This window comes from Sphaerodactylus townsendi, linkage group LG03 (assembly GCF_021028975.2).
Source record: "Sphaerodactylus townsendi isolate TG3544 linkage group LG03, MPM_Stown_v2.3, whole genome shotgun sequence".
NCBI lineage: Eukaryota > Metazoa > Chordata > Lepidosauria > Squamata > Sphaerodactylidae > Sphaerodactylus > Sphaerodactylus townsendi.
The window spans coordinates 115,765,192-115,826,139 of NC_059427.1; the positions used below are offsets into that span (position 1 = coordinate 115,765,192).

Here is a 60,948-nt window from a genome sequence, read left to right on the forward strand (position 1 = left end):
ATCTGAAAAAAAGATACTCGTGGTAACGGTGATTATAAAACCTAAATAACAGAAGTAGTGCATGTAACTTTAAATAGAATGTCCAATATTACAATGCCTTTCTATACAGCTGTGGTACTGCCCAATTTGGAATCCTGTGTACACTTCTAGTCAATGCATCTCAAAGGAAATATCATATACCTGCAAAAAGTGCAGAAGAGGGCAACCAAGATTATTAAGGAGTGATCATCTTTCCTATGATGAAGAGTCCGGGACTTCTCAGTGTAGAAAAAAAGGGAGAACATGATAGAGGTTTATAAAATTATGCATAGGATAGAGACAGAGAAGGATAACCTTTTTTTCCTTCTCCCTTAATACTAGAACTCAGGTACATTTAATGAAGTTGATATGCAGAAGGTTCAGGACAGACAACAGCAGACAGCAGATTAATTGATTTGTCAGATTCGCTACAGTGGGCATAATGATGATTTTCAGCACAGGTGGCTTTAAACAGGAGATTAGACAGTTTTATGAGATATAGGTCCATTAATAGCTGCTAGCCATAGTGAGTAACGGAAATCTCTCTATATAGAAAGAGATAGCATACCTCTAAATGCCAGTGCTAGGAGGCAGTATCCAGGGAAGGACTTAGCATCTATGCCCTGTTCATTGGCCTTGCAGAGCGACTGTTTTGGCTGCTGTGTGAAATAGTATGGGCTCAATAGACTACTGGTCTGATTCAGCAGAGTTCTTCTGATTTTCTTAGAGAAGGGATATAATCCAAGCTCATATCTCTGACTTAAGCTAGCAGCAAGAGATGTCATTTGCCAGCTGGATTTGGGTACTCAACCCCATGGGGTGCGAAATACTTAATCCTAGTTCCCTCCTTCCTCTTTAGGCACACCCCAGGAAACATGCCAGACTATTATGACCACAAACTAACAGTGAGATAATGCATCTTAACAGCCCACACTACTTTTAATGTTGTCTTCTTGATTAGTGTTTAGAAACCAAGCAAACAATTGATTTAAAATAATTGGTAAATTATGATTAAATAAAAATGTTTATACAGAGGAATTTGTCATTGATATGATTAAATAAATATTTGCAGAATGAACTTACCCTTGGCCCAGCGCCTGGTCCGCATGCTCTATGAGATTGACTTTAGTCTCATTTTAATAAAGACCAGAAGACGTTCCAAGAAGATATGGTACCCTCCTTTGCTTAGCCACCCAACCCATATTAAAGCTTCATGATGGACAACTTCAGATCATCTTCCAATGCTTGTAATATCCCAAAAAAGGCATTGCTTGTTTCAAACTAAAGCTATATAACTGGTGACTGTTGGAGGATCCCTTGATCTCTGGGTCAAGATGAATAAACACAAACTGAAGCATTCTTTCTAGAGAACAGATATGGAGCTCTAAATGAATGTCTTGGCTCAGAAGGATGCACTCTTTGGGCATATTTTCACTAAAATACTTAAGCTGATTTTATGCCTTTTGTAGCTGTTATGGCTGACCCCTAACAAATGCTAGACATTGTAATTTGGTGAGGCAAATGAAAATATTTTTTCAAAATTCCTGGCCCTATACTTTTTTCAGGATTTTTTGGGAGCAAAGATGGCCTATTAAACCAGATTAAGTCTGTGCTGTAGACATGTTCTGTAGACATGTTTAATTTTGGTAGACATGTTTAATTTTGTGCTGTAGACATGTTTAATTTTGGTCAGTGGAATATTGTGTCCAGTTCTGGGCGCCACAATTCAAGAAGGATACCAACAAGATGGAGTGTGTCCAGAAGAAGGTGACCAAAATGGTAAAAGATCTGGAATCCATACCCTGTGAGGAGAGACTTAGGGAGCTGGATAAGTTTTGTCTGTAGAAGAAAAGGTTAAGGGGTGGCACGATAGCCATGTTTAAACATTTGAAGGGATGTCATGTTGAAGATAAAGCCAGCTTGTTTTCTGTTGCTCCAGAGACTAGGACACGGAATAATGGAATCAAAACTACAACAAAAGAGATTCCATAAACATTAGGAAGAACTTCCTGATGATAAGGGCTGTTCAGCAGTGGAATATGCTGCCTCAGAGGGTAGTGGAGTCTTCTTTGGAGATTTTAAAACAGAGGCTTGGTGGCCATCTGTGCTTTGATTGTGTGTTCCTGCATAGCAGAGGGTTGGACTGGATGACCCTTGTGATATCTTCCAACTCTATGGCCCTTTCCGCACAGCGGAAAGGGCGTTCCTCCACGGGCAGGAATTATGCCGGTGGAAGGGAGGGGGGCGTTTGCAGGGGAGCGTGCAAGCGGCCCCTGCAGAGGCCAGCGCAGAAGAGGCTCTTCTGCATCCCCCCCCCCACTCACCTCGTCCTCCAGCGTCGGTTTGGAGGGCTGCAGGGAGACTCTCCCATATGCTGCCCTCCAGACCTCCAGAGAATTGCCCTCAGACCTCCCAGGAGGCCGAGGAGGGGCAGCATGGTAGCGAGTCTCAGCAGCCCATCAGACTGGCGCTTGGAGGGGCGAGGTGAGTGGGGGGGGGGGGGCCAGGCGAGCGGCTCCTTCCAGTGCGGATGCGATTAGCACCGCGCCAATGGGAAGGCGCCACTTTCCAAAAACCTCCCTTCCAAAAACCACCTTCACGCCACTCAGGGCTGCACAGGACGGCGCTGCTGCGTTGTGCGAACAGCTGCCCAGGGACCAGTGTTTTCCGTCCCTGGGCCGCTGTTTTTGGCCCCGTGCGGAATGGGCCTATGATTCTAACTTTAAGTTTGTTTCTCTCTGGGCTTTCTGTTCAGTGTATGTGCACTTGTACATCCTTCAACCAGTGGTGAGATTCAAATAATTTAACAACTGGTTGTATACAAGCACCTTTTTAACAACCAGTTCTGCTGAAGTGGTGCGAACCTGCTGAATCCCACCACTGCATTCACCCACTGTGACTGGCTTGGGCTTGCATCTCCATAATATGTTCCATTGTATTTGGATCAGTACCTTCAGCTAGGCTCCTCCAAATACATTGTACATCTCCATGCATAGTGGAAACATAATTTTAGATCTTCACTGTTCTGTGATGTTCTTGGAGAGTTTATTTTTGCCATGTTACTGGGGCCTGATTAAAATGTATTATTGATGCTAAGCAGTCTTCCACAAACTCAGTAGCCATTTATGCATGCACTACATACCTTGCTACTGTTTGCTTTGCAGTGTGGGTTTCCCATGGTTTTTTCTTTGCACAGGGATTCTCCTTCTGAGGAGGGTCCCTAGTTGAGCCAATCTGCCATTCTGCCACCTGCTGCTTCCTTGTTGAGTCCATATAACTTCCATTTGGGAAAACTGGCAGCTGCTCACCTACCCCCCTTGATCTAGCTAGACCATCTTTGGTCTAGCATTACTTTGCTAGACAATGCCAATTTCCAATCAATTTCACTGTGTCTATCACTGCAGCATTAAAACCTTCAGCATCAAAACAAGAACAGACAAAAAAAGCCCTTCTGATTGTTCTGAAATAGTGATCTAAAGAGTGGGGGGAACTGCTGTGGTGTGTGCAGGAGAAGGCAGGGAGAGTGAGAAAACCTGAAGAAAGCCTAGTGCATAGGGATCTCCTTTGCTTTCCCTGTGAAGGGAGAGGAAAAAGTTGCACTTTAAGAGCTTTAGAAACTGTGGGGATTCTCTGATCTGAGCATGCAGTGAATTTTGAAGAGGGGGAATGTGTGCATAACTGAGAATCTAATCTGAAGAAAATATACACTCAATGCCAAGGAGACCACAAGTGCATAAATGACCAATGTAATGTTTAAACTGCACTATTTTGTGTACGGCAGTACTATGTTTGCAACAGTAAACCATGCAAAGCAGCTATGGAAGTAGAGAGAAAGATGGCTGTGGAGGAATGTCTTGCCCAGTACCCTGAAATGCTTGGGCTTACTTATCTGGGAAAAAATATGTACTGCTGTTGCTCATAAGAACATAAGAACATAAGAACAAGCCAGCTGGATCAGACCAAAGTCCATCTAGTCCAGCTCTCTGCTACTCGCAGTGGCCCACCCGGTGCCTTTGGGAGCTCACATGTAGGATGTGAACGCAATGGCCTTCTGTGGCTGTTGCTCCCGATCACCTGGTCTGTTAAGGCATTTGCAATCTCAGATCAAAGAGGATCAAGATTGGTAGCCATAAATCGACTTCTCCTCCATAAATCTGTCCAAGCCCCTTTTAAAGCTATCCAGGTTAGTGGCCATCACCACCTCCTGTGGCAGCATATTCCAAACACCAATCACACGTTGCTCCTGCATGGGATCATTATTTCTTAAGGTCAACAGGCCTGGTCAGAGGATGGCAAGGTAGCATGGGAAGCTGGGCTATCATCAGTGATGGTGTGACATCACTTTGTTACACCTCTCCAGGAATTACTGGAAACTCTATGGTAAAACCAATTCCCATGATTTCATGCCACCCGTCATTTTTTAATTATTTTTCTCTTTTAGAAATTATTTTCTCATTGCTCCGGCAACTCTCTGGCCCCTTCCACACATGCAGAATAATGCTCTTTCAATCTGCTTTCAATGCTCTTTGTAGCAGCACGGAATAGCAAAATCCACTTGCAAACCGTTGTGAAACTGGATTGAAAACGCATTATTCTGCATATATTTAGCCTCTTATTGCTAAACAGCTGTGTCCATACTTCAGTGGAAACTGGATGGTAGTCTCTGATGCTCAACGTAAAAGCATGTAATGACGTTTAAAGCATGTAGAATATCCTTGCACTGACCCCTATTTCCCCTAGCTAAAGTGCAGAGAATGTGGAGTAGCTGAGTTCAAGGGTTGGGTTTGTGAGGGAAAATAGCCCTGAGAGAAAGTGCCCTGCCCCAGCCCACCCTCACCCTCCTGACGGAGGGAGGGAGTGCATTCCCAGCCAACCCCAAGGGGGACATGCCTGGCCAAACTGTGTGGCCAGACCTGGCACTCTCTTGCTGGAGAGAGACCGGGTAGGCCAAATTGTGAGATTTGGTACCAAAGGTCAGTTTAAACTGACTTCAGTCCTAAACTACTTCTAGCCTAAATCCTGTTCAGTTTCCCAGATGAGTCTATAAACAATTATAAGGAAGCAGTACGTAGGAAATGTCAGATTCTGCAGAAATATTCTTACAGTAGCCCTACAGTAGAAATCAGAAACAGTGAAGCATTCCTGTAGCTCTAGGCTATGGAGTTATATGATAATATAAAGTCCTCAAAAATCAGACGTTTTAGGACAGAAAATTGTCCTGAGATACTGACTGAATATGCATCATGCTTTTCAGCCTTCCTTCACTTGGTGTACACATATAACAAACAGAAAGGCAGTGCTTAACGCACTTATGTCAGGTTTCTGAAACAAAAGATTATTCCCTGTGCATGTGATTTGAATCTTAGAGCTCTGTGGAATATTATAGTGGCTTCTGAGAATTTCCCCAATTTTTTTTCAGGGAAACTCATCTCTGTAGTCTGGGAATTAGTTGTTATTCCAGGAGACTGCCAGGTCCAATCTGGAGATTGGCAACCCTATCCTCTTTTTAAAGAAAGGGATGTAAGTAGTTCGAATTAGCACCTCCAAGGGTGAGGCGGCCTATAAATCTAATAAATAAATAAATAAATAAAAACCATAGGGGTTGAAAGCTTAAATAATCTTCCCTCTCAGCACAGTCCTGACATGAATTGTAGCTGCCTCTGCTTATAACTTGCATTTGCAGGTGCATGGATATTTGTCATATCTGTTTTGGTCCTGGTTGCAAGGGTGAAATTAAATGATTTTGCACAGTTACTTCAAATGCATGGGGCTATGTGGCCTGTTCCAAACTACAACACGTTTCTGTTTTCTCTTTCCCCCATAAGCAAATGAACAAAAACAACCTCTCTGTCATAATGGATCCTAAGCAGAAAAAAGGCATTTGCCTAAGTAAGAGCTTAGCATTCAGGGATGATATTCTGAGTGCAAAAATGCTGACTTTGGCTATAAAGAACAGATGACAAATCACAGCCATTACATATCAAAGATTCTGTGAATATATGAGGAAGTTTTCCCTAAGAACAGAAAGTATTGTACAACAACTAAAGGTGGTATGATAAAAACAATTAGTCAGATCTTAGTCTTACCATCTGCAAACTCAGGCTGGTCTTCCCTGTCTTCCCCTTACCCCAGCAGCTTCCCTTGACCCTCAGAAGCCTGATGCTGAGGGCCAAAGAGACCCTGGTAGAGAAAATGCCAATTTACACTGAAAGCTGAAGTGAGGAGAGAGAGTGGATCATAATCACCTCCTTTCTCCCATGTGTGCATGGAGATCATGCCCTAGCAAGGCATCTTTCTTAATGAAATGGGGTGCAAATTTTCCTGGTTCTTGCTCTTTCCTACAACTGCTTCCACACCACATGGCATTTTGTCCACAAGGGTATCTCCAACCATGATCAAAGGGGGGTGGGTTGGAGGCACATTGGGCTGCTGTAGGAGGAAGACCTGCTTCTATAATCTCCTTATCCCCTTGTAGATTCATAGTATGTGGATTCATGCCCTTGTAGTAGTTGAAATGGGTTTTGACGCCACCTATCGCTGTTTTAATAGTTTGAATGATGTTTTTATATATGTCTTAATTTTAATTCTGATATTCTGTGGTTGTTCACCGCCCTGAGCCCTATTGGGGAAGGCAGGGTATAAATGTAAATATAAACAAACAAACAAACAAATAAACCCTGCTGTTTTGCACAAGGAACCTTCTTTCAGCTTAAATAGCTCCTTAGGCTGAAGGTAATCTTCAGACTTTGTTCAGTGGAATGGTAGAATACATGTCAACCTGGGTTTTTCTACCCTAAACAAAACTGTGGTTGGATACGCCAGGATGAATGTTAAGAAACCCCATGTGGAGAAAGGGTAAATATCACTCCACAAAGAGTACCAACATTTGGGGGTGGGAGGAAAAGTCCACTCCTTTTGACTGAGACTTAATAGGATGATTTTCTCCAGGGGAAGCTATTTACCTCCATACATTGAAAAGCTTCAGCTGCCCATTTCTACAAATTATGTCTCTGTTAAAGGGATAGGTTGGTTTTTCTCCATGCTGTTAGCAACCTTACTCTCCATGTGACCACTAATTATTAAAAAAAGCAGCTCTCTGTGACTGAAATTGATTTTTAAACAATGCAGAGATCATAAACCAATTGCAAAAGTATTGCATAATATGTAGTTTGTTGGTGAGATAGAACAACCAGTGTGCAAATCACAAGCAGTGATTGCTCTATCAAACCACATTTGGTTTGTAGCCAGTAGTTATCTCCAGAAGAAGCTATTTCCCCCCGTGCCATGAAAGGCTTCAGTTGCCCATTTCTACACATTACGTCTCTATTAAAGGGGCAGGATGGTTTTTCTCTGCTAATCTCCTTTTGCAGTATGCTTAAAGATCTATGAAATCAGTAATCTATATTTTGATTTTTTTTGCCCATTTTCATCTCACCTTGCTGTTGCCTTCTTTTACTTTATTTTTTGTTTGATCTGTTTTGCTCAGTGCAATTTTTTTTGTCTGCATTAAATGAGATAGTTTATAAGGTAGAACCATTATCATTTATAAAATAATGGTGTTGACGTAGAAATGGTGTATGGATAGTATCTTGTATTGTGCTCAGTGTGAGATGTATTTGTTTGATTACGTTTGGTCATTTCATATAATACACCAGGTGACCTGCTTTTCCTCATGCCCATCTTGAGAAGTTGGGTAGATAATATGGAGTGACAAACCATAGATTACTCTGTGAAATTCATAGCTAAAATAGGATTTGAAACCAGCGTTCCTTTATCTGAGTCCGGTATTCTATTGCTTGTTTTTTATCAGTGCTGGTGAACTGAATTGCATCAGATTTCCCTGTAGAATGAGTATCTTTTCCTACCCTACTTTTTGCTTTGCTTTCCTGCTCAATGCTTGTGGAAAACAATAGACATGTATTTTTAGGCTGCATTATTTTTCTCTGCTTGCTGTCATGCTGAAGGTTGGTCTGAACTGCAGATTTGCTGGGCAGCATGGGCAAGTCATCGTCCGCTTGTCAATCAGAGATAACTGGCTCTTACCGGAAGTTGTTGGGATAACTGCGATAAGCAAATAAATGGCAATACGCATAAGGGATGATGCAGCCAAAAATATGTAGGAAACAGAACACAAGCCTAGGCGCCTTTAGAATCAGAAAAACAGCAGTGTTAGAAATGTTGTGTGCCAACTCAGCCCCAGGATCCACACCATACTCCTTTTGTTTATTGCGTGGAGATGGAAATGATTAGAACCAGAACCTGGTGGGAGATAAAGCAGAGTTACGCACTCAGGTATTTGAGCTGTCCCACTTCCTTGTCTCAGTTTCTTCTGAACCTCAGATGTAGATCCCCTTCCGCACATGCAAAATAATGCATTTTCAATCCACTTTCACAATTGTTTGCAAATGGGTTTTGCTATTCCGCTCAGTAAAATCCAGCTGCAAAGTGGATTGGAAGTGGATTGGAAGTGCATTATTCTGCATGTGCGGAAGGGAGTCAGTTCTTGTGAGGACAGACCATTCAGCCCACCAGTGTTATATGACTGGAAATTAGGGAACACACAAGGATCCTAAAGAGGGATGGAATCTGTAGTAGCAAAGCCAGCCTACTCCACCCTGCATGGTACATTTTGCATCCCTTTCTTGATAAACACAACAGATTGCAATTTTTTTCCTACAATTAAATATTTACACTAAGCAGAAAACATTTTGCATGTTCTTTTAAACAGCCATGTCAACTCTCTCTTTTCATTCTCTAATCTTTCAGTTCTGAATCAGGAGTGAAGATTTTCAGCCTATTTAGTAAGAAGTAAATATTATGATGAAAACATCAGAAAGCTTAGTAGTGACTTTAGGAGAGTGGGGAAGTATTTTTGGGTCGTGCTGTCAATTGCAAAACATCCCCAAAGCTGCCAATACAGGAACAGGCTTTGTTCTGATTCTCCAACAGTGTTGGCATCTTAGAGTCGTAATTGTAATCAAGACAGTCATGATCATAACCAGGCTACAGCAAGCATGGTGTGATGGTTAGAGTGTTGGGCTAGGATTGGAAGACCTGGTTTGAATCCCTTCCCTGCTCTGGCATGGAAGCTTGTTGTGAGGATAAAATGGAAGAAGGGGGCAACAAATTATAAGCCACTTTAAGTCCTATTGGAAACCTTAAAGTTCCAGTAACATAAGAAACTCCTGATCCAGTGGGAGCTCCCAGTCTTGTTAATGTGACTGAAGGCAAACACAAACTGCAGTTGTTTTGTTCTGTTTAAGAGAACTTTGGGAAAGTGACAGCTCCTTGCCCCAATACAAAACTTAATTTATGCATTGCCTTTTTATCCTGCCCTTCCTCAAGTGACCTCAGGGTGACATACATGTTTTTCTTTTGCCTTTTTCCTCACAACAACCCTGTTAGGTAGGTTATGCTAAAAGAAAGCAACCAGGCCCGGATTACTCTGTGAATTTTACACAGAGTAGTAATTTGAAGCCAGGTTTTCTGGGTCTGTCATCCTTTCCTCATTTGGTGGGGTTGTGAGGCTCCAAGCTCAACTCACCTAGTTATCCTTGCTCTTCCTGTCCAAGATTCACTCTAGGCCAGGGGTAGGGAACCTGCGGCTCTCCAGATGTTCAGGAACTACAATTCCCATCAGCCCCTACCAGCATGGCCAATTGGCCATGCTGACAGAGGCTGATGGGAATTGTAGTTCCTGAACATCTGGAGAGCCGCAGGTTCCCTACCCCTGCTCTAGGCTGAGGAAGATTTTTCAAGTTTGCTATCATCTTTATTATTTTTAAATAATCTGTGCGGGCAGGGGATATTGGTGTGTCTAGGGTTTACATCAGTTATTAAACTCCAAAGTCCTGGCTCAATAAAGGACTTAAGAGGTGAGAAATAAAGTAAATCAAGTATACATTTATTTGGCTGCAGCCCCAGGATAACACCACAGTATCACAGTTATAAGTGGCCCCTTCCACACACGCAAAATAATGCGTTTTCAAACCACTTTCACAACTATTTGCAAGTGGATTTTGCTATTCCACACAGCTTCAAAGCAGTTTGAAAGTGCATTATTCTGCATGTGCGGAATGAGCCAGTGTCACTATGTCAGAGTGTTTAGAAAGTTGTAAAGGGTAACCCTGGAAGTTGCCTTATACTGAATCAGATCTTGGTCTGTATTGTCTATTCTGGTTGAAAGTAGCTGTTCAAGGCCTCAAGGAGATATCTTTCATATCATGAACTATTTTTCCCTTTTGGGTGGAAATGTTGGAGGAGCCGTGCCTCCTCCACATTCGTATGGTGAGACTAGTGGGGCCAAGGGATATCAAAAGGCCTTTGATGGAATCATGGAATCAGGCCTCACTGTGTTCATATGGAGGTGATTCTGACTAACTTTCAGAACCCATTTCAGATTCCTTAGCTCAGTACAGCATTTGGGTGGGAAACTTCCAATACGTTTACTTTTTGAAACTGGCAGTTCCAATCATATTCCAGCTGAGATCTGTCATTCCAGGCTTGGGGGGGGGGGGAGCGTGGTTAAGTTTGTGCCACCAGCAAATGGGCAGACAAGAATACTCAAATATTTCTGCCTGTCCCTACCTGTACAGTGGCAAAATCTGTGGAGGTTGTACTCACTTCATTTTTTGCTCCAGGGCTGTGGCAGTTGCCACCCGAGGACGGGACCACCCCTTCTTGGAGCCCCTTGACCCAGTAACCACACCACACTCCTGGCTGGGGTAAATTACTTAGCCATAACCAACCATTTATTGTGCAGTACAAAGTGTGAGGCGCAGCATGGGATTTTGGTCTGATTTGTAACACTGGGCAGCCCCTCTTCAGGGGTGCCTCCTGGGAAAGCTGCTCTTCCCACCGCCCTGGTGCCTGAGCAGATGCCCTGGCTGCTGCTGCGGAGATCCAGCAGTCGGTCGACCTCTTACTGGAGCTTTGCTGTGATGCTCAGCTGGGCAGTCAGCCTCTTGCTATAGCATTCCATACCAAAACAGGGGGTAGCTCACTAACTTTCCTCCCCTGGCCCCTCAGATCAATTCCCATACACCAAACCACCAATGACTATGACAAAGAAACATGCATTAACACATCACCACAGCATAGAGCAAGTTGTTGGCTGGCCAGGGCACATGGTTGGCACAAAGACCAGCCCGGCCTTTTGTAGGCTCTGACTGGCCTCCCCCTGATGACGTCATGCCTGCCCTCAAGGGGCATGGCTGGGAGCCCCCCCCCCATCCGCCCTTACTAGAGCAGATGCTGGGGGCTTTCTCCTGCCCTTCCCGGGAAGCAGCTTTGGCTGTGCTGATTCATGGCCGCTCTTTTCTCATTCCTTTCTTCCTCTCCCCCTCTCCCCCACTCCCACACCCCAGCTGCCCCACCTTCCCACATCTACTCTCAACTGCAGCCACAATGTTTAACCAGAGGGGAAAAACCTCAGAGAGTAAGAATCAAAAAAGTGTTCTGGCCTCTTTGATTTTTATAATTCGCTCTCTCAGAACTCATTTAAACATTTGTGTAAGTCAACGATTTGATTTACAATACATTTGATAGTTTACAGGTGAGTATATAATAGACTCTATTTGAAGCTTTGTGAGAACCAGCCTTAAGTCCCATTCACTAGGATGCATTTAACTCTTGGAGAGGTTAGAAAGTGTAGTTGTGAAGAAAAAAAAGGTAAAGTTTCCCCTTCAATCGTATCCAACCCTGGGGTACCCCTGCAAGCAGTAGTTTTATAGGCAAGCCTTTAGCAGGGTAGTTTGCCATTGATTTCCCCGACTGTTCTTTACCCCCTAGCTAGGTGCTAGGTACTCATTTACCAACCAAGAAATGGATGGATGGCTGAGTTGACCATGAGCCAGCTGCCAGGATATCTGACCTGCAGGGGGATCGAACTCCTGGCCGTGTGAGTGGCATCGCAAGCACTTAACCACTACACCACGCGGTTGTGAAGAACCATTCTTTAAATGATGGAGATATGTGGGGGAGGGCAGGATATGGGTGAAAGCACATTGTTGGGGGAATAGGGAGGGAGAATTTTGCAACGGGCTGACTTTCAAGGCTTACAAACTACCTCTGGTTTAGTGTTTGCATTATTAAAGCTGCATCTCAAACTGTAACTATGTGAAGTATATCTGACCTTTTGGTAATTAAGTGTGAGTTTTGCTACTTGTCACTTAATTAACAGGGAATTTGTCAGAACCATTAGAGTAATGTTAAAACAAAAATAATAACCCTAATACAGAGCCGCTATGCCAACTAAAAGTCTTTAATGATGCCAATTAAATGCTGTCTTTAGGATATGAGCTATTAAAATCCACTGCAAGAACCAGGCAGCTTATCCCTTCCTCTTCCTTGAATTCCTGGCATCTGCTGCTCAGTGCGCTGGAAAGAGTTAAGCAGGAGTCTGTTGATATTTCAGCACAGCTCTGAACCCCTGCAGTCAGAGGGAGAGAGCCTCTTGATTGGCCAAGTTCCTGTTGGTAGTAATAGCGGATCAGATATCAAACTCCTGTCTTTCCTAAAGACCCTTTAGGGATAGTCTGCTCCCTGCTAGACTATGACATCAGTCAGGACACCCGGTGATGTTGCTGATAGTAAACTCTGAGAAAGGAGGGGAGAGTGGTGGATGGAAAGGAGGGGTCTGCTAGCTAAAAGTTAATTAGTCCAACACAGTGCAAGGGCATGCAGTGGGCTTTTGAGGAGGGTCAGTGCTGGATGGGACCAAACTTTTCCCAAACCACCCTTCTGCTGTTTCCTGCAATCGTCTAGACTCCAAGGAGGGCTAGATGAGTTGTGATTCACTGGCTGTGGTCAGCCTCTCTTCTTGGAGCCGGTTACTGGTTTAAAGTTGAGGGGCTTCCTGCCACTGGGAATTATTACAAGGCATCACCATGACACTTCTGGGGTCTGAGCATTCTATGCTGATTCGGAGCAAATTCAGATCAGGTAGGGCTAACACCTCGAGAATTTCTCCTAAAACTTTCCTGCGCTGCAAGCCTCAGCTGGAGGCTGTTTCTCATTAAACAGCATGTAAGTAAAATAACCAGGGAGTTGTAAAGCTGTCAAGGGCTTGCTCTCACAGAGGCTACTCCGCAAATGAAAAAAAATGCATTTTCCTTTCTGCTTGCTTCCTTCCTTTCTGCTATTTTACTACTTGCAATTTATATCTGCGGTCTAGCCTATTTTTTTTTAAAAAACCCTCTAGCCTTTTTGAACTCTCTTAACCCAGGGTTTTAAAATCAATAAACGTGGTTAGAAATCCACACCAACCGTTGTATGACAAACAGCTTGATTTTTCACATCTATGCAGGTCAGGTGCTGTCCTGTATATGCCAGTCTTGATGCTTTACTCCAGCATCCATGCAGCCTGTTTTGTTCCTTTGGGTTGTGACTAATTGGAGAAACATGAATTTGCAGAAAGGCATCATTTTTTTAGGAGTACAGATAACAAATGGAACATGCAAAATATTTAAAATGACATCACCAGAGAAATAAAACTAGAGCCAATGACTGATTGCCATTTTCTGAAGCTTTGCAACAAAAAAAAATGTGCCAGATCTTCAGAGTGGGTTGAAAGTCCTTTAGGGGCTATTTCTTTGAGGACCTGCAGCTGAATGAAGGTGAGTAGCTGTGAACTAGGACAAGAGACAGTGGCTTTGAACGTAGTTCCTCCACAGGATAGTCTCAGTAGTTTTAAAGATGTTCAGTACTATATAGTGCAATGAGAATGAGGATTTGTACTTTTTTTATACTGTGTTCTTGTTGGTCTTGGTTACAGACGTTATTATTTGTAAAGAGTTCTGTGTATGCTGTTCATGAGGCAAAGTTATCTAAATTCTACATGCAACCAATGAATGTACTGCATAATCATCATTCCGCGCTCTGATTTGGTTGTTTCCCCCCCTTATCTTTCACTCACTTCAGAACATCACCCACTCAGCTTGGATTGGGGTGATGGCACTGATGTTTGATCTCTGGTGCACTACAGATAATGAGAAGATCAGAAGCTTATTGTGCTGATGCTAACGCACTCACTTATTATCTGGATGTTTGAGAAAGCTGGGTGGTCAATTGCAGTGTTTGCTTAGAAAATATAAAGTTGGCAGCTAGTTGAAAACTCTGGAGTTGTGTGTACAAATGCAAGGGGCTCTCTCTGGCTGGGGTTCTACGCAGTTCGGGTCCAGTGCTTTGCTGTGGTTTCTGTATCAGAGCAATCTAACATTTCATGAGAACAAGTCATTCCTCAGAATCCATTGGTATATTATGGAAATGGTACTGTGCCATTCACTGGAAAGAAACGGGCTTGTTCTCGAAACCCATAATCTCCAAAGCAACACTGCCACCTTCTTGAAGCAAGGAGGACCAAAAGGGATAGTTCTAGGCCACTGCATTCTTTCACAGTGAGCCAGTATTGTTTTTAAGATTCATTTCTTTGCTATTTTTAAAGTCGGGGGTGTTGGGGTAGAGAGATTACAGGGTTGATGGTAGGATTGGAAAACATATTTTTCAAATGATTCTAAGCTAAAAGTAAATTTTATGACTTCTCAAGTCTCATAAATTTTGTTCCTTCTAGTGTTTCTAACGGAGACAGTTTATGGGGCACTTTTCAATTTTAGGCTGCCTTCTTACAAATTAATTACCACATCTTTCTGTTGGAGCAGTGGCATACAGGATATCTGTTTTGCTTTAGCCCTGTTGTTGTAGTTGCCCCATTTTAAAGGCATCCTTTTCTGCAAAGTTAATACAATAGTTCATTAGAACCAATCGTTCATACAATACATGGAAGTGTTCCTCCTTAGAATTTAGTATACTAGTATATAATTTACAGCAGGAGTTCAGGAAGTTGGTAGAAACCAAGAAAATCCCAAGAACACTTGGGAGACTGAGCAGATGCATTTGTTTTCCTTTTGGATAGTGAATGAGAATAAAATGGCCTTTGTCAGCATACCTTCTGAGGCAGAAATAAATGGTGGACACAGCCGCTTAATCCTTACAGCACCTTTTTTCTAGAGTTTGCTTTGGATTACTATTTCATTTGCGTGAAGCTGGAATCAAACGCTACCAATGGTATTTGAGAGTGGGGGCCTTGATTGGGGTGGGTACTGAATGTATGTTCCCTATCCAGTCCTGTTTCTCACTTCAAACCCTGCAAAATGTCTGTGCAGACTATGGTTTGTTTGTTGTGTTGGCATAAGAAATGTTGACAAGAGGCATCTTCACAATGATGGCTTCTTCTCTCCACAACCTTGCTGGCTGAAAGTGAATTATGCAACAGAACTATGAAAACAGATTCCCAGGAACTCAGTTTCTAAAGTCTATCAACAGTCTCTGTTCTGACTCAGATATTTTCATTGTTGAATGGTTATACCACCGTGTTTCAAGGGAAGTGGCTAATATACTGTAGACTCTGCTGTTCAGCAAGATGACTAACTCAGCCTAAGCTGCTTGGTGCTAAAGGCACTGTTACATGGTGAACTGAAAAAGCAATCAGAAGCCCCTTCCACACACACAAAATAATGTGTTTTCAAACCACTTTCACAACTGTTTACAAGTGGATTTTGCTATTCCGCACAGCTTCAAAAAGCACTGAAAGCAGTTTGAAAGTGCATTATTCTGCATGTGCGGAATGAGCCAGACAGTAGACCACTTGAGTGGCTGAGTTTGCACAGAGGCAGTAAATCTGTGTTGCAGCTGTAGCACTTCAGGTGGGGACTCATGACATTGAATTCTCTTCTAGTCTAAAACAGCTCCTGCACATAGAAAACTGGCTTGACAAGGCGAAGAATAGTTTATAATCCTCTCTGAAGTCTAGCTTACTAGGTGGAGATAACTGTGAATGGATGAATTTTCAAATGACCTCACCTGAAATATTACATTTGTGACATAAGTTTACTACTTTGATGAGACGTAGACTAGGGATCCTGGATATGTACCTACCATAGTCAAGTACCACATTCAGTACCCACCACAGTCAAGACCTGCGTTAAGTACTCTCGAGTCCCATGGGCTTATATCAGAAATAAGCAGATACTTAGTTCCTGTATTGAAAACAACGGAACTTAACATTCACCTCAATCATGCTTATTGGCTGTACCTTTTTGATCAGTCTGGCCTATATTTGAATACCTCCATCCCCGCAATAGTTTTTCAACTATGTAGCCTTGTATGCATGAAAAAATAGTTGGTAAGTAAAGTTACTGTTTATTATGATACTGTGCCTATGGCAGTAGAAAGTGCTATCAAGTCACAGCCAACTTATAGTGACTGCAAAGAATTTTAATGGCAAGAGATGTTCAGAGGCTGTTTGTCATTGCCTGTCTCTGTATCACAACCTTGGACTTCCTTGGTCGTCTTCCATCCAAATACTAACCAAGGATGTCCCAGGTTAGCTTCTGAGAGCCAATTAGACTGGGCTAGCCTGGACTATCCAGGTCAGGATTGGATGCATACACTTGTGCATGTAACTATGCATATATCTCTGTGTTTGTTCTGAGCATATATATAAAACCACTTGTTTTCCTACTACCATTCCTACTACCTACTACCTCTCTCTGTGTGTCCCCTCCATATGTATGTATGTATGTATGTATGTATGTATGTATGTATGTATGTATGTATGTATGTATGTATGTATGTATTTTTTTTTATTTATTTATTTATTTATTTATTTATTTATTTATTTATTTATTTATAGTTGGTTTTATATACCGCCCCTCCCCCGAAGGGCTCTGGGCGGTGAACAACACAATAAAACAATAGTTACAATAAAACCCCCATTAAATGTATGTATGTACGTACGTATGTATTTATGTACCTTGTTTCCCCGAATATAAGACAGTGTCTTATATTAATTTTTGCTCCCAAAGATGCGCTATGTCTTATTTTCAGGGGATGTCTTATTTTTCTGTGTTCTGTTCGTCGGGCATGCTTCCAAACAAAAACTTTGCTATGTATGTATGTATGTATCTCCCTTGATGCCCCTTTAAGTTGGAATTGCAGTTGAAACCACCCACCGAATACCACCTCTCTCACCGTTTATTTTCAAAATTTGTATCCTACCTTTCTGCCCTCATAAGCACAACTAAAGCAGCACATCCTTCTGCTCCCCCCCTCAAAACTAGTCCTTTTTATAAACCCTTTGGTACAGACCCACATTTCCCTTCTGCTCTCAAACTTAAGTGTCTATGACTAGAATATAGAATCGAAATACAGATATTTGCACTGGAAATTTAGTAGCAGTTTTATGCAATATTGACCAGCCTGGTCTCGATACCCCCACCTGTAGAGTTATGGCTCTTTTCAGTGGTTACATTTCCCATTCCCACCTGAAGTTCATCTTAGGGCCTACTGCAATGTCCTTTTGGTGTTAGCCCAAGGCAAAACTTTTTCTCCTCATGCTCTTTGAGTGATTCCACCTGTTTTTATAGTGTGCTGCTAGCTATAGAACAGTTTTACAGGTATCATTTTTGGCTGAATGTTGTTTTGTGTTGTTTTTATGCCCTAGCCTGTTTTACAGATTGTTTTGCTGTTGATAATTCTTGAGTTGCTATTTTTAGGGAGGGTGTGGGGGGCTACTTTGTGGGCCACTTCAAGTAAGTCCCTGAAGAAGCACCATATAATTTTTCTAAATTACATTTTTCAATTACATCCCACATTTTTAACACAATTGAAGCGTCTGCCTTCCACTTGTGAGCTCATAAGCCTTCAGTGGTTATGATACTTTATATATATTAATTCTGGGAAGCTGTTATGATGACTTTGATCCAACAGAGTATTTCCATGGAAGGAAAGGAGACAATTTTTGATGAGTACTGGTTCTGATCTGCAGCTTCCTTTTCATGCCCTCCCGGGGGCAGGGGGTTGTCTTGCAGGAACAGAATGTCATGGAGCAAGGGAGCTGCAGTGGGAGGAGAAGGTGAATAAGTTGTGCTCCTTAGATAGAAATTCAACCCAATTTGTGCACAGCAGTTGTTGTTTTTTAAAGGTACTTAAATTAAGAGATTTTTTAAACTGGCCCCCTCCTCTTTCAGGTTTGGTAAGTACAAAGGAAAAAGTCAGAGCCTGCAGAGACAAATGTGGCCACAGTAATCTTGTATAGTGAAATTTTGTGAAGAATTATTTCACTGTAAACCAATCAAAAAGCTTAGATGGGACTAACCATGGCTCTGTTAGCTGTAACACAATATCATGCTGTTAACCAAAAAGGTGGGTAAAAATTACCTTCAGTACAACTTTGTACAGTCTCATAGAATTTAGTTATATGTACAGTTTGTAGTATTATAAGGTATTTCTTTCACCAGCATAAATTATTTATATTAACCATTGTAAACGGGAATAGCAAAATCATCAGTGAGTTATGTAGCAGAAATGCAGTGCTTTTATCAGTCCAGGAACACTCATTGCCATTCTGTCTCTGGTAACCTGTCCCAAACATGTACTGAGTCACTCCTTTGACTATAGTTTGAAGTAAAGTCTGGAGACTAAGGACCTGGGTCCCATCTTGCATGCCGTGGTAATTTGTTTTACTCAGCTGCTGTAATAACATCTGCTACCCTTGAGAGTTTGGAAATTTCAGCTGGGCTAGAATGTAGCTGTTTTTGCCTGGAGATGGTCACATAATTCACATATCCCTAATTCTGTTTAAACTCCACTCTGTTTCTAGGCCAAATTCAAGGTGCTGTTTTTGACCTTTAAAGCTGTTAATGGTTAGGATCCAGGATATTTCACTTAGTGTCTTCTGCCACAAATATCTTCTCCATAGAACTGATTAAGTGAAGAGGCATTACCTTGAGTCAGTGGTGGGATCCAAAAATTTTAATAACAGGTTCAGATGGTGGTGGGATTCAAACAGTTGCGCCGCCGCACACACGCACCTCCAGTCCCTATTGGGCAGGGAGGTTGCTTTAGTAACCCCTTCTCGGCACTCAGAAAAAATTAGTAACCACTTCTAGAGCAGTGGTGAGAACTGGTTGGATCCCACCTCTGCCTTGACTCCTTTCACCTTCTATGGTTCATTGTCATTTCTCTGGGGCCATTTCCTTGTTTTGGAGCTCACTTCCATGGAAAGTCCTCCAGGCAGGGGCATAGCTAGGGAAAATAGAGCCCAAGGCAGACTCTGAGTTTTCTGCCACCCCCATGGGACCCTGCGCCGCCTCCTCATGCCCTCCTGTGCCCTACTTACCTTAGCTAGCAGCAGGGCCTGGCAGGGTGGGGCTGGGCAGGGGCAAGTGCAGCAGCCTCCACCAGCCGGGGCAGGGGGGTACCCAGCAGCAGCCTCCACCTGGCCAGTTGAGGCTGGCCCAGCAGTGGCCTCTGCAGGGCCAGACAAGGTGAGGGGGAAAAAAGGAGGGCTGTGGGGGTGATTTTCCACCCCCCACGTGACCCCAACGGTGTCCATCCAGGGCACCTGTCGCCGCCCCGCCCCGCCCCGCCCCGCCCCATGGTATCTACACCACTGTCTCCAGGCCCATTATTCCATAATGTTTAAGCAGGTTGCCCAAAAAGGCTGTTTTGATGATGTTGTTGAAACCTGAACAGATTTTTAAAATCTTATTAAGTTCCTAACTTATTTTTAACATTGTGTACTGGTTTTAATTGTATGCATATCTATTTGTAATGATGGTTGTGTGCTTTTAATTATGTTCAGAAGCCACTTCAAGGGCCTGTGATTTAAAAGTGCAGATAAATCTCATTACAAAGAAATAAAAGTGGACAATAGTTCTTGATGGGGTTCTGGTATCAGGGGAATCAGGACAGAGTCACCGTCAGAACTTAATTCCAGTGGGCAAAACAAATGATTGCTTGGAGCGGGATATAAATCTCAGCTTTGATGCAGACCTGCAATGTTTCTCCCTTCCCACTTGCTTTGAGTTAAGGAGACTAGGATTTGTGTGTGTGTTTATTTTGTCTATTTTGCCAAAGTTAAATATACAAACCTGAGGTCATCCTGACAAATTCCACAGAAACAACGATTCTTCTTCTTGCCTGCATGACTGTTGGGGTTCCAAACATCAATGGAATTACATTAAATCAAATGGGAGGTAGCTTTAGAGCTCATCTCCAAAGTAATTAACTCTTCCCATAGAAAACTACCTGTAGATTAGTTACAAAAACATAAATCCACTTATTACAGGAATGCTGCCATAGGACACACACCTGGAATTTCTTTAGAAGCTGTGTAACAGAGTCAGGTTGGGTAAATTCTAGTAGTATGGAATTGTTACTGTATTCTGATTAGCGGCATGCTTCAGCCAATTTAGGGGGACTGCCGCACTACTAGGTAGAACTAGAAAGAAATCAAGGATTTCCTCATAACTGACAGAAGCCTCTACAAAGCACTTTTGTGTGTCTTTAATGTCTATGAATTATTGGCTTGGGAAAATGGGTAGATTGGATTAAAAGTTATTTTGAAGTTTCAGAAGCTTTTTTCTTTTTCTTTTCTTTCTAACAATGCACACCTCCTTAAATAAATAGGTACTTCCTTTCTCCCTAAAGCATCTCACCATCCTCATAGCCGTAGTAGCTGAGAGAGGGTTTGTTTTTAGGATCTCTTTAATATCTTGAAGTTACACCCTGAGCCAGAGAGACTCTTGGGTGTGCAAAGCTTGGCAAGTGGATGATGGGGATTTTGGTGAATTACCAAATGTGGGGCTAGAGGTAAAGTATCATCACAAGCTGTTTTGCATTAAGCTAGAAAATTTCATATATTAAAAACAAACTCTCATAATTTTAAATAGAAGCTGTCATGTGTCAAAAATTGAAGGCGCAAGAAAGCATATTCCGTGTGTAAACCTGCAACCTACACTCCGATTATGGCTTCAGTTGGAGACCCCCTGCAGCACTAGCGAAAAGTGAAGAAGAGGAACCCACAACCCTCACCAACCCATAGCAATGACCAGATGGGGAATGCTGGGAGGGAAACATGGGAGCTGGCAGCAAAATGGGTGGCGAGTGGGCAGAGGAAAGGGAGGAACATCCCACTCTGTGGGATCAGAAAAGGTAGTAAGGAAGGGGTGGGGGGAAACCTGAGGCAGGCAGGAAATTCAAACTCTTTCAGGTTTGAATTCCCAGCGAATTAGAGGAAAACGTCAGAATTTGCCCACGTTGGGAAAATCTGTCCTTTTTGTTCGTCAGAAGTGGGATTGGGACAGTTGTGTAAATAAAAATCAAACTTGGATAATGTTGTGAATCTGTTGTGTATTTGAAATTCTGCCCTGAAGAGAAGGTGGGCTTGCCATGAGAATCAATGGGCACAAGTAGTCTATATGTAGACTTGCCATAACATAGGGCCAGATCTACATTTTTTTTTTGGAACGGGGGCAAAAGTACAAAATGATGCCTCCCGTATATTGTGTACATTTTTCTTTATATATACATATATAATCAGTGTGGTGGTGTCCCATGGCTTTAACCCTGCTCTGGTAAATTGAAGAGGAATACTCATGCCAGTCCATTACAGCAAAGTCTGGTGGTACCTAAAATACTTAACTGTATTGAGAGAGAGGCCCTTGGGAACTGCCATCTGACAAAGCAGGCCCTGACCCATGACAGCCTCTGCCACACTCTGTTAGATTCACACTGTGCCCACCCTCAATAGAGTTACTCCATTCTATATCCATTAAAGCCAGTGGCGGGAGAAAGAGGTAACTCTACTTCAAGGTGGCACTGTTAATCCTAGTGGGGTTTTTTTTTTACATACTGAATGTCTGGAATGAATTTCTGGGGCTCAGGTCTGCCAGTTTCTTACAGCAAAGTTAACAAAATCAATAGTTCCACCTGCTGAATATTTAAAAAAGCATGCAGAAGGATTGAAGGTTCAGGTCATTCTACAAGAAAAAAAACTGTAAATGAAGTTAAGGAGACTACTCAGGCAACCGGTGGAAGACATTTAAATGATTTCTTGAATTCCACTACAGATCTTTGAACTGCAATGGGAAGAGACTGACCAGCAGCTATAGAATGTTAAATTTTATCTGTTAAAGTGCGGACCAATCATTTATTTGTTTCGTTTATACTCTGTCTTTCTCCCCTATGAGGACCCAAAGTGGCTGACATCATTCTCTTCTCCTTCGTTTTAACTTCACAACAACCCTGAGAGGTATGCTAGACTGTGAGAGTGTGAGTGGGCCAAAGTCACTCAGCAAACTTCTACGAGAATTTGATCCTAGGTCTTTTGGATCCTACAGCCCCTCCCATCTCTCCCTTACATAGGCCGTTTTATCACGGACAAATTGTACTGTTGTTAGCACAGGGAATATCCCAGTGCAGCCTGAAATTCTTCACGGTCCTCGAAGCTGCACTGGGTCTTCCCCTCCATTGCACCACCATTTTCCCTTTCCCGTGCAGCTTTCCAAAACCGCAAAATAGGAGGCTCTTTTAAAATGCCCCAGTGTGACTCCGCTTGCCTCTGTCTGCTTTTGCTGCCATGAAAACACCATGGCAGCAGAACTGGGGCCATTTCTCCTGCCTTGCCACTCTGGCCCACCCCACCAATCAACAGGCACACCCCGCTTTTCTGACTGGATTTGTGTGTGAGAGAAAATTGGTGTCCTGCCATTTGCAGCACCCTCACAACCTGCTGTTCTGACTGAAATGTTTGTGTGTGAGAGAGAATCAGTGCCCTGCTGTTCGTGGCACTACCACACCCTGCTTTTCTGTCTAAGATCCAGCGGAGGCTGTTCTGTGTCCCCCCCCCCCCCCACACTGCAATGAAAGTCATGTCTCTTACCAACAGGGAAGAAGTTTTGGGTTCAGAGTAATTTAAAACTAACTAGTGAAAGTGAGTGGGGGAATGGAGGGAGAATCAGCCAATCAGGAAACGGAGGTTCTCCACGCATCCACAGAAGAGATTGCAGAAGATCTTGTGGTGCAAATGAGAAAGCCCTGGGCTCGCGTGGAAACAGATGGGGCATAATACACCGGCTCTTCCTTGACTCCCGGGAACAGTCGGGGAGCTGTGCAAAATCAGAAACGAGGGAAAGTGCCACAGCACAGATCTACAACAGGGAATTTTGTTCATGCAAAAACGGCCATAAGCACACTTGCAGTCTTCACGGCCAAAAGGCTGATCCAAGGGACAAAATTTGATGCCTAAGGAACAAAATTCAAATGCATTCCTTTCCCTCATACATGCACACAACTTAACACAGAGATCTTAATGATAAATTGCACCATGGAAGGCAGGTCAGTCTTTCAGTTGTGCCTTTGCTTCTAATGCACCCACCCATCATTCTGCCAGTATTGACACTGCAGCATTTTGTATTTTGACATTGTAAGCTCTGGTGCTTTTTTACCTCCTGAAGGATTTGGGTTATTTTCCTCCTCCCCAAATTTTGGAGGACGTTGTTTCATACGGTCACCATGAGTTGCCAGTAACTTGGCCATACTTAACACAAGCACACCCACCCCAGGGTCGCCTTCTCTCCCCAGCTCCAGTCTTGCTCCCCACCACCCCGCAATCTAACACTCATTGCCCGGGAAGAGGGACCCAGTTCTGCAACTGTACCCGAGGAGAGCAACTGGAAGGCTTTGTGGTTGGTGACAAATACCACCATTTTTTTCTTATCTGGAGCCTGCGTCACAGTGTCAAAAGGCAGGCTGGAAGATAGTCATGCAGCTGGGATTCTCTTTGCCTTGCTGTTCTTGGGCCTGGGGGCTGTATTGCGAGACTCTACCTGCAACATCTCTACACTGCTGTGCATGCTGTTAGTGAGCCTCAGAGCCATGTGCATCCTTGTCCAGCTGCAGTAGTAAGTCATGCTGGCCATCAAGGAAGGTCATGGGTGTCACACATATGCTCTGCCCTGGGTTGTTTCTATGCTCTGCCCACCTGCTGTTTCTAACATGGGTACTGCAACAGCGCCCCATCATCAGCATCAGCATCAGCATCAGCATCAGCATCAGCATCAGCATCAGCATCAGCATCATCATTTATTTATTTATTTATTTGAATTGATATACCGCCCAATCCCCGAAGGGCTCTGGGCGGTGCACAACATAAAATCACATAAAAACATCATAAGCATCCATAAGTTATAATAAAAACAGCAATTATAATATATCAAGATGGCGTCCTATCTAGACCTGATCCCTTTAGCAAGAGGGGGTAGTGGTCCCGATGGTATAAGGGGCCATAGATCTTAATAATGGATCCCGTTGACATTGGGATTCCAATCTAGGGGGAGGGAGGGGGCACTCAGCGGCTGGTTTCTCCAAAAAAAATACCGGTGGAGACCAGCTTCGGTCACCCACAGGCCCTCTGAGGAAGTCCCCAAGGTCCCGCAGGGAGTCGGACAGTCAGAGTGTTCCTAGGCAGGGGAACCAAAGCCGTACAAACTAGCCCGAGTGGAGGTAAGCCACATCATTGAGGGGCCAGGCAAGATCTCCAGTAAGTTGGCCTCTGCCGAACGCAGGGGCTGAGAAGCCAGGAACATATATAAATTATCGGTCCGGAAGGTATTCTGTGGTCCCAGGCCGATAAGGCCTTAAAGGTCAAAACCCACACCTTGAGGGCGTTGAGGAATTCAGCACAGGGAGCCAATTTTGACGGCGCAAAACTAGGTTGTATGTCTGTGGTCTCGGAAGAAGCCCCCTGTGAGCAATCCAAGCCGCTTCTCGTGCTGGACCAGTTTCAGTTTCCGGATCAAACGCATGGGAAGGCCAGCGGAGAGCGAGTTACAATAGTCCAACCTGGAGGTGACCGTTGCGCATGGATGCATTGGCCAGATCCGTGTTGGAGAGGAATAGCCATTGAGATTCTGTATAGGCCAACGCAACCCGGGTTATATGGGCCACCTGGGTCTCCCATTGAAAGAGACGAATCCAGGTGTGGACCCCCAGGCTGCGAACTCTGGGCAGGGGTCGTAATGAGGCCCCCTCCCACACCCACAGCTGGAAATCCCCAACCCCTCCCCCACGACCAAGCCAAAGGATCTCCTTCTTAGATGTGATTTGAGGACTTGCTCCTGCTCTGTTGCAACCAACCAGCAGCAGCCTCCAAACAATGCTGTAGAGCTGCACAGGCGGTGGCGGCTCCCCCCTCCATCAACAGAATGAGCTGGGGATGTCATCAGCATTACTGAACAAGATCATTTAAAGCTACGTACCATGGCATGAGCAAGGGGTCGTATATAGATGTTAAATAACAATGGGGACAGCAGTGCCCCCTGAGGCACCCACTACATTGGGGCAGGAGCACCCCTCGGGAGGCCGGGTCCCCACGCCACTTGCTTGCAGCTTTTGCCCCCGAAGAAAGCAGGGCGAATCCGTGGAAGGACCCTGCCCCGGATCCCGGAGGCAGCCAGGCCGGTGGGTCAAAAGGTCATGATCGACCATATCTGGCTGCTGCGGTGAGGAGTTCCCGTGTGCAGATAGTGGGACCAGAGCAGCCGTTGTCTCCCTGGGTTGTGGTTTTTTTTATGTGTGCTTTTTGAATTTTCTAGCTGTGTTTTTTTAAGGAGGTGCTGTGACCATTGGGCAGACTGATGTAACCCTCTTAGAAACTTCAGGGACAGCTCCAATGGCTCTTTATTTATTTAAGTAGTTGTGTGTTGTTTTTCTCCCCAGTGGGGACCCAAAGAAACTTAACATACAAGGTAAGCAAACAAACTGTAGGGAAAGAACAGAAAAAGATTTCTAAGTGCAGAACAAATCTGCCTTTCTCTCTCTGCCAGTGGATGTACAGGATCATACAGCTGCTGCTGGTGTTTTGGACAATATAGTGTTGTTACTAAAAGGTATCAATACTGAAATCTAGATCCAACTGAGGTAATGATTATGTCTCCGACTATAGCTTGGCTGGTGCACGTGCCATAAACTCCTCTGTTCAACACAGGTGGGGAATTAATGATTTTTGTGCCTTACAGGATAAGGTAAGCAGTGGTGGGATTCAGCAGGTTCACACCACTTCGGCAGAACCGATTGTTAAAATGGTGCTTGTAAACAATCAGTTGTTAAATTATTTGAATTCCACCACCAGAACTGGTTGTTAAATTATTTGAATCTCACCACTGCTTACCTAGGTAAGGGCATCTCCATGCAAGCAAAAAGTATGCTCCAGAACTCCTGGCATAGCTGCAGAAGTTTCTGAAATGTTTTCTTTGCAGAGACCATGCAACACTCAAACTAATGTGTTGCTTCTAGCTTGCCTGAGGTCCCTTGAACTGTGCCACTCCAAGTTGGTAGAGCTGGTTTTATGTTTTGTGTCAGAGGCAATAGATGTGTAAAATCTTAGGCCGTTTCCGCACCGCCATCGAGGCGCCTCCACGCCGGCAAGAATTCTCACCAGTGGAGTCGGAGGCTGTTCTTGCAAGCATGTGGGAAGCCTCGGGAGAACCATAGGCGGCTCCGCATGGGTATGCCTCTTCCCCCTTCCCAGTCCCACTTACCTTGTCCCCGTGGAGCCATTGCTGGCCGTCGAAATATACGCTGCCCTCCGGCCTCCAGGGGCCGAGGAGGGACAGCGATGAAGCTGAGCTCCGACGGCAACCAACAGGCCGACGACGGGGACAAGGTGAGTCGGGCCGAGAAAAAAACTAACGTGTTCAGCGGTGCTGTTCACACCCAGCAGCCGGGGCATGCTGTCGAGGGAAAAACAACCCACTAAAGGAGTTGTGTTTCAGGGCGACCCTGGCAGCCGCCCTGAGAGGGAGGCTGGCAGCTGGTCGGCGCTACTGCTAAGTAGCAGCGCCATGTCTGAATGGCTCCCTGAGGCAACGGCTTTATCCCCGTCTAGAGGCATCGATAAAAGGGCCGTGCGGAAATGGCCTTAGAAAAGGTTTCTCTTTTCCCTCTGCTTCTGTCTGAACGACTATTGGGAAATGTTAATCAGAACAAGAGGGGATGACTAAAACTCGTGACATTGAGTTCAGGTTGAAGCCGCAAAGGTTTGGGCTAAACATTAGAGAAAGCAGCTTTTTCAGAACAGTTGGTGAAGAAAATAATGACCTGGAACTGATTTTTTTTTCCTAGTCATTATTAAGATATGCAAGTGGGAAGTGTATTTTTAGTTATAAAACTAAGCCATTGAAGTAAACAGTCCTTCCATTAGAGAGAAGAATAAAAGGAAAATGATATGAAGTGAGAGTGATAAATGTTATTCAGAGATTCCAGAAAATAATCCTGCTTGAAACCTATACTGGGATTTTTCTTTGTCTGAAAGGAAATTTCAAAAGGATTGAGTGTGGATTGAGTTGCTTGCTCAACTAAAAAATATTTCTGTGCTGCCTTTCTGTTTAGACCAAGGCAGCTGACAAACATGACTGAAGGATAAATTATACAAAGTTAAAACACTAAAAACCCAAAGCTGTTCAAAGAAATTAATTCCAAATTAATTGCTGTAAAAGAAAAGTTTCAGTAATTTCAATAACTGCCCCCATGAAAGATCCTGCTAAAAACAAACATCCTAGGGTCGCCAGCTCCATGTTGGGATATATCTGGAGACTGAAATATGAAATATCTGCACGTGGAGCCTGAGGAAGGTGGATTTAAAAGAGATGAAATTTCAGTGGGGTATAATGCCATAGACGCCACCTTCCAAAGCAGCCATTTTCTCAGGTGGAGTGATCTCTGTTGTAATAGTGTGAAATCTCCAGCCACCACCTGGGGGTTGGCAACCCTAAGTTAGCACCAAGTAGTGCCATTGATATTGGTCTTTTTTCATTTACTAGCAGCAAAGCCCATTGTGGGGGAGATGCAGTGGGCCCTAGCAAAGGGAGGAATGAAGCCTTTTCCCCAGTAATGGGCTTTATCAAAGCAGTAGCGACTCCTCCCCCCCTCCCCCGCATGACACCTGCATGCCCACTGGCTGAGGGATTGTCGTCGTGACATTAGTGCACAAAGTCAGTACTGTTGCTCATTTTGGGTTAGGAAATTCCTGGAGATTTGGAGATGAAACCTGGAGAGGGCACGGTTTGGGAAGAGGAGGGACCTCAGCAGAGTATAAAGTCAGAGAATTCACCTTCAAAAACAGCCATTTTCTCCAGTTGAACTAATCTCTGTAGTACAGAGATCCATTGTAATTCCAGGAGATCTGCAGTCTCCATCTAGACACTGGAAACCATGAGTGGCAGCAAGTAAAAAATCCAGGGGCCTAAAAGAATGCACCATGCGAGGATGGAGGAATTGCGAGGAGAAACTGGTGTGAAGGGTGGGCAATAGGTTTGGCCAAAAATGTTCTGTCCCTTTAATGGAGGTTTAATGGGAGGCTATATACCGATGGTGCTATTTTACCACCCTGCCATGAAAAGCTTCAGCTATCAATTTTCACACATTAACCCTCTGTTAAAGAGACTGGACATTTTTTTCTTCAGACTGAGAGCAACCCTAGTTCAAATACACAAGAAAAGATCCTCAGCAAAACTATCATCTCAGAAGTATTACAGATTTATGAAGAAATATAAGAAATGGATGTGCTTGTGAAGTCAGAGATTTGGCTGAAGAAAACAGAAGAAACACAGAGGTGGTTGTATTGACTTTTATAGGTTAACACTACTGTCCCTCCTGAAGGAATGTAGACTCCTTTCCTTTATTATTAAGCTCATATGACCAAAGGTCTTAAGCATAAACCAATACACAAAAGGATAAATAGCATTAAAACATCAAGAAAACAGAGAAACAAAATACATCGTTCCTAAAACTAGCACATAAATAAAATGAATCTGTACAATTTTTATAATTAACAAAATAAAGCTCATTTTAACAAAACTATTGTCAGATATTTTGTGATAGGTTTAGTTATTTCTGGATCAAAATCTGCAAGTACTAGGGATACTATCCATGATTTATCAGGAAGGCAATATCTAGATAAAATAGGATTGTCACAGTTGGGGAGAGTGGGCTTGCTGCTGTGTAGGGGGAAGGTGGGCAAGGGACAGATGTCCCACCAATGGGCCCGCAGGATTGAGTTCTGTGCGCTGATTGGTGTGGGGTTCGTTATCGAAAGGTGGCGATTGGACTCCACTTAGGGAATTATACATAGTACAATGTAAATATATTCTTGAGTTTATAAAAATAGTTATTTAGTTCAAATTATACAAGCAAATAACACATATTAGAAGTCTGAATACAGGTTGTATCATATACAAAACTGCTAGAGCTGATTGGTCCTTGAGACTGCACTTGTAAGTGTGATAAACAAGATAGAATTGTCCAGCACCCAGGTTTTGGCTCAAAACTCTTGTTTTCCTTTTATTTTTCCTCAGTTCTGGTGAAAACAGGAAGTGGTGTCAGGGGTATCAAGGTATCATCCAAAACTCTCTGTTTTAACCATGCAGTTTGGTTCAATACTTAGGGCATCTGCAGCAATGTTATGATATCACTTCTGGTTTTTACTGGAAGTGGCATTGCTTCCAGAATGGTGTTGAAGTACTTTTCCCCACTCCCAGAATCCTCCCAGCAGGATTTCAGTCTGGAGCTGGCAACCTTAGTTTGAGAACATCATAAAACTGCACGAAGAAAACATTCCTATTTATTTAAATTTATTCTCAATCTCTGCTAATCCTGTATTTTTCTTTTTTTCAAACTTTGCATTATTTTTTATATACAGAGGTTTTTTTTAAAATCCTCAACATAAGGGTTGCCATTCTCTAGTAGGGGCTTGGAGTTCTCCTAGAATTACTACTGATCTTCATATTACAGAATATCCTTCCCATTCAGCTCCCTCCCTTCCCCAGCCTCCTTCCACAAATCTACAAGAATTTCCCAAGCTGGAACTGGCATCGCTACATCCACAGACATAATTTACTGGAAGTTTCTGAATCAGGAAAATCTTTCAATTAATTAAAAATATATAGACAGCAGCTGTTCTGGAAACAGAAATGTGTTTGAAAATTAGTAAAAAATAGTTTAAAAAATCTAAATCTGGTGTTCACAGACTATGATCTCTGATATCAAAATCCTGGAGACTTATTTCCAAATGCATGTATTCAAGGTGAAGTTCTGGCATACGGCAGCTGCTCTTTAAGACTTTCTTCCAGTACTGGAAATACTGAGCTTTGCACTGAAAAGAAGGAATTTTGATGTATTTACAATGTATTTGAGTGGCATCAGATTTTTGCATCTGGTTCCTGAGACCACAAAAACCAGGCCACACTTTCTGAACAGCGAAGACCTTTGGCAGCTGCCTCCTCCAGGTCTCCCTATCTTTTTCCTCCCATGTTCTCCTGTTGAAGTGACATCCCTTAAGTGTGCGAGTTCCTGGACATCCTGATAAAGTTGTGCACAAACAGATGCTTTAATCCTTCTATAGTGCAAAGGCTGTGCAGGCATAAACAAATCATGATTGCTTTCAAGAGGTTGCTGTTGCCCAAGGAAGCTATTTATCCCTGGTGCTCATTTCTTGGAGATAATTTCTTGAAGAAATCGGAATTTTTTTTTCAGTTCCTCAAAAGATCTGGTTTTGCTGGAAAAAGCAGATCTCTGTATTCAGTTCTGTACTAATTCAAAAGCTGACATTCTTCAACGTTACTGGGAAAGGCTTAATGTTAAGTCATTGATAAACAAGCGGAATCAAAATTATTCGTTAGAGACTTTGGAACTTCTTGCATTAATAAATGTTATAATTAATGCATTTACTCAAATGCAAGAATAGGTTTTTGCCAGGTATGCCATCAAAAAAAGAAGGGGTTATTGTGCATTTGCATACAGGTTGCCGTTATGTCCTATGTGTGGTAATTTTTCAGCGGGTATTTTAAAAATGAATTGTGCTCATCCATCCTGAAAACATGTTTAGTGGTTAAGGCCATTGTGTAGATGAAGGCTAATTTAACACAGTTCACAGGGCAACTGCCCAAATACTAAGATATGGTGATAGTTTGGATGTCATGATAAATATCACAGCACTCTAAGGTTCCCAATTAAGAATATCTAGTCTGTTGTCAATTGGACCACAATAGTTAGAACAACTAGACAGACATATAAAAAGCATCCTGTATATATATGGATAGGGGAGGTGGAATTTTATCTCTTCTTCCAGCTGGTACTCCTTCCCATGTTACCTTCCCTCCCTCCCAGCATTTACAGCTTCTCCCCTTTCTTCTCCCCCTTTTTGTTCCATTTTTCTGTCTTTCCTCCCTCACTCTCCATTCTTCGTCTTTCTTCTTGTCTTTCTTGCTTGCCTATTCCCAATCCCCACTCACCTCAGCTTTCAAAATGCAATACCAGTAACCAACTTGAAATCTTGGACAAATTCAGGCTGTTGACAGCCAACCAGATTGGCTGCTGAGAACTTGTGAGGTAGTTTCACAAGATTTCAACATTTTAAATCTTTTAAATTTTCTTTAATCACCTCATAAAAAAATAACTCTCTGCCCTCTGACTTATGGAAACATCTCCTCCTTCTTTGCCTTGCTCCATTGTGGAGGGGTTTTGATCCACTTTATGCATCAGGTCTAGAATTAGATAAATAGATTGCAGTACTTGTGTAAAAATAAAACATTTGTTTTTGAAGGGCTGACTTCAAAAAAATATAAAAGATAGGAGCAGTGGTAGGATCCAAACATTTTAGTAACAGGTTCCCATGGTGGTGGGATTTAAACAGTGGCGTTGCACCAATGGGGCTGGGTGGGGCATGACGGGGGCGTGGCCAGGCATGACGGGGGCGGGGCATTAATAATTTCACTGTTACTGTAAAAAACTCTTACTGTAAAAAAAAGTTCCTAATTTCCAGCTGGTATCTTTCTGTCCATAATTTAAACTCATTATAGCAAGTCCTATCGTCTACTGCCAACAGAAACAACTACTTCTCCTCTAATTGACTGCCTGTCAAATACTTAATACTTTCAAATACTTAATTTTGTTTCTAGAAAATCAAAAGAAGGATACTTTCCTTAAACAAGGAACTTTACCATATTTCTAAAACATGTTTTCAAAACAGCCCAACAGGGAGAATTATCCCGTTTTCTACCTTCGCTAACCAGCCACATAGGAAACAACAGGACTTTATGATTTTTGGACCTAATGGAATTTCTAACGGAAAAGCAGACCCCATTAGTAACCCCCTCTCGGCACACACAAATAATTAGTAACCCATTCTCGGGAACTGGTGAGAACCTGCTGGATCCCACCTCTGGATAGGAGGCTACCAATCTTGATCCTCCTTGATCTGAGATTGCAAATGCCTCAACAGACCAGGTGATCGGGAGCAACAGCCGCAGAAGGCCATTGCGTTCACATCCTACATGTGAGCTCCCCAAGGCACCTGGTGGGCCACTGCGAGTAGCAGAGAGCTGGACTAGATGGACTTTGGTCTGATCCAGCTGGCTTGTTCTTATGTTCTTATGTTCTTATGAGGTGAAGAACACATGGAACAGTTGAAATTAGACTTCTCGTGGGTGCCTGATATGTGCGAATTACCCTGGTTTATGTGTTGATAAAGACAGGGTATATGCCAACCTAGGCTAGCTGGATTTTGCCAGATCTAAGAAGCTAAGCAGGGCCAGTCCTGGCTAGTACTTAGATGGGAGAACAGGGTGGCTATGCAGAGGAAGGCAATGGCAAACTATCTCTGTTAGTCTCTTGAAATCCCTACAGGGTTGCTGTAAGTCACCTGTAGCTTGACTGCACTTTATACATAAAGGCAATATGTATTGTGTCACTTTGTACCGGGCAAGAAACCATTTTGTTGATTTATTATTGTTATTATTTATTGGACTTTCTAGCCCACTCTTTTCCAACTTAGGACAGCTAACATACATTTAATAAGCAATACAACTTTCCATAAGATATAGCAACTGTAGTTAAAAACATTAAAACTACAGCATCAACATCAAACAGATTCTAAAGATGGTGAGGGCAAATCATTCAGGTACCATTTCCAAGTGCCAATTAGCCTAAGAATTTTCCTTTTTCCACCTGTTCCAAACAAATTAAACAAGTAGCAGGAGGGAGAAAGGGGTAGATGAGGAAGCCAGAAAAATAGAAAGGACCATAACTGCCTCAACCAAAGGCCCAGTGGAACATCTCTGTCTTGCAGGCCCTGCAGACCTGACTGAGGACCCTCAGGGCCTTGGTGTCAGCTGACATTTGCACTCCTTCAACTTCCATATCAGTTTCTCTGATTTCCAAAAGTTCAAATTTTCCAAGGCCCACTGCATATCATTTAAAAATTTACTTCTGAAACATATGTTTGTAATTTGCAGGCCTGCTTAGACATGGTTCAGTGAAAGAGAGGAGAATGCACATTGAAGTCTGTAAATGGTTGATTCTGCACAACACAAATAAAACATTTTCAGGTCACAAAACAAAATGTTTCTTGCTTGAATTCTGCACATCTTTTTCCTTCAAACATTTGGAAAACGTTCTATTTCAAAAATGCTAAATAGCATTTCTTTATCCCTATGATGATTTCAAAACATTCCCTGCTTGCTATGCAGGAAGCAGGAAATATTTTATTTTTCCTGCCCGACTTACATTTTATTTTTCCTGCTTCCACTTTCATTTTCTCCACAGCTCACGCCTGCCATTTTGTGCTGCTGCAGAGATTCTCCATGCTGCTGGCCATTTGCTGAAGCTTTCCAATGGAGGTTTGCTCTGCTTACAGTTCATCTGCCTGCGATTTCACTGTATTAAGTACATGAATAAAGTTAGTTTGGGGATCCTGTGCATGTGTCGTCTTTCCTTTTTTTGATTTTCAATGAGACATCTTCGAAACTACGACCACTCCATATGAGAATCTGCAATATGTGCATTATTTCAAGTCATCATAGCTTCAAAGATATTGAAAACAAAAAAAAGGAAAAACGACATGTGTGCAGGATCATCAGTCCACACTTACTTTATTTATGTACTTTTTACAGTGAAATTGCAGGCAGATGAACTGCAAGCAGAGGAAATCTCCATGGAACCCTTCCGTAAATGGCACAGAGAATCTCTGCAGCAACACAAAATGGTGGGTGCAAACTGCGGAGAAAATGAATAAGAGCTCCTAAGGGAGGACAGGGCCCTTTCTAGGGTTGTTCTGGCTTTTGAGGGACGATTCAGGCTAGGCTTGGCAGCAGTCACTGGTCAGCTTCACTGGTCAAATTGATACCATAAGGTTGCCGGGTCCACCCTGGCCTCCAATGGGGGTAGGCAGTGGTAGGATTCAAATAATTTAACAACCAATTCCGAAAGGACTCAGTGGTGGAATTACAACCATTCTCTGAACTGGACCAAAAATTAGCTACCGAATAGGTGCGAATAGGCTGAATCCCACCACTGGGGGTAGGGTAGATCCAGGTTGGGAAATTTCTGGAGATTTGAGACTGGGAAAAGGGACCTCAACAGGATACAATGCCATAAAGTCCATCCTCCAAGGCATCCATTTTCTCCAGGAGATCTGAGCTCTGTAATATGGAGATGTGCTGTAATCCTGGGTCCCACCAGGCAGCTGGCATCCCTACCACGGAACCTGCATGACTCACCCAGGAGTGAGTGTTTGTTACTGTTTACTACAGCCCTACCTCTTGAAAGCCAGTGTGGTGTAGTGTAGGGTCTCTGAGCCCCAGGTTGAACCATCACTGTGATGTGGAAGCTTACTTGATAACCTTGGGACAGTTTCATACAGTTTCAGACTCATTTATCTTACAGGGTTATTGTGGGGAGAAATGGAGGAGTGAAAAACTAATGTAAGTTGCTTTAGGTCCCTGTTTGGGAGAAAGGCAAGGTATACATTAAGTAAATAAATAATAAAATAAGCTGAAGATGAGTGTCTGATAAAAAGTAGGTCAATTGGTTGGAAAGAGAGAAGGAAACAGGGAAGTTGAGGGTATGGTTGCTGCCAGAAGGAGAGATTGAGGAGAGGGGCCAACAGGGGAATGTGAGTTCAGCCAGCTGCAAAGGCTGCCCCGGGTGTCTGCCATGCCTTGTTGGGAGGGGTGTTTGGGCCCTGCCCCCCACTTACCTTAGTTCAGCTGGCTGCAAAGAGCAGCTGGCTGGAAAAGCAGCTTGGCTGAGCCTGCCAGGCTGCCCCGGGCTTCTGCCAGGCCTGGGGGGGGGGAAGGGGTGTGACACCAATGGTGCGAGCCCGGGGCAGGGCGCCCCCCTCCCCGTGGTGGCTATGCGACTGGGAAGAGGTACGTCAGCAGGATTTATTGCCATAGAACTTACCTTCCAAAGTGTCCATTTTCTCCAAGGAACTGATCTATGTAGTCTGGAGATCAGTTATAATTCCAGAAGTTCTCCACACCCCTCCTGGAGGTTGGGAACCCTGGGAGATGTTATGGCGGCTTACAGGGAAGGCAGAGAAGAAATAGTATGGGGGGAATGAGGGCCCCCAATGTCCTTGCAGGCCCCCTCTTGTTATTTTATAATTTATGTTGGTTCTCCTGTGTAATCAAGGCAATGGATTCCTGAACATTCCTTTTTAAATTCAATCTTTAACTGCTAGACTCACATCTCAGAGAACCTTGCCATCCCTGTGCCAGATGATTCACTGGTTTATTTTCCTCCCTGTTCCAAATCCATTATTTTATATATCACTATATTTTTACAATTAATTTGTCCAATAGAGCAGGCAGTTCTGTCATGTTCATTTTTTAAATATCTGCCTATTCACATAAATAGGTTTTGCAGCCTAGGTTATCCCATTCCTTTTCCTTATCATCTTTTTTGGTATGGAGTCAGATGTATCTGTGTGAGCCACGTTTTCCAGATTCTCTCCCCTGAACCATTTGCCATTAAACTTCTAAACAAATAATGTTTGCAGTAGTTTTACCCCCAATGTGGCGTAGTGGTTAAGAGCAGGTGTACTCTAATCTGGAGGAACCGGGTTTGATTCCCCGCTCTGCTGCTTGAGTTGTGGAGGCTTATCTGGGGGATTCAGATTAGCCTGTGCACTCCCACACATGCCAGCTGGGTGGCCTTGGGCTAGTCACAGTTCTTCAGAACTCTCTCAGCCCCACCTACCTCACAGGGTGTTTGTTGTGAGGGGGGAAGGGAAAGGAGTTTGTTAGCCTCTCCTTGCAGGAGAGAAAGGAGGGATATAAATCCAACTCCTCCTCCTCCTCCTCCTCCTCCTCCTTCAATAATAGAGAAACAAGTTTTTCTGCTACTCCATAAATAGCACATATCATGTATATCGTTGTGCCAGACAGAATAGGAACATTAATAAGCAGCAATAAGCAATAAACTTAAAACAGCTTATTACTTTTTCATATCTGTTCTCCAGCTCAGCAAAAAATCAGGTACAACTTCAATTATTTGTGCATTTCTGCTGTGTTATAAAATTATTAATTTTTGTCCCAAGGTGGGTGGGTGAGGGTGGGAAAGGAGAAAAGGTCATTTGATCAAATTCTAGGTTAATCACAATTCTACTTGGAAACTGTAGAATAAGAAAACTGCATTCTGCTAACAAGACAGACCTACGATGCCAAGGACTGACATATCTCTGAACTTTACTTCTGTAACTGGGAAGTGAAAGGTTCTCAGATGAAAGGTATGCAGTTGTATGTGGCAAAAGCTGGAGGTCCATTCCTGAAAGACACACTTTCTCCCAGTTTTACAGTTGCGGCTCCAGCAGCGAAGAAGCCGAGAGCAGCTCACCAACCAAGGAGTCATGCCTCGTGAGTATTTTGCTTTCTCGTTCGGTCTTTGCTCCACCAGGGAACCCATGCAGCCTCTGCTGAGGGTTTTCCTTCCCGCCAAGATGATATTGCAGTAGTAATAATCATCTTCCACTCTTGAAAGGGCAAAAGATGCCTCGATGAGGCCCACTGTTCTGGCACTAGGTACCTTACAGGAAACAGATATAGAAAGAAAGGGAAAGTTTTGGCAGAAGTACCTCATCCTCTAGTGCTCATCCTGAGAGGACTGTAAAGCTGCAACGAGAATTCTTTCTGAGTATAAGGAGAAGTAGATTAAGGGTGCCAACTCGTTCAGTACTGTGTGGGATTTCTGCCATCACGTCTTCAGCATATTGCTGCAATTCCTGTTAAACCTAAGGTCTAGAAATTTCATTTAGTGAACAAAAGTTAAAATCTTAACCAATTGGTCAGTTCCACCAAGGAGCTTTTGGTTATGGTCCTAAAGGACATATTACTTCCATAACCTGTTTAGGTTGCACAGGACACCTCACAACAACCCTATGAGGTAGGTCATTGTTATTCCAATTTTTTGCAGATGGGGAAACTGAGACTGAGAGAGATAACACCTTGCCCAAGGCCACCCAGTGAGTCTATGGTCAAACTAGGATCTGTATATTACTTGGGTCTCCCAGCCCAAGCAGCTCTATCCTGCTGAATCACTGCTTGTGTCTGAGCTTCCCACTGTTACTGCACACAAGCCTTTAGGTTGTTTATGCCTTTCTGCTATCATTTGCTATTGCTTCCCTGTTCACCCACCTCCTGAGCAAAATTCTATATTATTGGCATGGAATGTCTGTTGCTTCCATACAAATGGTGCATGTAGCTTTTGGCATCTGCATAGGGCCTTTCAGCATATGTAGTACAGGTACAGCATGTGAAGTATTACAGAATGGATTTGCACAGACTGTTTATTTAATGCATTGCCTGGAATTCTTGGCAGTTTTATTCCTATATTGCTATCAGAATTAACTGTCGTGTTCTGTAGAAATGAGGTGTTGTCAGGGTTTGCCAACTGTCAGGAGATGATCTGACACCCCATAAAAATTGCTAGTTTACCCCCTAAAAAGGCATTTTATTTCTCGAACCGAGGTAGAAGGAAAGTGACAATGAGTATGGAAACAGAAATAATAGCGTTCATTTTAGGCCACAGAGGTAAATGGTTCTCCACGATCTCCACAAGCTGGCTTGATTTTTCATCTTACTAAGAAACAAGTTTACATCTCCTACTCCCCCAGTCTTACAAACTTTCATGGGCACAACGCTTGCCTCTGGCTCTCTTCACAGTAAAAGTAAAGGCACACAACAAGCTTTATGGTTTTTTACAAAACCATGTAGAAAAGCAGCCAAGGGACTGGGGAACACATGCATTTTTTATAAGTGTCCAAATGACCAGTCGCATGTACAAGATACATGAACTATTTGTCCAGTTCATCACAGGTCTGCAGACAGCTCTTATTATGTCTCTACTTTAATTTATCACAATGTATTTAAGAGACATAACATGTCTGAACAGACCCTATGCACTCACAGGATTGAAATAATTATGTTGGTTCATCACCACTGTCATATTCTCTGAGCACCCACATATTCATCGAGAGGGTGTGAGGAATGAAGTACACAGTAGACATACTTATTTAACCCAACCATATCTAGTTTGCATTCACTGCCTAGTGCATACACTAGGCCTGAGAAAAGCTGGTCCTTTATTGATAACTCAGTAGGATCAGAGTCTGAATGGAGGATCATTGGGAATCTCACTTGAAGGAGGATTTCCTTAAAAAAAAGAAGCTTATCAGCATAGAAGGCAGTGGTGTTAAGTCTCCCAGTTTCTCTCTAGCCTCCTTCTAGTGATATCTTGGTTCTTTTATCTTTTCTGTGATGTCACCATCTTTCTTTCTCCTTCCCTTCTCCTTTCCATATATAAGGTGACCCTCACAATCCTTACAAGTAGGCAAAATGAACTAATGGAGTTACTAACCACCATTTTAATTACCCACATAAAAATCCATGTATATTTCCTTAAACAAGTCCAGTAAGCCTCTCTAGCAGAGCTCTACTGAAACTCTCCCTCTTAATCTGCACATGCTAGCTTCATGCCTGTTCTGTGAGATCAAAACTGGTTTCAAAATGTACCATTTTGGAAAGACTATTTGACTTTTATAGTAAATAATTACTTTCTGATTTAGCTTTCTGCCTGAAAGTAATACGTTTCCTTTTGTCTATAACCAAGAATGGTAGAACTTACAAGGGAAAAATGAAAACACATGCAGGTGTTTATTACAAACCTCATCATTTTGAGTGTTTTCCAAAAATCCCTCAAAGTTTGGAAGTCATACAGTTTTGCCAACTGCAAGGTCAGGAACTGAGTTTTGCTGAGGTGCATGTGCTGTCTTCTGTTACTGCCTCTACTTCCAGGAAAGAAGAGGTGGTCCATTTAGCCCAGTATGGACATGAATATATTTTTAACTCTTTCTACTCCTTGCTATATTTTTGTTCCAATCAAAAGTTGCCCTCCTCTAGTGCAAATTGTTCTGTGGGCAAACAACAGCCTATAGGTGTAATTTCTGTAGTAGCGTTTCACCAATGTGGTAGTCCAGGCTTGGGACCTGGTGCCGCACAAAAGCCCAATCAAACCAATGACAGGAGTAAGAGGTATAACAATGGGTTTATTTTGAGCTACAGCCAAAATAGGCAACTGACCAGAGGCAGAAGCAAAGATGCAGACAAAGTTCAGAGGTTATGTGGGCAAATATCTGTCAATCACAGTAACATCATCAATTACTTAAAAGCAACCTTTTACGTAGGGCAACATGTGAAGCATCTTTCAGACAATTTCATATGTCCCATGATCAGAAAATGGCAACTAAGAGAATCTTAGGGGTGGAGATTTTGCCATGCTAATGAGACCTAGGGCAATATTCCATTGAAACTGAACATGAAACTCTTCCTCTGAAAGGCTGCATAACAATGAACTGGTGTTTTGGCTAATGTCCTCATCTCTTATCCTGATGGAGGAAAAGTTTAATTCATGGCCTTTGAGGATATTTTATGTTCCTCCCATTATGTGCAAGAGAACTGTATCTCCCTGATGAGTTATTGCCTAAACCAGGAAGGGCCATTCCCACCTCAATATCTTTTAATATGGGTATAGTTGAAACCAAGTACACATAGGCCAGATGTGCTATAGGTATGCACAAGACAGCTCCTGCAGAGTTACAGTAAATAGGAAAAGCAAGTTTTTACTATAAATCTTGCTGTGAAAGGGTCTAGTAGCACATGCCCAATTTTCTAATACAAATCTAATGCAACCAATTCTCCAATACAACTAAAATATACTCTTAATCACTGCCTTGATATCTAGACTGCTGCCACAGTCCATTGCAGATTCCAGCCTCCACCACACCACCAACAGCACCCCCTCCCCCCAGTCAGATTTTATCTGATTCAGTTGCATTTACAGTGTTTTTTTCCCTTTTTTCTTCCTTTTTTCAAGCCAGGAGAACCTGTCATGGATCTCCTACAAAATGTGGAATTTGAGCTAGGCTAAAGTTTGGTTAGTATGTTCTTATGGACAAAGTTCAACTTCACTGGAGCCCATTTCACAAATAGATTCTCCCTGACTGTAATCCTAGATATACTTTAAACAAATTCCATTGAAATTAGTGGGATCAGTTCCCAAAAATTCATTTAGAATAGATGGCCAAGGCCATCTCTCTTCCACCAAATGTGTACAGACTGAAAAGTCAATACATTTTTGCCATCTTCCATACACTTTCCCAGAGAATAAATCTCCTTTTTCTAAGATATCACCACACGGTTCCCAGTTAGGTTATTATCTGTTTCTTTGCTCTGCTATACTTTTATCTCCATTTCTCTTGCCACAACCTAACGTGTGATAGACTGAACATTTCTGTGGCATTTTCTCATTTACCTTTAATTAGTATACTAGAGATTGGCTTATTTATATGGCTGTTTTTAAAGAACTTTGCTGCAGAGGTGTGAACCTGCGAATACTTTAATTGTTCTTTTATATATTTCTTAATTACAGCATTGAAAAGCCCCTCTGCCTTCCATGAGCAAAAGAAGACCTTGGAGAGAGCTAAGGTAACACCTGGAAAAGCATCCAGGTAACACCTGGAAAGGAGTGGAGGTGGATGGAGTTAGCCTTACATCTGCATCGAAAGTAGCAGACTCAAACAAGCCTTGGGCAGGAACTGGAAGGAGAATAATAGTATATTGACTAGATATGTTTCATCAGGCTCTGCTTCTCTAAATGTGGCAGCATACTACTATATAGTATTATTGGGAGTTAAAATGTTGGCATGTGTCCCAGGAGAAATTGGATGCAGATCCTGGATGCTGTACTGTGCAGACCATGAAGGAAACATCAGAGTGGAGCCTTGGACCTAACATCCATAGCACACCCCAATATCCTTTTCTTGAGACACAGCAAAGTGCCTGTGGGCTGTTGACCTGTGCTCTGTCTCTTGCTGGCACCAGTTATCAAGCAGAGTTTTAGGCATTGTTAATCAAAGCTAATGGGAAAGATAAGATTAACTGGCCAGCCCCTCCCAAAGTGGACTGTCTGGTAATCAGGCCACATTTAGAGGAACTAAAACATGTTCCCAAGACTTCCTCACTCCCAGTTTCCAGCCACCAGAAAGAGTTTTTTTTCTTGCTGCAACTGCTGTGTTCTGCAACAATTTATCTGGGTGCTGAAGTCAAATGTTCCTCTTTTCATTAAAATAGCATTTCCCATATTATACACTGCAAGGAAACTGACAGTACTGCGACATTTGTGTTTGGAATAAGTTCCAAAGCCGCTATAGAAACAGCCCCACCCCACAAGACAAGTCCCTCTCTGAGTTTGGAATGACCCAGTTTATCCTCAAAATCTTGGCTAGTAGTATTTATCTTATCTTCAAAGGAAACAAGTAGTGGCCTACACAACAGAGATAAATAAGGAAGATGACTTTCACCTGAGATTCCCCCCAGGTGGAAAGAGGGAATCAGGATTGCATGGTGTTTCTTTTTCTATTCAAAGCTGACAGAGCTCTTGCCTTTAGCGATAACCAGCAGAAGGAAACTGAAGGACTGCTCAGAGCAACCTACACAGACAGTGCAAATAGTATAAAGCAATTTCATATGTTCATAGATGCTCTTTTTGGCTTTAACAGCTCAGTAATGGTAGACATAGTTTGCTTATCAGTTTAATAGGAATATCTGGTAACTTTAAGGCACATTCATTTTCTCCCTTAGTTTATGACACAATATAATCTGGATAATCTGTACAGGGTTAAGATGAGCACGAAACTCATAAAAGCTAGGGTGCTAGACTTTGGGACCCATTTCTGCTGTAATTCTACATCCACCAAAAAAAATGTAAACTGGGTTTCAAAAAGTGCTGGATGTAAGAATGTAGGTAATATTTTAAAACCTATGAAGATTTTAAGCAAATCCGTATTACATCATTTTGTATGTATCCTGGAAAAAATCCATGACTAACAGTGCAATCCTAAAGAGAGTTACTCCAGTCTAATAGGTCTTTTGATTTCAGTGGGCTTAAACTGGAGTAACTCTGTTTAGGATTGTACTGTAATAGGAGGAATTACAACCCCCTGTGAAAAATTAATGTGCTTAGAGGATTTCAAGTATCTTTGAAGTGCTGTACATTTTAGTATTGAGGCATAGGTTAATATCTCAATGTTTCCCTTCAAAGACTTCTACTGGCTGGCTGCCTGGAAGAAAAAAGGATTATACAAGTCAAAAGCTCCAAACTGGATTCATTCACATAGCATGAGTGGAACCAAATATTCATACCAAGCCTTTGCTGAAGGGGGTGGGTGGGGGAGGACAACATCAGAACATGTCCTAAGTGGTTTTGTTCTGAAGGACAGGAGAAAAGCTTGCTTATAATTTTTTATCGATATAAAGCTCTTTCAACAGTTTAATTCAAAGGATTTGGGCCATTCAATCCAGGGGGGACGAATCCCCCCTGGAGCTGGCACAGCCCTGCGCTGATGTGGGTGCCCACCCTGCCGGCACAAAGGGCAAATGTGCTGGCGGGGGTGGGGTGGGGTGATGTATCCCACCGTGTGGGCGCCGTGCGACTCTACAGTGCCTGACCTGGAAGCCACTGCTTGTCTCCAGGTTCCCCAGTGCAAAAAACTACGCCAGCATGATCGGGAGTGGGCCAGCGGGGAAATGACGTTAGTCAGCTTCCACTGCCCATTCAGCCCCTTGCACCTTCGGAGCTATGCCATGTTTTTCATGGTGTATCTCCACTTTTCCCTATGGGGGATTCTCACATGCTTATCTTCTCTCTTTACTTTTTGGGCTTCCTGTGCCTTGGGAAAGCCCTTTGGAGGGGGTGGGTCAGCACTGGAGCGGTGCTGTTCCTGCCTGCCACCCCACACTGGATTGGACTGTAAAATTTAGCTATAGAACACACTTGTGTTGACAAGGAGCAAAATACAGGATTATTCTAATTAGATCAATCAGCTGACTCTTCACAAGCAAGGCTGAGCTATGCAGTTCATTTGGTTTGGGTATTGCATGCTGGAGCTTAGCTTTGTGATTCTATCCTATCAGGTACTGGTAGCTTACATTCTGTGAAATTTGCCGAGCATTCTGGTTTCCAGAAATCAAGCTCCTCTGAAAACCTGACAAACTTTCAATATCCGGATGAATTCTTAAGGCAATTGCAGATTTTTGTTTTAAAATGTTAGTCCAGGTCTGAAGTAGTGCCTAATGCACTAAAGCCAAGCCAGTGATGTGATGTTCTATTATGTTCCATAGACTGAAGATTATTTAAAGCACAAGATCCGAAACAGACCTGCACCCTTAGAGCTGACTGATATGCACATTTTACAGGGTAAGACTGGAACTGTTATTCTCCTATGTTAACAGATTTCCTGAGTTAACAGAGTCTCCTGTATGGGTCTGTATTCTTCCCATTTGTTCTTTGGGTGCATCTTGTAGCCATGGCAATCCAGCTAACATAATCTTAACAATTTATCTTGTTCAGCACTGAACCAAGCAGTAGATTGGCCAGCTTTATCCTTGGAGCTCTTTAATCAGGAGAGACAAGTAACAGGCATGTTTAATGCTTGCATGATGATACCTTATAATCAGAGGTGTATCGTTCTGTTATTCTAGAACAGCAGTTCTCAACCTGTGGGTTGCAACCCCTTTGGGGGTTGAACGACCCTTTCACAGGGGTCACCTAAGACAATCGGAAAACACATATTTCCGATGGTCTTAGGAACTGAGATACAAATAATTTTATGGTTGGGGGTCACCACAACATCAGGAACTTTAATAAAGTGTTGCGGCATTAGAAAGATTGAGAACCATTGTTCTAGAATGAGAGCAGGTAAACTTTTTTGGGTGGAGGAGGAACAAGGGGTGTGTACTTGAACTCACTTTGAGCCAACTGAGCCCCGGAAGCATTGCTAGGATCTCAGTCATACCTGTGGTCTTTGTCCCCACCCTGGTGATGCCTCTTGCACTTTTGATTCACACATTACAGAGTATACAGGGGACACATGAGTTCTTCCCAATGTCCAAGTAACACCCCTCCCCCCCCCCACCCGGGCAGTTTTCAGATTGAGAAAATGGCATAAAGGGGCATTTTATTTTATTTTTTAAGACTTGTATTGCTGCCCTTCCCCTTACAGGCTCAAGGCATCTTCCAGCATTGTTGTATAATAAAAATACACTAGATCATCAATTTAAAACACGTAATTAAAACCCAAATTGAAGCTAATATAATCAACTTATAATTATAGATATATACAAAGGAGAGAAGAACAGTGGGGGAAGTCAAGATGGTGGAAAAATCATAACTTTCTGGTGGAACAGCTCTGTCTTACAAGGCCCTGTGCAACTGTTTCATATCCTTCAGGGCCTGGGTCTCACTAGATCAGGGGTCGGCAACCTTTAACACCCAAAGAGCCATTTGGACCCGTTTTCCACGGAAAAGAAAACACTTGGGAGCCGCAAATACTTTTTGACATTAAAATGAAGATAACACTGTATATATTCTCATGCAGGGAGAAGTTCCTTTCTTTGGCGCCCATTTTTACCCATCAAAGCAAAAAGAAAAGGGGGGGGGGGGAGCCTGTTTTTGTACATAATTCAAGTGTACATAATTCAAGTTTTTGTACATAATTCAAGATGAATATTTCACATTCTTTACCTGCCATGCACTGGGCCAGCTGCTTGCTCTTAAAAACTGATGTGGTCCATATTGCCTTTCCAGATTCAGCCACAGAGGGGTCCATTCAAGCTTCACAGATGAAACTAAAAAGAGCCCGTCTTGCAGACAATCTGAATGAAAAGATTGCTCTTAGGCCAGGTCCTCTGGAGCTGGTGGAGAAGAATATCATTCCTGTTGACTCAGCTGTGAAAGAGGCCATCAAAGGTAGTACAGAAAAATCACCTGCAGTGTCTGTACTAGGGATGTGCGCCTTGAAAAAATGGATAATTTTTGGGTCCTGATATCAAGGAGCCAAAAAATATTGATATTCCTGGTTCTCCAAGTTCCAAATATTGGAATTTGGATCACGGAGGGGAGTGGTGGTGTTCAGAATTCCAATATTTGGCTCCATTGTTCACTCTGGGGAATTTTTCTGGAGGGTTGGAGGGACTGTTTTTGAACAAATTGCACTGTTGGTGCCTGTCCTCTAAATACTCCCCAGGTTTTATTTGGATCCCTGAACAAGGTGCTCCCAGTCACCCTCCACTGCTTCCTGTTGTGGGGGTGGGGGGACTCCATGGTTTCTTCAGGGCCAAGAACAGCCAGAGACACAACAGCAAGCAAAGCAGTCCCTTGGCAAAAGCATCCCAAAGCAGACAGAACCAATAAGCCCAAAGAACCATGCAGAACCAGGGGATCCAGGCAGATGTGTGGGACAATGTGACAAGTCTAACACAACAACATAAAACCTAAGAATCCAACCTAATATCAAACCAGAGAATCAGTTGAGCCAAACGAAATAGGAACAATGTAAAAACAGAGAAATCAGAGAACACAACCCAAGAATCAAAGGCAGTCTCAAACCTGAGGATCTGCTACAAATCTGACAGTAAATACAATGTATGAAGACCATCAAAACCAATTTAAAAGACAGGAAAAAATAAAGGAAAAAAGCAGTCTTCAGAGCCTTAAACCTCTGGCTTCTGATATCCCTGATTACTGATAAATATTTCTGGGATTTTGTGGACCCATTTCCTGACATCGGTAAAAATCTCAGATACCATCCACAGATTCAAATATATCTAGAAAAAAAAAAAAAGGGGGGGGGTGTCCACGGGGATAGGACAGGATATAAATCCAGTAATGAATAATAAATAAATATTCTGACCAGATATATCCAAATGCACATCCCTACTCTGTATACAAGAAACACGGCTGGGAAGTGAAGTTTTTTCAGTGTATTTTTTTTTCTCCATGGGAATTCCTTTGGAGTTATTTCCATGAAGAAATACAGATCCATGTAGAAGAGCTACCAGGGCTCCAGTATCCTTTTCATGGTTCACTTCAGCCTGCCTTCCTACACACGCACACCAACATGTCTCTTCACTAGCTGAACAGGAAGACACTTGATCAAAGCCAGACATGGGCCCTGGAAAGATTACACTGTACTGCAGGAATCTTCCTTCCTTCCACTGCTCACCCTCTGGCTTTCAGCCTTTCAGGGGCTTTTGTGATAGAGCCTGTCTTTCCCAGCACTTTACTTATCAACAGAAACCAAGGGTCAAGCGTTTTTGCCTGCTAGGTTGCAGGATATTGTGCTGGAACACTTTCCAGAACTCCTTGAGTATGCTGAGTGGCAGAGAGGCACCATCTGGTATAACCCACACTGATTCTTGAGAAAGCAACATATGTCACATAAATAGACTTTTGTGGAATTTTTCTAGTAGGTGGCTGGATAAAAAATTAAAAAATAAAAATGTAGATCTGTAAAATGCATGTAGCACAAATGAGGAGTTATTCAAGGACACATTTCTGCTAAGCTCTTGCGTATATTCTCGCAAGTACTGAGCTGAATTTAGCAATGGCCCACAGCTTTACACATATAAATTCAACTGAAACAGAGGTGATGTGTCATAAATCAAGGGACACCAGTTACATCCCTTAGAGATGTAAAATACTGGAATAACAATAAGAAAAATCAAATGGTTTGTCTAAGGCCCCTTCTGCACAACAGAATAATACACTTTCAATCCACTTTCAATCCACTTTGAAGCTGGATTTAACTGTGTGGAGCAGCAAAATCCTCTTCTAAACAATTGTGAAAAGTGGATTGAATATGGATTATTGTGCATGTGCGAGAGGGGCATGAGAGAGTTATGTTTGCATTCTTGTGGGTCTATGGAACTTCAGGGGTGTATTACCTAGTCTGCTATTTGTACGGTTGTGGGAAATTCACTACTATTTGCAACACTCTTGATAATGTATCATTTTTTGTCCCACTTACCTAAGATACCCAGGTGACTTTCTCAAAATCCTCAGATGCCTTTGCTTTTGAAGAAGACAGCAGCAATGATGGGATGTCCCCAGAGCAAGTCAGAAGTGAGGATTCTGAGGGATTCACAGAATCAGCAGCAGGAACCAAAATTTCAGAAACAGCATTCCCCTCAATGTCAGGGACAACTCAGGTAAAACACTGAGGATCTCTAGATCAATTATGTAATCCTATACTGGGGAAAATGAATCACCACACTGTAATAAAAGGGACACTATTATTTTACGAAGTCAAGCACGTAATGGAAATAAATGACAATTTACTGATCATGCGAATGAGTGCCTGCAAGTTCAGGCTGTGCAGTAAGACCATGTTTCCTTCTTCCACAGAAATGTGATGACAAAACCCTGGACAATCAGTCCTGCCACGCAGGATGTTGCTAAATTCATGACACCCATAATTGGTCATTGTTTCCATCTGCAATGTCTGGAGTTTTCCCTCTTCTGTTTCTTTAAAAGCTTTGTCGTGCTAGCATGACATTCACTGCCATCTTCCATACACTGTACCTGTCATACTTTCCTCAGTGGCACATCTCAGTGGAACAGCGGTTCACTGTTTCACAGCAGTTGGACATTTGGAAATTCTTTTATTGCAAAATGTTGCCACATTCTTCATGCTTTTGGAACTTTTGAAAACATTTTTTTAAAGTACACATTAAATATACAAGAAATGTTTTTTTAAAGTTGCCATTTGTCCATCCATCTTTGCATTATTAAGGGGGAAGGAACTTTGTTAAAGTGCAAATCTGTATGAAATGGGGGGTTCTTGGTAAAAGTGTAGAGTCCAACCAATCAGTTATGTGCACAGTTTCAGAACCAGTTTTCTAGAGCTCAGCAGTGGAGAGGGAAGTATCCATTTTCAGACCATTGGTGCAAGAGCTTTTGTTGGAAAAAATGGTAGATCCAGGAGGACAAAGAATTCTAACCATGGCTAAAAGATAGAATTTATGCCAAAATCCCACTGAGGGCACTGTAGCCTAAGGAGGAAGTCAGCTATAAGGTTATCCTCTGGTGGTTACATAAAACACTGGGGTATCCTGCAGAGGATCAAGGACCATTGTTAACCTGAACACGACATATTCTTGGCTTGAGCTGCCCTCCTCCATTCCACAGTTCTGTTACACAGTGTACTTGGCATGGGGCACCTCCATTTTCCAGGCACTTATGGCAGAGAGCCCAAAAAATAGTCCATTTGGTTTTCCTAATAACACTGGCCTGATAAATACAATTGCCTGAGCTGTGTAGAAACATTATGGCAGAGAGTTCTAAACTACCAAAAATTTTAAAAAAAGCTGATTGATTGTGATGAAGACTGAGACATCAGGGCCTCCTAGACAGTTTTTATTGCATTATATTTTCTGTTTTCTTTATATGTAGAAGTGTGTTCTAGAAGAAAGTTTCAGAGTACACACCGTGTTTGAGATATCCTGTGTGGCCCACTGGCTACAGTGGTTTTACATGCAAGCTCACAGTAGATTAGTCTACTACAGTCTACTGTCTACTTCATGCCTGTGACAAAATGAGTGGTTGTCTAAAGAGCCTTTTGGCACTCTCAGGGATGACTTTTGGAGACACACATAAAGGCCTGTGCAGATGGCAAGCTGTTTATGTGGATTGTCACATGGCTTGGGCAATGTTAACCATGCCCAAGTAAACCATCTCTTCTTGCAGTTCATGTTAGTGTGGTTAAAACTGCCCAAAATGCCCAAGAGAAACTCATACCACTGGCTTGGTGCACTGAGCTGTGTCCATACACTTACATTTGAAATTGACAACCATGTAGTTGTTTGAGCATATGAATTTCTGCTAAATTTTAAGCCACAAGCTCTGTTCTTTTCTGTAATTCTTAAATCCATCCAGTGGGTTGAGTTAAAAGTAAGCCCACTATAGACTCCAGCATGCAGAAAACAAGGCAGTAGTAAGGCTGCCAGCCATGCTTGATGGTCTTTCCCTTTTCTCATGCTATGAACATCCTCTCTATTTACATCTTGGTGAACAGGATTTAGTCAACTATTTCAAGGAATGTAGTTTATTGCTGTCACTACTTCTTTGTCTTGCTTGTCCACTTTTGCTTCTATGCCTTAGAAAGGTCACTTCTTCCTGGCAAAAGTCTGTGGCCCAGTTTTAAATCTGTCCTAGCTTTCAATATGGATTCCATAGAGTAATTTCACTTCAGAAAGATTTCGTTCAAGCTAAGTAACTATCCATGTTACAAGCTGCACTGGGCAAAGTACTATAAAAATTCCCTCTCAAGAAGATTGGGTAACCTGTAGATCAATCCTGAATTCAGAGAAAGGATTGATCAAAATGAACAAAGACAACTAGATTTAAACCAGAGGGAATGGCAGTGCGGTCCATTTCTGTAGGATGTGTCTGTCTACTACTAGATTTCTTAAATGTGTGCTTATTAATAGTAATTATTTATAACGTGTATATTCAATGGGCTTCTGATTTCAGGATCATTCCAGTGCCTCTGAAAATGATACTACTGATATAACATCTCAGCAGAATAGCCGGCCAGAAAGTCCAAAAGAGATGAATGGGCAACAGACACCTCCTGTGCCTATTGCCACAGCAGCAAAGGTATGGCATTGCCCTCTCACTTCTTGGGAAGAGAAACTGTAAAGATATGCATCCATTAGTGCCAATCCCACACAACAAAAGCCATTTCTAGGGAGATTTGGGGAAGGCAAGACAAAGGCCGTTTCCCCACTTTTAAAAATGACGTCGGTTTCATCTGACGTGGACCTTTTCAGCGCGGGGATTGTGCACTGAGGGGGCGCAAGAGCAGCAGAGTCGGGGCGGCTGCGTTGTCACTGCCTCTGTAGTGGGGAGTGCCGCTGGACCCCGCGCTATTTGGCAAGAGTAGCGTGCAGCAAACGGTGAGTGGGGAAAGGCCCAAAGACAACCTCAACACTGGTTTTGTTTGGAGATAGGAGTTACTGTACTTCTTAGCACATCACAAAAAATGGAGTCTAGCTGAATCTTGTGGCAGTGGAATTACAATCAAATTAGCTAAACAAAAAGGGCAAGTTGGCAGACCAGCCGTGTGTGCTGCCTATATTCATCCCAAGTTTCTAGTTGCTCTTGCTATTGGGTGGAGAGGATATTGAGTCTAATGAGTTACTGGTCTTTAAAATTTTGCCTTGAGTATAGAAACCCAGTTATAAAATACACGAATGCTCCAGTAGCTGTGAGAAGGGCTTCTTGTATTATTAGGTTCCTGTGCTTTTTAAAATACCCAAGAGAAGTACATGGGAAATGATTAAGCTGCTACTGTTAAGTATTTTTAAAAGCATTCATGTCCTTTGCAACTGGCGTAGGGCCTGTGTATTTTGCAGTTTCCAGTGAAGTGGCCAGTGAAAACTGCCTCTTAGTTCGGCCTCACGTGTTGTCATGCACAATTCCAATGCTGCCTCCAACACAGCAACCACAGAGCTATAGTCCAAATCCTGAAAAACACGACCGTCTTCAAAAACAGGCTGACAGATTGAACACTGCAGCTCACTCAAGTGGCTAATTGGTTGGGATGTCTGAACTCACTCATCCTAGTACATATAAGGCTCGCTTACTGACTTCTTATTTGTGCCACTGTGCAGTCTAAATCGTCAAGTGACAGCAAGAACCGCCACAAAAAGCCCAAGGAGGCAAAGCCCAAAGTGAAGAAACTTAAATATCACCAGTACATTCCTCCTGACCAGAAAGCCGAGAAGTCTCCTCCGCCCATGGACTCGGCCTACGCGAGGCTCCTTCAGCAGCAACAGCTCTTTCTACAGCTTCAGATCCTCAGTCAGCAGCAGCAGCACCGGCACCATCCTTTCAACTATCCTGGCTCTCATTCCAGTCAACTGAAGTGAGTGGTGAAGGAAGCAGCTAACCCCACCCGCCCTATTTCTTTTGTTATAGGAGCTATGATTATTTTCTCCCCACACATTTTGGCCAGAGTTAAGCATTTTTAAGTTCCATTGATGAAAGACGTGCTGTTGAAATCACTAAGATTTGTAAGTGTCTCCATTTATTCTGCTGTCAAGTTTCTGAGGAGATGAATACATAGCTGTGGGATACAAACTACGGCCAATTAAATAGGCCTGCATTCTTAATCCGAGAGGTCCAGAGGTGCAGTTGGTGCATTAAAGTTCTTCAAGGACATCAGTATGGCAAGTGAGCGGGTAAATTCATGCTTATAGATTTAATATCACTTATGGCAAGAGGGGCAGAGTTAACGTTTCTTGAACCAGTTTGATTTTCCATACCTTTAAAGGTGAAGCAGCTGAGCAAGGGGAAGATGCCATATGGGCTGCAGTCTTTCCTTCTAGTAGCACAAACAAGCAAACCAAAACAGGGATATTGATTAATTTTTTTCAAAAAAAAAATCTGTTCTTTTGTTTTTCAGACAATCCAGTGAGCAAGCGGCCAAAACCACGAACTCTTCCCCAACAGCTGTTGCTAACAGTCCTCTTTCTCCTGTGAAAGGCACCTTTTCGGGACAGCCCTGCATTTCTACTCTCAAACCAGGTCCTTTGCCATCCAATTTGGATGACTTAAAAGTGAGTGTTTTGTGTTGGACAATAAGTGAAAACTGTTCATGTCTGAATTCCCCAGATTCACTGTCAAGACCATCTTTGCAGCCAATCAAGCCTAAACTCTGTGGTGAAGGTTGGGGATGGCTATCTCTCCATCTGGGTTTAGAAAGCATTATACTCCAAAGAATGCCAAAACAATAGAAATGTTAATAACAGAGATGCCCAGTCAGGGGTGCATAGCACAGTTCAGAGCTCCATTCCAGTAAAAATCAAATTTTACTCAGCGCCTATGCAGAGGTGTAGCAAGGGGGGGGGAAGCGCCTGGTGTACTGGTGGGCTCTCTGCCCCCGCCCTGGAACGCCCCTGCCCTGGAACGCCCCCGCCACACCCCCACAGCGGCGTGTGCCTGGTGCATTGAGCCCCCCCCATCCCCTTACAGCAACGCCTCTGCGCGTATGCAATAACTGTCAGCACATGAAACTGCCTTGTATTGAATCATACTCTTTGTCCATCAAAGTCAGTATTGTCTGCTCCGACTGGCAGTGACTCTCCAGGATCTCAAACAGAGGTCTTTCACATCACTTACTGCCTAATCCTTTAACTGGGGATGCCGATAACTGAATCTGATGTTCTGCCATGCCCCCACTCCCCACAAATAATCTCAGACTCCTTTTTTAGGAGAACCATGTATGATACACTGAGTTCTTTGGAGAAATGGATAAAAGCATGCTTGATAGATGTCAGAATCAGAATCAGCCACCTTGATTCAGTAAGATTGCTACATCCCCATGAAGCCAAATCAAACTGAGACTCTAATGCTGACCAAAGAGGTTTTGTTTCAGGTGTCAGAGCTGAGGCAACAGCTCCGAATAAGAGGACTTCCTGTGTCCGGTACAAAAACAGCCCTGATGGAACGTCTGCGGCCTTTCCAAGAATGCAGTGGTGGTTCAGTGCCCAGCTTCAATGAAATAACTACAGTCACCTTCCCAGTGACTCCAACAAGCTCTCTGTCCAGCTACCAGTCCCAGTCCTCAGCCAGTCTGTTATCCAATGGATTTTACCACTTTGGCAGCACCAGCTCCACACCGCCCATCTCCCCAGCTTCTTCCGACCTGTCAGTGAATGGTTCCTTACCAGACACCTTCAACGAAGGACCCATGTCTTCCCCACAGTTCGTCTTGCATCCTTCCCCTGTGCAGAGTGGGTGTGAAGAGAGCTTGATAGGGAGCCATAATGGAGCTGGCATCCAGCTTGAAGTGGAAAGAGTCGATACAGAGAAAGACAAGATGCTGGTGGAGAAGCAAAAGGTCATCAATGAGCTCACCTGGAAATTGCAGCAAGAGCAGAGGCAAGTGGAAGAGCTGAGGATGCAGCTCCAGAAGCGCAAAAGGAGCCACGGAGCAGAGGAGAAGCAACCCTCAGCACATTTTTTTGGCTTTCCAATCAAGCAAGAAAACACAGCATCCAGCTGTCCATTTGCATCCAAGCAAACTGCCTTGAAGGTGCAAACCAGCAGCTCTGATACACTGAACAATTGTGGGCCGCCTCAGCTCCCCCGCCTTGTAAATAGCCATTGCATGGAATCCTCAGGGCAAAATGGTATGCTATCCTCCACATTCCTAAGCCCACAGTGCTCTCCTCAGCATTCACCACTAGAGGCAGCAAAGAGCCCACAACACATCAGTCTTCCACCCTCACCAAACAGCCATTACCTCCTCTCGGTGTCCCCTAACATTCAAGGTGAAGGGCGCAGTAGTTCTCCACAGAGTAACAGCCATCTACACACCACTTCGGTAAGAAAGCCTGGAATATGCAACTTCTTTCATGTGTGCTTTTTACTGACTTGGTGTTTAACTAACCAGGGAATGTGTGATTGTGCCTGAACATATTAACAGCTGGATAAGGTTTTCTCACCCTATCCCCTAAAGCTTTACCTGCCAGAACTGGAATCCAGTAGACGCAATGGTTTTCAATATTAGAACATGGTGCCTCACATAGATCGGATCATTTTCTCAAAACACAGGGCACTTCAGCTGCCACTTGAAATATAGCCCCCCCCCCCTCAAAAAAGCTACCTTTCAACACCTCTTTGGGCCAAAGGTGGGACTTCTGTTCCTAAGAAACAGAGCTCCTGATTACTTGCAATGTTACACAATTCCAATCTTCTCACCATCTTCTACACCTTGTTGCTTTTGACCTACTGGCATTTATCACCAATGGTCACCTCTGCATGGATTCATTAGGTTATAGTGTTAGTGCTCCTATAAGTCTTCCCCATCCACACAAAACAAAAATCCTCCAAACCAGGCAGCCTATCAGAAATAGAGGAACATTCCCCATATTTTCTGTTACACGTTCTTTTATGGGACAAGGATGCTTTCCTTGGTAGAATTTCAGGAAGGCTATCTCAAAAGATAAACAGTGGGTGTTCAACCTTTGCTATTTTCTCGTTTCCATTGATGGTTCAGTCCCATGTGCAAGGGATAAATTCAAGCCTAGGGGCTTTTTGGTGCAGTTATAAAGCTGCAGTCTTTGCTCAGTGGATTTTTGATTCCTGTGTCTAATTTGCCTTCTCTGTAGATGCCAACGCAGGGAGGCCAGAAGTATTCTACTCTGTCAGCCAACTTCTGTAAGTCAAATGTTGCCCTGTCAGAAGGAAAACAGCCTCCACCATATGCTGATGCAGTGAAGCAGGTAACTGTCCAGTATTTGCTACCTTATGCTTGACTGGGGCTTATTTGGTCTGATTTCTGCTGATGTAGCAAAATCCCTTGTAGCCTATGAATGAAATCAATTCATCGCTACTGGCTTGGAAGGTTGCTTCATCATTACAGAAAGACACTTCAAGATGTTCAAGTGAAAGTTTAAACTCAGTCAACCTTTGACTTGGCCAGCAGTTGAATAAGAAGTTGAAATGAGAATCAGTAACTCAATTCTGGCTGGGACAGGGGTTCTTGCTTTCTCTTTTTATCCCTGGATAAGTAACTATGTAAACAATAGTATGACTGCGACTACTGTTGCACAGGTGTTATCAATTTTAAAGAGAAATGCAAAGATCTGCAAATGACCCAGCTTTGTCTGAAGCGCCTAGAGAATATCTTGTTTAAGAGCGGGCACTTGAGACCACCAAAGATTAACTCCCAAGGACAGGTGGCTAGACAGAAAGAGGGAGGCTGATCATACAAGTAATATTAAATTTTATGGGATTTTCTTTTGAGGAAATATAGTTACGAACAGTCTGAAGTAGAGGGCAGGGAGCTGCAATTCATTCCATGTTGGCCAGGCAATTGAGGTTGTTTCTCTGACTTTTATGCAGCGAGATGGCACATTAAAAGCTGTATTTGAAGTGCAGAATAATCTGGTAAATTCAACATCCCGCTCTGGTGAATCTTAAGAGAGGAGACTACAAAGCTACTAAGGAATTGACAAGCCAAACTATTCTGGTTTGGGCATATTTCCAGATGGCTTGGATCTTCATGATGTTTCCTTCATCTAAGCTGATTTTTTTCCCCACAGCATGTAGGCTCAAATGACTGACTTTGCAATTTGTCCTGCTTTTCTCCTGTTGCAGCAGATGACCCGAAGTCAGCAGATGGATGAGCTGTTGGATGTGCTCATCGAAACTGGAGGTAGGCAGAGGATGTTTCAGGACAAAGACCATAACCTTTATCTGTCCACTGCCTGTAGGATGATGCTTAAGATTGCTATTTCAGACAATATTCTTTACATCGATTAGTCACAGTGAGCAATGTTTGAGCCAAATGCTGGCTTCCTGTGCCAGCTACTTACAGAAAGACTAAATGTAGCCATGGTCTGAAGCACAAAGTGTACTTATGGCCAGGGAACACTTCCTGCACCCATACATTTTGACAGGTTTATTTTAAGAAAACAGGATTCACTTGGAAGTTTTAACTGTGCTTAATCTTTTCCCAGCCGTCAAAAAATGAGCTCTGATTATACCAATGTCTGTTTATGCTTTAAAAAGAGATGAATTCTTGAGTTTGCAGTCACACTCACTGTTTGATTGACCAGGAACGAAAAGTGTGTTATATGCGTGGGAACCAAGACCAGTGACAAATTGTGGTCAAACATCTTGCATGAACTGATCCAGAACTTATACACACATGACTGCCCACAACCATCACATTCTGTCCTCTCTTTCTCTCAACCTCTAAAAATAACATCCACTGAAAACCACTAACATAGACAAGGGATAAAATACATTGCTAGAATGGCATTCAGAAATTCTGTATGCTGGTTCTTACTAAACCGTAATAGCTCCTTCAGATTTCAGTAACTTCCACCTTTGATGTTGCTGAACTCGCAATACTATAAACCTTTACCCTACACGCACTCCAATGTAATTTTGTATACATTAGGCCTTGCACATCGGCTTTTAAATCAACATTATTCTGCTCTCTGTAACAAGTACATTCCCTCATACTAACATTTTCCGTGCATGAATTTCAGCTGCTCTTGCGAGGTTCAGCTGCTCTTGCATGAATTTCCTTTCTCCCATTACACCTAACTAACCTGTGCAGGCTCACAGAAACTACAAAAATTAATAGTATGCCGGTTTGATCCAGTAGAGTATCACATGTAATTTTATTTACCCAGAGCTTCAGTAAAGTATATCTGCCGCTACCCTAGTAAAACTGTGGCCTGTTTCACATGGTTACGTTTCAGTGGCTATCTCAGTACAGCAGAGAAAAGATAACAGGCCTATTATCTGTCTGTTGGAGACAGCGACCACAGAGGTGCTCAATATTTTATAATATTGAAAGCTATGGAGTAACTTGAGTTGATGGTATAATCCATATCATTGACCAGTTGTTGTTTTCCTGTCACTTCTGATTTGCAAACAGAAATGCCTGCAAATGCCAAAGATGACCGTCCTTGTCTTCAGAAAGTGCCCCAGATAACAGTGTCTTCAGGGACCTCTGGTACATCCACCTTACTAAAGGCATCATCTGTTTTTGAGCAAGGCCCTTCAAGTCAGCTGTCCTTTGAACATGGCCCTGGCAACAATGAGAACCATCTTGAAATCTTGTTAAATTCCCACAGCCCGCTAGGGCGAACAAATGAGATCACCCTTCTGAAGGTAGGTGGTGAAGAGCCTCACTTTGAAGGGGTGATGGAAGGATTTTCCAGCAAAACTGCTGATGAACTGCTCACACCTCATGAGATCCTGCCGACACCCCTCTCACCCATGGAGACTCAACTGTCTCCCTCTTCTGGTGAAGGATCTGGTTTGCACATGAGCTTCACAGAGTCTCCCTGGGAAACAATGGAATGGCTGGATCTCACTCCACCTAGCTCAGCCAATGGTTTTGGTTCCCTCACCACCACAGGCCCCAGCATCTTCAACATTGATTTCTTAGATGTGACTGATCTCAACTTGAACAGCACAATGGATCTGCACTTACAACAGTGGTGAACAAAATGAGCCCTACAGGTGGTTATGTAGCTGCCCATAAATGATTTCCACAAATGGGACTGAAGAGACTAAACCAAAGAGCTATAGTACCATCCAGGGAGGAGAAACTGGAGTCATTGTTTCTCTGGACATAAATGTACTTTTTTTCATTACAAATGGACTAACCAAATGATCCCACATCCCACTTACAAACAAGCAACCCCAAGCAAAAGATGTGCCTCCTAATTAAGCAAATTCACATCACAGAAGTCTTCCAAATGGTTTCCAAGGGCAGTTCCCTTTGCAGTAGAACTAAACTTGGCATGCCCATGTCCATTTAATCCCTAATACATAAACCAGCCCTTATGACATGCACTATACTGTCCCCACTACCCACTGTAGGCAGACCACTATTTACTGCTAGCAGACCCTTTCTGGCTCTTAGCACACTGTTTGGAAAACCTTTGTCCTCAGCATATCTAGTATTCTTTCTCTAAAAACCAGCCTCCTGCTAGGCAGCATGAGCCTCAATTGGTGACTTTTTTCATTACTATCATAGGTTTCCTGAGCATCTCTCTCATTCTCTGCCTTGTCTTGTGTTTCTCCAGTTATAAAGGCACAGTGCACCAGAATCAGTGCACTGTGATTTATTCTACCTGAAAAGAATAGATCCGAGATAACTAGTTTTGGTTTCCCACAAAATGTGTTTTCAGGTACATTCCTCCTTTGATCATTTTCTAAATCAGTTTATAAATAAAGCACATATGGCCATAGCTATAGCTACTGGAGTTGTCTTGCTGGGGCGGCAGGGAGCAGAATGCCTTCTAGCAATTTTGTCTAGAAATGAGAATGAATAGGCAGAGTATCTCCGAACACTGCTAGTGCTTAGCCACCTGTGCTTCCCAAGCCCCTGTCTTCCCCTTCTGAAAGATGAAGCAGGGTAGTTGTTGTTTACTACTGATGCCTCAGTTGAATCAACTGTGAAAAACGTTTCTCAGCGTAATTTAGTCAGGTTTGGGAAAAGGCTTTCTAAAAACACGGTTTGTTCTGTTGTGGCCTTTCAGTTTACATTTGCTTCTGAGCTATAAATTTATGTAGCTGCAGCGGTAAGTCTGAAAATGGAAGGCAAACAGAATCCTTCTATCATGTACATCCTGTTACAAGAAGACAAAGCAAAACAAAATTCCAGAAAATGGCAGTTACATTAAACCCCTGAATCTTCTTGCTGTATTCCAAATCAAAGGATTTCTGCTCCCTGTGAGATGAACCTCCACTGCCCTTGAGGACTATATCTGTTCTCCCCCCCGACCCCTTTTCATATGAACTCACCCCACAAAACATCCCATCCTTAAGGACATCTGTCCCATATTCTATGCCCAAATGCAAGAAATAATCTCACCGAAATCATATTCAAGTGCCTTTGATTTCCTCGGCCTACTGGAAAAAAAAGATTCCAGTATTGTGGACTGGAAGCAGCCGTGTAGTATGAGACTCAAATTGATGACATTCTAGTGCCTTAGCCATTACTCTGTTCAGGACTTTCTGCTGTTGAATCCGTCATGAAGGAAGCTATAGGAGAAGTCCCCTGCAAAATATCCTGGAGAACAGCTGTGAATCCACAAATCAAGGAGGAGCGTGTTCTTCTAAGCCAGTGGAGCACTAGCGTGTTTATTTTTTTCTGAAAGGTTGTGCACTGCAATTCAGAAAGGTCTGTCAACACTGGTAGGGGGGAAAGCTCACTCCCCGCGGGGGGCCCCCCCCCAAATCTATTGTTAAGTTTCTATCAAACGGCTTGGGGCAGCTTTCTATATAAGAACCAATTCTGAGAAATTTTATCAACCAATCTAACTAAACTTAAGTATGTTACAAATATGTATATACCAATCAACTGTATTGAATATGTGTGTTACTGGAAGGATCATTTGTTGGAAATCAAAAGTGCTCGGAAAGGACTGTGTGCCCTTCAATACCTTCTTGGCTGAAGGTCAGCATGAACTGTGCCAGGAGAGTGGTTTTTGCAGACCAAATGCGTATGAAACTTTAGCTTCAGAAAGTAGCAAAACTTCTGGGGCTTGAGTGGGGAAAGATTCACAGTTGGCTTTAATATTGCTGCATGTTGTATAAAAAAAGTTTTGTTGTTAAGATCACTATTTAAAAGCATGATTTTCTATTGTACAAATTGTTCACAGTGCACTGGTAGGATAGAGTAATATTTCACATGTTTGTTTTTGTTTACTTTGTAATTTTAACAAGCAAAAATTTAGAAGTCATTCCATGGAGAGTTTTTAAAGGCACTTGACCCCAGACTAGTTTTAGGTGCTACACTGTCATGCGGTACAGAGCTTTAGGGATAGCATTTAAAGGGATGCTGTCAGCTACTGAAATAACCACACACACTGTAAATAAACACATTGCCTTACCTCTGTGACCAGCACTGCCATACTTATTAAAAGAATCCCTGTGACTTGTCATTTTCATTTTTGCACACAATGGTTTTATAACAGCTGGTACTCCCTTTCAGTCTGCATTTTCTGCTTATGTAATATTTAAGCCCCACTTTTCTCCCCTATTAGGAATCCAAAGTATTAGACATTGTTTTCCCCTCTTTCATTTTACTATCACAGCAACAGCCCTGTTAAGACTATTTCACCCAGCGAGTTTCCACAGAACAGTGGGAATTTGAACCTGGCTTTCCCAAGTTCTTGGTTTAACTATGCTGACTCTTAGTCCTCTACAACAGCGTGGTGTAGTGGTTAAGAGCACATGTACTCTAATCTGGAGAACTTGGTTTGATTCCCCACTCTGCCACTTGAGCTGTGGATGCTTATTTGGGGAACCAGATTAGCTTGTGCACTCCAACACATGCCAGCTGGGTGACCTTGGGCTAGTCACAGTTCTTCAGAGCTCTCTCAGCTCCACCCATCTCACAGGGTGTTTGCTGTGGGGAGGGGGGAAGGAGATTGTAAGCCCCTTTGAATCTCCTTACAGGAGAGAAGGGGGGAATATAAATCCAAACTGCTCTTCTTAGTGGTGAGTCAGATGTCTTTGCAGTCATACCATGAATGCTGGAATGTGCTATAGTATCACTAATTTCATCTTCACAAAGCATGCTTTGCAAAGTCTATAGGACAATAATTTGTCTAGGGCAACAAAATGAGCTTTATGACTGAGCAACCGTTCAATGCTGGGCCAACCAGCTGGCAATTCAGTCAGTTTCTAGTTCTCTTATTTCTGAAGGAGAGTTAGAACATAATCTCTTTACTACTTCATTCAGAAATCAGACTTTCAAAATTCTCTTGAAGAAAACAAAGTTAAGAGAGACCAAATAATTATAGGAACTTATTCAAATGACTTTGATGATGATTGCTGAAACCAACTAACTCAAAACAGAAGATGAAAAAACCTTTTATTGGAACAAAAACTGGTTGGTGGGGTACTTGATGAGGTTTTTGGTAGCAACAGTGATTCACTGGCTTTGCTGTTGACAAGGCGCAAAAGCAATTCTGGGATCCATTTGCAAGGTACAATTAACTGGTCTACTTTGGGCACTGGCAGCCTTCTGCTGCAGTACTGGCTACCCAGTTTACAGGCAGCATAACAGTCTTACTCTGATTCAGAGGATCAAGAATTGGGCTAAGGACCAGGTAACACACAAGGTTGATTTCTTCAGAACAGCAAAAGAGAAAAGCTGGAGGAGGTGGGGGGAAGAGATCATAGAGCCTCTGTGATCCTTTTGGTTCTCTTTACAAGTATCAATAAACTGGGGGAAATCTGGCCAGAGGACAATGGCATTTTTACATTTTACTTTGCATTGATTGATTTTCTCCCATCATGAGTCTGACCTTATAACAAAAATAACAAGGTCACAGTTGCATCCTTGATTTATTACAACTGACCTGCAGGCGG

General features: G+C 42.9%; 1 protein-coding gene across 3 annotated transcripts; it reads left to right on the forward strand.

Moving 5' to 3' along the window:
- Window positions 1-12,596: 12,596 nt before the first annotated feature.
- MYOCD (myocardin) lies at window positions 12,597-59,499 on the forward strand. 3 transcript variants are annotated; one of them, XM_048492050.1, is made up of 13 exons: window positions 12,597-12,960; window positions 36,486-36,551; window positions 40,621-40,676; window positions 43,371-43,446; window positions 44,836-44,997; window positions 47,062-47,237; window positions 49,561-49,686; window positions 50,703-50,956; window positions 51,497-51,650; window positions 52,469-53,419; window positions 54,207-54,320; window positions 55,198-55,255; window positions 56,492-59,499. In XM_048492050.1, exons 1-13 carry the CDS (start codon window positions 12,906-12,908, stop codon window positions 57,061-57,063), a joined length of 2,820 nt encoding a protein of 939 aa, XP_048348007.1. In that variant the 5' UTR covers window positions 12,597-12,905; the 3' UTR covers window positions 57,064-59,499. The 3 variants fall into 3 exon arrangements, with proteins under 3 accessions (XP_048348007.1, XP_048348008.1, XP_048348009.1); XM_048492051.1 differs by having other exon boundaries at window positions 47,092-47,237; XM_048492052.1 differs by lacking the exon at window positions 12,597-12,960 and adding an exon at window positions 13,579-13,634.
- The last annotated feature ends 1,449 nt before the right edge of the window (window positions 59,500-60,948 follow it).

Excerpts from the sequence above, each read along its gene's own strand:
- MYOCD (XM_048492050.1), top strand. The coding sequence starts at position 12,906 with ATGACACTTCTGGGGTCTGAGCATTCTATGCTGATTCGGAGCAAATTC. Across the intron at positions 40,677-43,370 it reads AGACCTTGGAGAGAGCTAAG|ACTGAAGATTATTTAAAGCA; the intron begins GTAACACCTGGA and ends TATGTTCCATAG. Across the intron at positions 47,238-49,560 it reads CAATGTCAGGGACAACTCAG|GATCATTCCAGTGCCTCTGA; the intron begins GTAAAACACTGA and ends TTCTGATTTCAG.